Source organism: Gracilinanus agilis, chromosome 6 (assembly GCF_016433145.1).
Source record: "Gracilinanus agilis isolate LMUSP501 chromosome 6, AgileGrace, whole genome shotgun sequence".
NCBI classification, from domain to species: domain Eukaryota; kingdom Metazoa; phylum Chordata; class Mammalia; order Didelphimorphia; family Didelphidae; genus Gracilinanus; species Gracilinanus agilis.
The window spans coordinates 277,480,549-277,552,637 of NC_058135.1; the positions used below are offsets into that span (position 1 = coordinate 277,480,549).

Consider the following 72,089-nt stretch of genomic DNA (forward strand, 5'->3'; position numbering starts at 1 on the left):
TGAGATTGCTTTGTGATACTGATAATAAATGTCTATATGATTTTGAGACCCAGAGAGTAAATAATTTACCTGGTTTCCCCCTTTTTATGGAGGATTGGACTAAATTAAAACAAATTGAAACATATGCACACATTTACTTGTATCTACTATTTTCCAGACACCACGCTGGACATTGCGAACACAAAAACAAAATTGTCACTGCCTTTAAGGGACTTTCATTCTACTGAGAGAAGTGTGGGGATGAAAAAGCTTTACATGTAAATTAAAATATCTGTTTTAGCTGTGATTTATAAGGTCTTTTAAGTAAAGTAAAAATACTGTGTTTAGAATGTCTTTCAAATCTGTAACTCTAGTATGATAAATCTTTCATGTAATCTAATTAATATCAATCCCTTCATAAAGGCATATTTATTCACATATTTATATAATTAATACATTTTCATGTATATATTAGTCCCCAATATTATAATTTTAATCATTTTATATATATTTTTAAAAAACACAAAATATCTATATATGAATGTAAAACTAATGCTAAATATTATATAGAAGCAAGATTTAAAGACAAACATACACACATGTACAAATGAAGACACTGAGAATTTTGAGAGCATCCACCATAAACTCTGAATTTAGAGGTTTATTTTTTGAGAAGTCAGCAACAACCATTCCTTAACTTTATTACCAGGGACAGAAGAATGAATATCTTTTACTCTTTACATAGGTTAATACATCCTCCTTTGCCTTCAGATGTATTCTCTTACAGCTCCTTAAGGACCCACTTGTACATTCTTTCTTAACCCCTAGCCTTTCCTATCTATTTATAAATGTGCTTCTCAAGCTTTAAAGACCTTTTCCTTAAACACTTTTGTTCCATTCAGGTACCATCCTAACTCTCTTGTTCATTCACTGATAAACCTCTGGAAAAGACATTTCTCCTGAATTTCATGCCTCTGTTTCCCTACAATGCACTCTTTCATTAATCTCTGCTGATTTGTGTCTCTCTCATCCATGATAGTCAAAGTATTTTCCCAAAGGTCATAATAATTTCCCCTTACCCAATGCAAAAATACTTTTTTAAGCCAATTCCTCTTTGAGATTGTTACAGTTCAAATCTACTGGGTATTCTCCTTCTCGTTTCAAAGGCATATTCTCCTTCTCTAAACATTCTCTTTGTCTCCAATGTTTCATAATCATCTTCTTAACAATGTAATATTGGTACTTTCCAAAGGATTGACTTTGTTCTCCTTCTTTACATCCTTTTATTAGTAATCCTGCATAGATAATAAGCCTTTAAGCCAGGAAGTCTTATGCTCAAGTTTCATGCCTCTCCCATAGTGGTTGTGAGATTTTGCATGAATCATTTAATCTCTTGGAAATACTCTAAAATTGCTAATTGCAGAAAGGGTGTTGATTTGCATTTTAGAGAGAATTTACTCATTTGGATTTCCCTATACAAATGAAATCACAACTCCAGTGTGTCCTTGTACCTTCCTATACTCCTTGGTTAGCATAGTGCCTGACATATAGTGACTTCTAAGTAGATGCTGAATTAATATGTGGTTAGTTTACATCTGTCACAGTGCTGTAAATATATGAACCACTTAATTCACATTAAAACATCTATTTTAGTTGTTGTTCATAAGATCAAGTCAATTCACTCATTGACTGATTTCTGTTCTACTACTTTAACCCAAAACTTATCACTCCATAGTCATTTCTTCTTCACCTCTACCCATCATTCATTTATAATATTACTCATCTTTTCCAAGACTCATTTTCCCCTTCAAGAATCACATGATGATGATGATGATGATGATGATGATGATGATGATGATGACAATGGTGGTTTATGTAATTATTTGAGATTTGTGAAATTTCTTATCTCTCTCCCATCATATCTTTTCTTACCTAGTCATCACTTCTTCCTAGACAAGTTCTTTGCTTTAGGCTTCCTGTTGAATCTCTTGGTTCTCTTTAAAAATCTGTCTTCTATTTTTTTGCTTCTAATTCAATTCCACTCTCCACCTCCTAAATATGAATGTATTTAAAGGCTATCTCTTAAACTTTTCTTCTCTACTCTCTCTGTTTTCTCCTTTGGTGGTCTCATTATCTCCAGGGATTCATTGATTCTCCTCTAGATAAATGACTGCCAAATATAAACATCCAGATCTAATCTCTGTTATTGGCAACTCCAGCTCAACTTAGCCAAAAACAAACTCAACACTACCTCCCCTACATCTGCCTATCCTTCATAGTTTTTTTTAAACCCTTGTACTTCTTTGTATTGTCTCATAGGTGGAAGATTGGTAAGGGTGGGCAATGGGGGTCAAGTGACTTGCCCAGGGTCACACAGCTGGGAAGTGGCTGAGGCCGGGTTTGAACCTATGACCTCCTATCACTAGGCCTGACTCTCACTCCACTGAGCTACCCAGCTGCCCCCCTTCATAGTTTCTTAATTCTTTTAAGGGCACCCTTTCCTCTTATTCACCCAAGTTCCAAACTTTGGAGTCCTCTTTGTCATACTCCCTCACCCTAACCTTTCAATTCTAATCAGATGCCAAGTCTTATTATTCCAACTTGTACAACATGTATGGAGTCTGTTTACTTCTCTTTATTTACATGGTCACAACTCTAGTTCAGATCATCTCTCACTTGGACTATTGCTATAATATCCCTTACTTCAACTATTCCTTTCAACAAGCCATAGAAGCTTTTCTTAGATGCCACAATAGTCATCCTTCCTCTGAAGAGGCAATGAATGAAGAGGAATGAATACTCTCTTTAAGAGTCAGAAGCTATATATTTGAATCCTTGTTCAAGTAGTGTGACCTTGGTACTTTAATTGGTTATTTACCTCTTTGAGCCTCAGTTTTCTCATATATAAAATGGGAATTGGGATATTTATAATAATTGACTCACTAGGCTGTTGTGAGGAAAACATCCTGAAAACTCTGAGGAATACTGAAAAAGTGAATTCTTTCAAAAGATCATAGTTTTAGAATCAATAAGACCATAGAGGTGATCCAGTCCAACATCATCATTTTATAGATATGGAAAAAGAGGCTCAGAGATAAAAAGCAAATGACTTGCCCCAAATCACATATTTTATAAGTGGCATAGCTCAAATCTAAGCTCAGTTCTTATGATTTACATTACTCTCATCCTCTAAACACTTGAGGAATTTTCTATTGCCTAAAGGACAAAATTTAACCCCTTCACTTTTGGATTTTTAATATCTGCCAGTCTGGCCAGGCTCTATTTTTCTCACCTTCTTTTATATTTTTCCCTTTAACACAAGTATCAGTGAAAATAGACTACTGGGGGCAGCTAAGTGGCACAATGGATTAAGAGGTGGCCAAGAGATGAGAAGTCCTGCATTCAAATCTAGGCTTCTTAGCTGTGTGACCCTGAAATCATTTAACTCCATTGCCTAGCACTTACCACTCTTATGCTTTGGAACCAATGCATGGTATTGATTTTAAGATTAAAGGCAAGAATTGTTTTTTTTCCAGAAACTAGACTACTAGCTATCCATATAAATGGCATCCCATCTCCCATTCCTTTTCACTAATCCAAAACTTCCTCTCTGTAGAGACTCATTACTTCCTCCTTTCACAAAATTTCTCTTCCCTAAGTGATCAGGAGCAATGGAATTTCCCTTGTGAAGTCTTTCTAATCCATCCAATTACAAATTATTTTTCTTTCTATATATTTTCCTAGGGCTCTTCTTTTTTCTCCATAATACCTTAACTTGTATTTGCTTAACTATCAATATTCTGTATTCTCCACAATAGAATGTAAACTACTCTAAGTCAGAGACTTCTCCCCCCATAGATAGATAAAGATAGATATGTGTGTATATATTCATATATGTATACATATACACATACATTTTTCATATGTTGGATTTCTACACTTTATGACAGTCTTGGATATAATAGTTGTTTGTTTCTATTTTAATAAAATTATGCTGAATTTAATTGAATTAAATTCAACCACATTTGATGTTCTGTGTTTGATTTCCTTTTTACCACTGACTATGTGGAATGTAGTACTGGATCTGGAATAAGGAATATTTGAGTTCAAAACCAACCTCAAATTCAAAGCCTGATACCAAAGTGACCCTGAGCAAGTCAAGAAAATGAGCATAATAATAGCTTCTATTTCCATGGTGGTTGTGAGGATAAAATGTGCTATTATTTATAAAACATGATGCAAACCTTAAAGTCCTACATAATGTTTACTGTTATCATTAGGGGGCAGCTAGGTGGTACAGTATACAGAGCACCATGCCTGGAGTCAGGAAAATTGATCTTCTTGAATTCAAATCTGACCTTATTAGTTATACAACTCTAGGCAAGGTACTTAACCCTATTTTGGAGAAGGAAATGGGAAACCACTCCAGTATCTTTTCCAGGAAAATTCCAAAGGGAGTCAACACAGGGTTGAACACAGCTGAAAAATGACTGAACAACATTATCATTGAGAGGGTGAGTATTAGATTTGGAGTCAAGAAGACCCGAGTTCAATATTACTTCAAATACTCGTCTGTGGGTATCATAATCTCAGTTTCCTTATCTATAAAATAAGATGTGAAAGCATTTAGAAGCTAGTTGGCCTAGTGTAGAAGGTAGGATTTGGAGTCAATGATACCTGAACTCAGCTTCTGCCTCATACAGTTACCTATTATATTTTTCTACACGTGCCATTTATTCTTTGTAGCCTAGATTTCTTCATCTCTCTAAATTGAGGATAATAAAAAATCTAGTTGAAAGCATTGTTGTGAGGATAAAATGGAAAAACCTATATAAAGCACTTTGCAACATTTTAAATGCTACATAATTTCTATTTATCATCATCATCATTATTTTTAAAAGACATAAAATCCTTTGCAAACATTAAAGTGCTATACAAATTCTGGCTATTGCTATTCAGAAATGTCTAATAATAAACTTCAAACCTTTGCAATAATTGAACAATTCTGCCCTCAACCTCCATTTCTCTCAGATCAGCATTTACTCACCATTGCCTCAATCAGTTCTACTTGGGGAAATGGGTAAGGAAAGCATAAAGTCTATCCTAGAGATTTAGAAACCCAGATCCTTGCTGCCTTTCCTACCTGCAGACTGACTGAGATATTCCAGAGGCCCACCAAGTATAACAGAGGAACAAAGTGATAGGGAATAATTTATAGGAAAATTAGGTACTTTTAAGTCATGATCCCTGGGCATTTTTCAGTCTCCCAGAAGGTACAATTAAAATGCTTCTCTGGGGAAAACTTTGGGCTAAAAATTGAACAATAGACTTGTGTTTTTATTACTTCCTTTCTCTCTTCTTAGCCCTGGAGGTCCCTAATATTCAGGCAACTTCTATTAGTGAAACATTTTCCTTCCAAAATCTCTATAAGGAAGGTTTATTGTAGAAGTTCTTGATTTTATTTTTAATATAAGAAAAATAAGGCATAGAGGGCAAAGTGACTTGTCGGGTGTTACATAGTAAACGACAAAGAGAGTATTGGAATTTGGGTCTCTTGACTTTGTCAAGTTAAAGCCACTTTTCACCACAATGTGCCAATAGTCATTTCCCCCCTCCAGATTTCTCTTTAAGGAAGCATTTTGGTTTCCTAAGTTCCACCCCAACTCACTTAGTACCATGGGAATTAAAGGAATTCCCTGGAAAGGGAACCCCCCCCTACTAGTATAGGTAGGCACTTTCTAGTACTGAAGAGTTGCCTGGATTATTGAAAAGATAAGAAACTGACTCAGAATCACACCAAGATTTGAACTCAGGTCACTCTGGCTTCATTTGCTTTAGTCCCTCCCTCCCCATTCCTAACAAGCACTTTCTCTTCACCTGTGCTTCATTGTTTCTCTCTTTTTTCGAAACACTATATAATTGACAGCTAGATGACTCACTGGATAGAGATTCATAGCCTAGAGATGAGGGTCCTAGGTTCAATTATGACCTCAAATACTTCCTAGATATGTGACCTTGGGCAAGTCACTTAACCCATTTGCCCAACTTACCCCTCTTCTACCTTGGAACCAATACTTATTATTGATTCTAAGAGAGAAGGTAAGGTTTCTTTTTTCTTTTTAAAGACACTACTCAAGTACTACCTTCTACTTAATAGCTTTTCTGATTCCCAGAAAACATACAAACATACACACAAGTGTACATGTGCATACATGTATTTCTATATAGAGGTATATAGCATACATGTACATACATGTTTCTGTATCACTATTATAAGGATACACATATGTGTGTATGCATATTTATTTGGGTATATATAGGCATATAAAGAGATGACTATGCATGTTTAGGTATATATGTGTTTATAAAGGTATGAATACATATAAATATATAATATATTACTTATATCTATAGATAATCGATATTTATATATATGCTGTCTCCCTTGTTAGGATGGAAGTCTCTTGAGAGAGGGATTATTAAATTCTTTGTTCCCTTTCATTGCCCAACAATGCCTGGCATGCAACTGAAGCTTTAAAAAATTGCTTATTGATTGATTGAAATGTGTAGGATGGAAAATTTAGACTTGGAAGAGACATTAAAGATGATCTAGTCTAAAACTAATTTTAGAGATGAGAAATGGGAGGTCTGGGCAAAGGAAATGACCTGTTTAAGCTCATACAAGCAGTAAACAAGAGAGAGGAAGAGCAGCTACCATAGACCATTGTTCCAGAAAAGGGGTAGTGTACTACAGAATAAACTGAAAAACTAGTTGAAATAATTAATAACTTTAGCAAAATTGCAGAATACAAAATAAACAAATCCATATGAATTATCAGTATTTCTATTTCAACAAATGCCAGCAGCAAGTGATAGAAACAGAAATTCCATTTAAAATAACTCTAGACTATATAAGATACCTGAGAATCTACTTTTAATTTTCCAATTTAGTCTTTAATTGTGGATTTTTTTTAATTCAAGGGTTTGTTTTTTTAGTTTCATGTTCAATTCATTGATCCACTTTTCTATATTTTATTGTTGTAAGATTTTACAGACATAAATTTTCCCCTAAGTATAATTTTGGCTGTGTCCTATACATTGTGATATGTTGTCTCTTATTATCATTTTCATTAATGAAATTATTGTTTCAATATTTTGTTCTTTGACCCACCCTTTTTTAGAATTATATTATTTAATCCCTAAATAATTTTATATGTCTTTCCATACAATCTTATTGATAATGTTGTATTATGATCTAAAAAGAATGCATTAATCATTTTTGCTTTTTCACATTTGATTGTGATGTTTTAATGCACTAATATATGCTTAATTTCTATGTAGTTGTCAAGTATTGCTAAAAGAAGATATATTCTTTTATATTACCTTTCAATTTTCTCCAAATATCTTTTAAATCTAATTTTTCTAAAATTTCCTTCCCTTCTTTCTTGTTCATTTCTTTTTTTTTGTTTGTTTGATTTATCTAGATATGAGAGGAGAAAGTTGAGGTATAATATAGTTTTGCTCTCTTGTTCCTCCTGAAGCTCATTTAATTTCTCTTTTAAAACTATGGATACTATACTAATTGGTGCATGTATGTTTAGTATTGATAATACTTTATTGTCTATATCTATCATTCATTTTATATCGAGATGTAATTTACTTCCTTATCTCTTTTAATTAGACCTACTTTTGCTTTAGCTTTGCCTGCAATCATGGTGGCTACTAATCTTTTGCTTGTCTTTTAACTTCAGATGATGCCCAATAAAAATTCTACTTCATCCTCTTACCTTTACTTTGTGTATGTCTCCTTACCTCAAATGTGTTTCTTGTAAATACATAAAATAGTATTCTGGTTTTTGATCCACTCTGATATCCACTTTTATTTTATGAGTGAGTTCATCCTGTTCCCTTTCACATTAATGATTATTAACTGTATTTTCCTTCTTTTTTATTTTCCTCTTTTGATCCTGCACTTTCTCTTCTTTCACTCTGTCCCTCTTCACATATGTATTGCTTTTAATCAACCCCTTCCACCTCCTTTCTGTTATCCATCTTTACCTTATTCCCCTCTTATTTCTTAACAGGGTTGGATAGAATTCCATACCCAAATGATTGTTATTCCTTCTTTGAGCCAATTCTGATGAGAGTAATTTTTAAGACTTGTTCATCACCACTCTTATCTTTACCTCCACTCTAATAGTTTTTTCATGCCTTTTTAGGTGAGATAATTTGCTCTGTTATTCCTCTCCTTTCCCTCTTTTCTTAGTGTAATCTTCTGTTAATCCCTTCTTGTTGTTATTGTTGTTTTGCGTATCCTATAACACTAATCATCTTACTTCCACACCTTCTCTCTAGGCATATTCTAATACTTATTTTTAAAAAACAAGAGTTACAAATACCATCTTTCCAGGTAGGTATATAAATAGTTTGGCCCTTTTGAATCTCTTAAATTTTCTTGCCCATTTACATTTTTATATTTCTTTCGAGTCCTGTATTTGAACATCAAATTTTCTGTTTTGGTAGAGTTTTTCATCAGTAATAATTGATAATCTTCCTTTATATTAAATGACCATTTTCCCCCTGAAAGAATATACTCAGTTTCTGGGTACATGATTCTGGGTTGTAAACCTACTTGTTTTGTCCTCTGAAATACTATATGCCAAGTCTTCTTATACTTTAATGTGGAAGTTGCTAAGTCTTATGTAATCCTGTCTGCAACTACACATTATTTGAATTGTTTCTTTTTGAATGTTTGCGGTATTTTCTCCTTGGCCTGGGAGTTCTTGAATTTCATTATATTTTTCTTCGGAGTTTTCATTTGGGGATTTATTTCAGTAGATTCTTTCAATTTGTATTTTACCCTCTTGTCCAAGAATATCAGGACAATTTTCTTGTAATATGGTAACCAGTCATTTTTTTTCTTTCTCTTTTTTTAATCCTGCTTTCAGGTAGTCCATTAATATTTAGATTTTCTTTCCTAGATCTATTTTCTAGATCAGTTGTTTTTTTCAATGATATATTTCTTTTATTCTACTTTTCATTCTTTTGATTTTGTTTTATTAATTCTTGCTGTCTCATGAAGTCATTAGCTTCTATTTTCCTTATTCTATTTTTTAAGAAATTATTTTCTTCCATGAGCTTTTGAATTTCCTTTTCCATTTGGTCAATTCTGCTTTTTAGTAAAGCCTTTTCTTTGTTAGATTTTTTTGTATCTCTTTTTCCATCTGACCAATTCTGCTTAGCATTGCTTTAATTTCTCTTCTCCATTTTTTCTCTGCCTCTCTTAATTGATTTTTGTAGTCCTTTTTGAGGTCTTCCATAGCCTGAGACCCATTTGTTATTTTTTGAAGTTTTTGTGTAACTATTTTGATCTTACTGTCTCCTTCTGAGTCTGTGCCTTGCTCTACTTTGTCTCCATAATAATTTTCTATGGTTAGGTGGTATTTGCGGGGTGTTGGTTGGATTTTGTTTTTTTTTTTTTTTGGTTTGTTTGTTTTTGGGGGGAGTTATTTGTTTTGGTGATTGGTGATTGCTCTTTTTCTCCTTGACTTAACTAAACTTTTAGTTTTATCTTAAAGGCAGGTGCTATACTCAGAGTGAAGGGGGCACTCTCTTAAACTTGTTTTTCCTGTCTGTTACCCTCAGCTCAAGTTCTGGGTTTCAGCAGGTTGCATTTCTTTCAAGGTGGTATTATGGCCTATGGGGTAAGAGCTCTGAAAGCCAAATCCCACTGTTGGATTAGTCTTCCCTAGGGACTGTGGGGGTGGGGTAGGGGTAGGAAGACTTGAAGGGCTTAGAGCATTGTGAGTTGCCTTGCACTGAGGCCAAGAGCCTAACCTCAGGCTTGAGCAGGGACTTTGGGGGTCACTCTGGGCCTAAACAATTCAAGGGTACTACAGACTGCTTTGTGCTGGGGCTTGGGGCTTCAACTTGGGATTGGGAAGGGACTCCATGCCACACTCTCGGCCTATAATGGCCAACCACACTGTGGGTTGCCTTGATCTTGGGCTGGGGGCCTCATTGCAGGCTTATGCTAGGGCTTTGAACTTCAAGGGGGTGGGTGTGGAGGTACTGTGCAATTGACTCAGGCAGGAACTCAGGGTCTTGATGTTGGTTTGTGCTCAGGTTCAAAACCTGAAGCAGTAGATGTGGGGTTGGAGGGCTTGCTATTGACTTGTGGTGGATTCCTTGGTATAGCCTTGCTGTGGCCTAGGTAGCCTTATAGTGGGCTGTGTTCCCCTTTTATCCCTCTCTTCCTATCTTTCAAGCTCTTTTCTACAGAAAAATTTCTTCACTTTATCCTCTTGTTGGTTCTGTCATTCTAGTATTTATTTTGAAACATTATTCTAAGTTTGGATAGAGAGAATTCTCAGAGAGTTTCAAACTTTATGTGCTTCTACTCATCATCATGGCTCAACATCATGATCATTATTCTTAAATCTTTAAATCCTTCCAAAATATTCTTATTGTATAAATTGTTGTTCTGGTTCTGCTTACTTCATTCTTCATCTAATTAATTCTTCTCACTGTCTTTATTCATCTGACCATCACTTCAATTCTGGTCCTCATCCTTTCCTATCTGGACCACTGCAATAGCCTGCTCTTCTGTCTGTTTCCATCTAGCTCCTCACTATTCCAAGTCCCCAGATCAGTGATGGGCAAACTACAGCCCATGCGCCAGATGTGACCCCCTGAAATGTTCTATCCGACTGGGCAACATTATTCCTAATCTTATGAATACAATGAGTAGGATACAATACAATGAAACTTCGAAAGAGTTGCCTTAGAAACAGACTGACAGATGAGCATTTCCTTTCCTTTGGCCCCTCTTTAAAAAGTTTGCCCATCACTGTACTAGATGGCTGCCAAAAATATTTTCCCATAGCCTATGTTCTCTAATTGGGGCTCTCTAATATTCAACTATTGCTTATATAGCTCCAAAGTTGAATATAAATGCTTCTTGGAATTCAAAGCTCCCACAAGTTGGTGCCAACCTAATTTTCCAGGTTTATGAACTTATAAACTTTCATGAACATTCTAGTAAAACCAGACAGGTTTATTACTGCCTGCATGTCTTTGAACTGACTTTCTAAAGTGTCTGGAATGAACTTCCTTACCATTTATTAGCATCCATCATTTCTTTCAACAGTGATCCCAGTCAAGACCAAATGAAACCTTTATGAATTCCCATAGTTGATGTTCTCCTCTTACTCCTACATTTTTACATTTTTGCCCCCAAAAAGAATGTCATCTCCCAAAGTGAAAGAACCCACCGACTTTAATTTTATATAACCAGAACTTAGCACAATATCTGATAAATGCTTGATAAATCATTTTGCTTTATTGATTGTACGATAGAAAACAGATTAAAGGGCTTGATTTAGTCATGGAAAGTGATGTAAAGAGGGAGGACAAATTATCATTTAGATTTTCCCTGGTTACATGTTGCACATCCCTGTAGAATGTAATATCTTTGAGAGCAGCAACCATTTTGATTTTTTGTCTGCATCCTAGGGATTAGCTTAAAGTTGTACAGATAGTGGGTACTTCATAATTTGTTGATATAGCAAACAAGAAATAGATTTTTTTTGTTATTTTTTTGCTCAGTCATGCAGCTACCTGTCTTATCTTAGGACTTTATATCAGAGATGTAAAATCTTTATCAATTCTCTACAATCTAGATTATCTTTTCTAACAGAGAATGAGGTGCCATTATTTGCTAAGAATTAGTTTGCCTAGAAAAATGACCAAGTCCTTACACTTCTAAGTCTTTCATGTCTGTCTAACCTCCATTTTCTGTATGTCCTCTTAGATTTTGGCTTAGAATTTGACCTTCAATATTGATGCTTAGGGGTGGTTCCAGATCAGTTTCTTTTGATCTCTAGTTCTTTATTCTACTCTCAGATACTGAACTATGATGTGGTAGTCCTAGGTTTTTGTACTACTTTGTTTTATGATTTATGACCATGTGACATGAATTCTAAAAGAGATAATCCAAGATGAGAAAAAATAATCTACTCATATACACAGTCAAATATACTTCCAAAGAAATATGTAAATACAAACACCATTTATTTGATTCCTGATTGTCCATCATATTATTCTGGAACCTGAAATGGGTAGAAGCATGACCAAAAATTTGCTTAAATAAAAAAATGATAAAAGAGTAAGCAATAAGGATAGGGGAACAGAGAATAAAACCTTTCAGCTAGAATAAGTGACATAGGTTAAGGCAAAAAGTCAAGGACATTTTCACTGTTTGATCAGGATTCATTTTGTGGTGAGTTCTAAAAAATCAAGAGTTAAAAAAAATTGGACAAGATCAGAATTTTGACAGAAAATCCTAAAGTATGAATTTAAGGAACTTGCATTAGATACACCATACGAAGTAATAAGTATTTTCATATTTTCATCTTATCTTTTAACCCAACAATATCTGTCAACTCTATCAAACTTTTCTTTCTAAAATGTATCTAAATAGCTGCATTTATCTGATATTCTTAACAAATATACAAATGATTTTTTTCTTTTTAAATAGAGCAATATAATCTTTACAATGAGCAAGATTTTTCCCAAAGATTTATGTTGATTTTTCATAATGTATTCATTAATTTTCTTCAAGCTACTATGACACTAAATAATGCTTTACATTTTTTACCATATCCTTCATCTCCACATAATTACTCAAGCAAATTAGAAAATAGAGTTCATTATTGAACAATTGCTCAAAAGGCCCTAAGTCATATGTCTCTGTAAAACCTTCTTCAGGGCATCTTTCACATCTTTGTTTTTTAAGCTGTATATAAAGGGATTGAGCATGGGAATAATCACTGTATAAAATACAGAGACTACCTTATCTTGCTGCATTGAGTAACTAGAGGTGGGACGTGAATACATGAAAAGAATGGTCCCAAAGTAAATGGTGACAGCCATTAAGTGGGAGGCACAGGTGGAGAAAGCTTTGCTCCTACCCTCAGCAGACCTCATCCTCAAGATGGTGACAAGGATAAAAAGGTAAGAGATGAGGATCATCAATACACAACTGATGACAATGAAGCTGGAGAAAATCATGATGAGCATCCCATTGATATAAGTATCTGAACAAGAGAGTTTCAGGAGGGGTGGTGTATCACAGTAAAAATGATTAATCAGATTGGAGCCACAAAAGGACAACTTGAAGGTCATACCAGTATGAACAGCTGCATTACTAAAACCACCCAAAAATGCAGAAATGACAAGCATGAGACAAATTCTTTCTGACATGATAACAGAGTATAATAGTGGATAGCAGATGGCCACATAGCGATCATATGCCATGATTGCTAAGAGGAAACACTCAATACCCACAAATGAGCCAAAGAAGAAAAACTGAGCTGCACAACCATTGAAGGAGATGGCTTTGTTCTCATCCAAGAGGTTTACCAGCGTCTTGGGAGTGATTGAAGAGGAGTAAGATGAGTCCACAAAAGACAAATTGCTGAGGAAGAAATACATGGGGGTATGGAGTCTAGGCTCAATTTTGATTAACAGGATCATGCCCAAATTGCCCACCATGGTGGCTGTGTAGATGAAGAGGAATATGACAAAGAGGATAAGTTGAAGTTTGGGATTGTCTGAGAGTCCTAACAGGACAAATTCAGTCACCTCTGTTTGATTCCGCACCTTGATTTCACCCATGTATCTAATTATTCATGCAGAACTAAGAAAGATAATATAGCATATCAGTGATTAGGATAAATAAATGAGAGATACTTTTCGGTACTGACAGGATAGTTCAAAAATTTTTATTCTAGTTCTTAATGCTATTAAATTTCTGTATTACTTTGATTAAATCACTTTTCCTTCCTTCATTCTAAGTTTATTCTGTGTATTATGAAATTTTTAGTTTAAAATTATTTTGGGATTAGAAGGGCCCTTAAAAAAAGATATTGAAATAAATTATAACATTGTAGACTTATTACTAGAAGAAGCTTTAGAAGAATATCTAGTCCAACCCCATTATTTAAAAAAAAGTTGAATCACAGGGTACTTCATGGTATGATAGTAAGGTCATATAATAAATGGCGTGACCAGATTTCAAGTAACTCTTGCCCCTAGAGCCACTTAACTTTTCACTGAAATATATGATCTCTAACATTGTGTGTTCTGTTTTCTATGTATGTCTTCAGCCTTGTATTTTCTTTAATTTCACTCAGACCAACTCCTGTTTACAGTGTAATTATTCAACAAAAATTCACGTAGAACTAACTTGCTAGGCACTAAGACACTAATTTTAATCACAGAGCTTATGGTCCAGGAAGATGATAAAACATAAACACAAGTAACTCTACTGAAAATTATCTCACAATAAGTTCTAAGGTGGAATCAAAGACATAGTTGAGTTCCAAAGAGGAATCTCATTATTAATAGGACAAATTATATTCTATAACCCACTGACCTTAGCCTTGGTTGAAGTGATAAGGACAAAACAATTTTGTGTTTGTGGAGCTAATGTGCCACAAAATATGAAGTAGACAAATAAATACACAGGCTAACTCAAAGAATTTGAAGGTGTAAACCTAGAATACTGAGAAGGTATTGGTTCTGACAACAGAACTAGGGAATATCAGAAGAGGAAGAAATTTAGAATAATTGATTCCATTTTATACAAGTTGAATGTTTGGTGCTAAAAGGGATCTGGGGAAGATATTCAGAAGACAGTTGGTTATAAACAACCTAGAGTTTAGAGGAAATATTAAATGTATGTGTGTGTGTCTTTGATGAATTATATTCATCTCGTCATTTCCTGCCTGATATTTTAGATTTCATGAGGTCCAGAAAATTAAACTCATCATTATTCAAGACTAAATCAATTTCAAAAAATCATATCTTTTTAGTTATTCACTTCCCTAGAGTTTCTCCTTCTCTCTTGTCAGAAAGGGTGACAACATTTGTGAGATCTTCCCAGACCCTTGTTTTGTGGAGGGTACCAAGGGAATTCACTTCACCATCTCTTCTACCAGCTGATCTCCTGGATTTAATGATCTTCAGAAACTCATTCTGCAAGATAAATCTGACAATAATTCACATCTTTTCAGATTATTTCCCATCCTGGATGTAGAACTCCATCATGTTCTTTGTATTGTGCCCCTGTGGGACTTATGAGAAAGATAACTAGCCACACTCAGAGGAAGAACTGTGTAAGCAGAAACACAGAAGAAAAACAACTGCTTGATCACATGACCTGATGGGAATATTATTGAGAATGTAGGCACTAAACCAGTGATGGGCAAGCTTTTTAACGAGGGGGCCAAAGGAAAGGAAATGCTCATCTGACGGTCTGTTTCTAAGGCAACTCTTTTGAAGTTTCATTGTAGTGTATCCTACTCATTGTATTTATCAGATTAGGAACATTTCTGGATCTGGCCTCCAGCCCTAGTTTGCCCATCACTGCACTAAACAATAACTCTAGTCCCACTATCAATAATACAGAATTAGGTCTTAATCAATGATACATGTAAAACCCAGTGGAATTGTGTGTTGGCTATGGGGGAGCGGGGATTTGGGGGAGAGAGAAAGAAGATGAAGCATGTAACTCTGGGAAAATATTCAAAAGGAAAATCAAAATTTAAAAAATAAATAAATAAATGCTTATTTACTCTGATCTTCACATATATAAACTCATGCGTCCTTGTGTATACAACAAGTTAGGCCCACAGTCTGAAGGGAAAGAATGGATTTAGGTTCATTGCAATTCTACTCGAGAGTGTGATTATTGAACATGATTTCTTCTTGATTGTGCCCCCAAGTTAGAGAGAGTTACTTCTCTCTAACAATTAACTTGAAGGTTGGCATCCTATCCCTGTACTAAGAAAATTAACTCTCTTCTGCATGTCTCCCAGAAGCATCCCACACTCTCATGCCTCAAAGGAACACAAGAAAATGCAAAACCCAGGTTCAACCCTAGGTATAAACAAGAAATAAGATTAGGTCAGTCAGATATCATCTTTAACAGAATAAAAGAACATTCTTCAAAAAGATGCTAATTGAACCTATGTAAAGTAACAGTTAATGATGGCTTCTTCCTAGTTGTTACTCACAATGTACCAGATATTTTTCCTTTAGCATTTAAACCACCTAATTGTGCTCATAACAAACACCAACCTACAAAACCCCAGGCTCTTTTATGTTACTGCTTATTCCTTTAGTTTTGACTACTCTCCCCTCCCTGGAGATGTGACTTTGAGGAGGAAAAACTTCTTCTAATGCCAATGTTGTGTGACAGTATGGGCTCAATTTGCAAAAAGAGCCAAGTAATATATAAAGCTGGAGATGGAATGGAACTTGGAGTGGCCCCAGGAGGGGGTTGGAAGTTCAGAATGTGAAGGAGGGTCAAGAGGAGGAGTTTTTTAACTGTCATTTCACTCCTGAGCCTTTGGGGGACCAGGGGGGCTGGTGGAATGGTGCTTGTTTGGGTTGAATCCTTAGTGAATCTAGATCCTATGTACCCCTATATTTGAGAATATTTGGAGGTCACAGCAAGTGATATCAATTTCTACAAACTTCAATTTACCATCCAAGAAGACATTGAACAGCAGTTCTCCATTTTGGCCAGGGAGCCCAGACTCCTGGCAGGAACAGGTGACCCTTCCCTGATCCAGCTTGATTCATTTATCCCTGTTACTCCCCTTTTATATTAGTTTAGAGATTATTGATTAGGAGATTGTAGGGGGAGAGGCTTAGTTACTGAAACCAACCGTCAGAAGTCCAGTGTTGCTCTCTCAGGAAGAAGACTATAGTTGTTAGGGAGCATATCCTTTCTCTCCTCCATCCTTTATTCCCCAATACCTTCTCTACCAGTAACCTGAATTTGGTTATCTTTTAATAAACCCTTGTTAGTTTGATAATTAGAGTTTGGTGCAGTTACAGTTGAGGGGGGAGGTGACTTGGAGTGGCTGAGGGGAAGACTGATATTATACTCCATCTCGAAGGGAAAAAGCCATTTGATTAGGAGACTGGGTGGGGCTTGTCTTTACATTCATGGCACTGAAGATTGGACCCATCTCACTATGGTCTCAATTGATCACTAACATCTTCCTTCAACAATTTCACTTCAGCTTTTCCATTTTGGGGAGCCCCCTTGAGAATTACACCCTCTAACATCTTCCCAGTGGGAGGTGAAGAGTTGCCTACTTTGACCCTTTGATATCTTACAAGTGGGGTCTTCAAATGTACACCCCATACATCATCAATACCCACATTATACAGTTGCTACCATTCATGACCATTGACTGTGATGTCATGTTACTTATCTTTACCTCTTCTTTTATTCAAGAGATCCTCCTGTACCTACCCTGGTCCCCAAATCTCAGTATTTCCTTGCCTCAGGGGAAAAGAAGAAAGCACCAAATACCAAATGTCTATATAGGTCCAGACAATTCTTGCCCTCTCTACAGACCCTCCTGAGGAAGTGCCATATATAGATTTGGCTGAATTAAATTTAGATACTTCAGCACCAGAGCCTTCTCATTATTCTCTAATGAACAAATGAAAACAACTAATATTTATTAAAACCAGATTACAAATTTAATTTAAAAATACTAATAATCTCCAAAAATGAACCTCAAAAGGAATAGTCATAGTTAAAATCCAGAGTCAAATGGCACAGTGCATAGAGTATTGGACCTGGAATCAGGAAGACATGAGTTCAAATCCAGCCAAGGACATTTATTAGATATGAAACCTAGGGGAAATAATTTAATCTCAGTCTTCCTCAGTTTCTTTAATCATAGAATTGATATAATAATAATACCTACTTAGGATTATTGTGAAAATCCCATAAGATTGTATTTGTAAAGAGTTTAGCACAATAACTGGAAGGACTGTTGTTATCATTATCATTATCTCCCATAGCAAAGAAGGGATATTGCAAACATCCAGAAAATTTAGTTGTCAAGAATTTATAATCAAGATGGCATGAAACCTGAAACATCTTATTAAAAGGAACAAATATTGTAATACCATATTTCATGAGTCAAAAGATACTTTTTATAACTAAGAATAACTTGCCCTGAAAAGCAGAACATAGCTTTTTAGGGAGAAAAAAGGATATTCAAAGCAGTAGAAGCCTTTAAAACAAATTTTGAAAAGACTAGTGTTGAGTAAATACTTTAAAATACAGTCTAGAGAAACCAAGAAAAGTACATTTATTGGAACAATTTGATAATGAATGAGGTTGAATGGTTATGTATTACTAACATACTAATAAGGGATGAAAAAAATAAGCCTCTTTGGAACTATATCTTCAAATGGTATTCAATTCAGGAAAATAGTGGTCCTGGTAATGGATTCATTCTCTTCCAAGTATTTGAACTAGGGAAAGAGAAAGGTAAGTAAGAGGAATGTACTAGTGAATAAAAAAGAAAGAGTTGGAATTTGTTATTTTTATGACTAGTATATGATACTGATTAAATGCCTTTGAATTTTATCATTTCAGAAATTATTGGTAACCCCTCAAAGAGCAGTTTCAATATAATTGTGGGGTGGAGAAATCAATGGTTTTATGAAGTGCTGCATCTAAGCTGAGCTGTCCTACATCACCTTAACTTAGAAAGAAATGTGCCAAATAAGAGTAGCCACAGAAAAAAAAAAGTTCATCTTTATGGTTCATATTCCTGGAGAAATAAGAAGATAAAGTAAAGAAATGAATAAGCAAAAAGAATTTCCATCACCATAAAGTATTATAGTGTTAAAGAATGTGAAGAAAATCTCTAAAAGGAAAAGAAAATAATTCTGTAGTAACCACAGTAAGAACACTAAAAAAGAAAATAAAACAACCATAAAAACCAAAGAGCAATAAAAATCCTAATAAAATATTAAAGGGACAAGATCAAAAGGAAAATCAGAACTTTTTAAAAAATACAATTTGGAAAAGGAGAACTGGGACCTGCTAATAACACAATGAATAATATGAAAAATGAAGGAGAGAAAAAAGAACTCAAAAATTTAGTGGTACAATACTTAAGAGTTAGTGCTGGACCTATGGGAAGTCAGGTAACATTTATTGTTATTACAACTTTTCTACATGACAGAACCCTGTTAGACTCTATCTAAAATGTTTCAGATATTAGAATTCAGTTCAGTTCTAATGTCTCTAGTGCCTAAGTATGTTCTATGTTCTATGTTCCCTTATAATTCCTAAATATGATGTTCTAAGGCCACTCTCAGCTCAGATATAGTGTCCCTTTATTAGTCCCTTTACATTATCATTATTTTATAACCTAATAGCCCATCTGGATCCATTATTCTAATCATCCATGAGCACATAATATTCAGTAATAGACATAGAGATCACAATATTTACCTCTGTTTCTGTCCAAAAACCATCTTTTCCAGAAAATCAGCATTCATTCACTTTACTTTAGGCATTTTCGGCATGGGAAAATAATGAGGCAAAGCAAGGCACATATCTCAAGGATATATAAAACCTGCATGTCATTGTCTTCCCTATCTCTATGGACAAAGATTTTCCAACAATTATATTAAGGGAGCAATCAATAGACTTTTATTCATAGGAAAATTGGCCCCGTTAGATTGTGATCTATGGGGATTTTTTCCCCCGCAAAACACTCAGAAGGAACAATTAAAAGTTTTTAAATGAGTATAAAACTTGAGGGTAAGTATTCATCTGCAGAATCGTGTTTGTTTTTCTTTTTTTCTAATGAGCTACTTTCTCATTTGTCATACATGTCCACTTTAATAACTATGTAGCAACACCCATGAATGTACAAATTTAAGTAATTTTATATCAGGATTAGCATGAGATGGAAAACAAAAATCATAATAGCCTCATGTTACTGATAAGGAGACTGAAATTCAAAGAAATACAGACATTTCTCAAGGAAAACATATCTGATACTTGGCAGATGCTCGTGCAGGACAGAAAGCAAGCCCAACTTCCTTCAAAATACATCCCTCAGCCAGCTGTTCCAGGAACAATCCATTGTGTTAGTAGTTTGTGAGGTGAGGAATATTTTAATAGAACTAGATGTCATTGTGTATCTTTGTTTTGAAATGGATTTATATGAACATACTAACTTACAAATAACATTCCACCTCTCCTCTCCATGGAGTGCACTTTCTCCTCTTAGAATCCTTACCTCCCTTCCAGGCTCAGGCAAAATGTCTCTTTCTTCATGATTCCTTTATTGATCCTCTCAACTATGGAGCCCATCCCAATGCATCTAGGTAAAGCATGATATTCTGGAGTGTTCTCTCTCTACTTGCTCTAGGTTCTCCTGAGTGCAGTCTGCCCCTCAAACAAACTAGCACCTCACTCAAAATGAAAAAAAAACACTCATTTTATTTACATTGTATTTGCTTCGATTGTCCCCCCCTTTAGAATATAAGTTTGATAAGGGTTGTTTCATTTCTTTGTATCTCCGGAGGCTAGCACATTTTGTTGGTGTTGTTGTTCAGTCATTTTCTATTCTTTTTGACCTATTTGAAGTTCTCTTGGCAAAAATAGTAGGGGGCTTTGCCATTGTCTTCTCCAGCTCATTTTCCAGATGAAGAAACTGAGTTAAAAAAAAAAAAAGATTAAGTGACCTCCTCAAGGTCACACAGGTTATAAGTGTTTGAGGCCATATTTGAATGCATGAAGATGAACCTTCCTGATTCCAAGCCAGTGTTCTATTCCCTGAACTGCCTAGCTGCCCAGCACATAGTAGGCACTTAATAATAGATATTGGTTGACTGACTGATAATAACAGTATCTAGTAAAGTGTCTATGATGTCAAAATCATAGATAAATGTTGATTGATTGCTGAATTTATGATGTTCTAATGGTGGTTCCTCCCTCTCCCCACATAGACTATACTTCTACCATGCCTTAATTAGTGGCCTTTGTAAGTAACTATAACTGGGGTGGGAGAGAGTGACTACCAAAACAAAAAAGCCCATGACCTGATCACAAAGCTTTGGATCATGAGGCTTTCAATTTAACTCTACAGGTCTTGAGAAGACTGGCATAAAGTCTATTATTAGACCCACATTTGAAACCTTTTTAGTGTGGTAGCAATAGGACATGTCAAAGTTTGTTCCCTGATGACTTAGTCTTCAAGAACCCCCAAATATGTCCTCTTTTACAATGAGATATCATAGTAGAAATTCTGGAATAATATCATCAGTAATATATATTTTGTATTTATGGGTATATTTCCTTTTCATTAAAAAAATACTAAATTTATGGGGACTCTGAAGAACAGTTAGACTGATATACTTAAATTATTTCTTCTTTGACTGTTTTGTTGATGTCTTTTCATTCTCAGTATCTAGCACAGTGCATGGCAGAGAGTTGACATTCAATAAGTATTCAATAATTATAATAATATAATATAATAATAATAAAATTCTGGGATAGAAAACTCTTAGTGATGAAGTTTATGATATGTACAGGGAAGAATAGTACCTCTGGTGTGATGTCTTGGTGAGCCCTTTTCAGGTCTGCTTTCTTCCTTTGGTGTCTACCTGCCACCCAGCTCTCATTTGTGGCTCCAAGTAGCTCAGTGGCCTCAGCCAGGTAAATTCTCTGCACAGGTGGGATAAACCAGATTGAGGGTAACTGATGCCTCAAACTCATCAGTAAGTGAAGGGAGTTCCCATCCCAGGCATGTGAAGACTTGCTCTGGTTGAAGAGGCTAATGAGAGCAATTTGTTCCAATGGCCATGAAGGCAGATGAAGCAAGTGCTGTGTACTGCTTAGAACAGTGATGGTGAACCTTTTAGAGAGGTAGGGAATGTCCTCAGGCATACTTGGAGAGGGGGAGGGGAGCAACCAGCCCCATATCCCTCTGGCTGTCTAAAAAATTCTGGTGAACACTTTGCTGAGGCAATGATATGTGTGTCCACAGAGAGGGCTTTGAGTGTCCTCTCTAGCATGTTTTCCCTAGGTTCACCATCATGGACTTAAAATTTAGATGATAACAACAACAACAACAACAACAACAACAACAACAACAACAACAACAACAACAACAACAACAACAACAACAACAGAAAGTCATCCACTGTATCCTCAGATCCAGTTGTCTTGATTTTTGTCTTGCCACTGGACTTTGATGATTCTGGAAGAGAGGATGAAGCTGATTGCTTTGTGAAACTCTGCCTCACTTCAATCCTATTTGTGCATAAGTCAAATGACATCAGTGATGCCATTTTGGTCCTCTTTGAGTGCAAAGAACAACAGCCAACCAACTGGTGATGGTACAAAGGAGGCTAGGAAAACAAACTTCTGAATTGACTCAAAAAATTTTTATGGCTAAAATGTCTCATTAGCCAAGGCTTTCAGCTATTTGGCACTGTGATGGTTTAGGGGAAATAATACACTGAAATTCACAGTCTAGTTTCCAATGTTCTTTATACAATATCTGGGACTATTAATCAATCAATAATAAATTAAAAAGTGCTTCCTGTTTGCCAAGCATAGGGAATGCATAGATAGAAATGAAAGTATAAATTTTAAAAGAATATGCCACCGGTGGCAAGTCATTTGACTTCACTTTGAAACTTCATGGCAGGGTGTTAGTGTGCTAGTTGGAAAAAAATTATTTTTCTTTTGTTTTTGTCAATAATATAAAGGTGAAGAAATTGTTCTTTATTTTAGAATAAAGGGTAGCATTGGATTAAGGATTAATATTAAAGATTGAAAAGAAAATGTAAAAAAGAAAGAAAAGTTGAAATATTCTACAAAATAATTACAGAAAAAAGAAAAAGTAAACAAGATTCTGCAGCTGAATATGCTACAAATAAGAAAGCAATTAATTAAAATGGAGAGGAAGAAAAAAATGAAAAAAATTGTATTTTTCAATTAAATATTAATTGTTAATTTAAAAATACATACTTAGTTCACAAATGAAAGCAATGACCTTTATGCTTGTGTACTTCTAAATGTTTACCACTGCACAATCTCCAGACCTTTGGTGCTCAGGACTAAGCATCTAAGAAAAATGCCAGGCACAGGTATTTGGGAACTTTGTGTTCTGTATTTTTAGTTTGCTCTGTGTTCCTCAAAATCATTCCATATTCATAGAGACTACTTAACCTAATACTCCTCTAATATCAACTTTGGGAACACCATCCAGGATTTTGTATTTAGTCCAGTCAACTGTGAGAAGCTTTTCTCCCTTGAATCAGATGCCCAAATACAGAATACTAGAATTAATAGAATTGTAGAATGCAAGAGTTCACTTGGTCTTGAAGAGATCCACTTAGAGATAACGCTGGTATTAGAGAGAGTAAGGACTGAATTTGATCTTCTTTCAGATACTTACAAGGTATAGAATCTTGGGGAAATTACTACACTTTCCATGACCTCAATTTTATAAACTGTAAAATAGGGACAATCATATCACTTCCTGAACTTATTGGTGACAATCAACTGAGATTGTATTTGAACAGGCTGCTGTAAATCCTAATGTTTGATATAAATATTAGCCATTATTATTATTATTATTATTATTATTATTATTATTATTATTATTATTATTATTATTATTAGTCCAACCAATGGCCAAATAAGAATTTCCTCTACAATATGGCCAGTGAATGATCAGCCAGTCTTTTGTTGGAGATTTCCAGGTAGAGGGAGCCATCAATGCCTATGGCAATCCATTCTGCTTTGGTGCAGCACTAATTGTTTATTTTTTTCTACCCTGACAATGAGCCTAAATTTGCTTCTTATATATTTCTCCTACTTCTTGGACCAAACAGAACACATCTCCTCCCGAGATCATTGGTAAACCAGTCAGATACTTTTACAAGAAGTAATCATGGCTTCTCTCCCCACATCCTCATCATTATAACTTTTACAGATTAAATCCTCAAAGTTCTTTCAATTGACATACTCTTCACATAACCTTATGACAACATCTAGTATAAACAAAATAATGTAAGAATGAGTTTCAGTTTAGTTTCTTAATTTTGTAATAATTTAATGAAATTATAAATGTGAGTAAATACATACTTTACAAAAGTAATGTTATAAAAATAAAAAAAATGTTTCAGTTAAATTATCATCTTTTAAAATCATTTTAGTATATATTTTTTCATATTTCAACCATTGAGGGGCAAAAAAGAAAAAAAATAAATAAAACAATTATAACACATATGCATTTTCAAAAAAAAATTGATCATTAGCTATATCCCCCAAAAAAGAGACATATTCTCCATATCTTGCCAAATGAGTGAATTTTGACAAATCCAAAGTCCAAGATTGATCTTCAGTGTGTACAGCTTTATACAAAGAATGCTCTAATATTATTCATCAATGTCCACATAGCCTTTGGGACCTTTTAGTAAGGTGCAAAGAGATCTGCTATGCGAAAATAAATAGAAAACAATCATCATTGCCTAAAAATATTGAGTATATGTGTTTTAGATGTTATAAGCCCCTGAAAAGTAGTGACTTTTTTCTCATTGTTACTCCCATTGCTAAGTATATAAAAATAATTGCGAATGATAGCATACATAATGGGAAGAGCACCAGATTTGCTATCAGTTAAATTGCATTTGAATTGTGAGTGTGTTTTATCTTTTAAAGCATCTGAGTGACATAATGGACAAAATGCTGTCTGATGTCAGAAAAAGTAGATTTCATAACGTTCATTTACCTTAGATTCCCAGCTGTAAAATGGGGATAAAAATAGCTGACTTCAAATGTCTATGAGGAGCAAATGAAAAAATTTTGAAAAAAAGACATAGCTTAATGCCTGGCACATGGTAGGAGCTTCATAAATTCTCATTTCTTTCCTCTTCCAGGGGAAGGTAGTTCCCTGAATCAATTTCATTATTTGTAAAAATGGGAGGGTTTGATTCATTTCCTCTATAAGACCTGTGATCCTATGAAATTCATCCTTCCATTTTTGTGAATATTTTTCCCTGGAATACTTTCTTCATGGCCTCAATGACATCTTTATTTCTGAGACTGTAGATTAAGGGATTTAACATGGGACTCACAAAGGTATAAAAGACAGCAATTGTTTTGGATTCTTCTACAGACTGCTCAGAAGGAGGTCTTAAGTACATGCAGAAAAGGGTCCCATAGAAGAGAATGACAGAGGTAAGATGGGACCCACAGGTAGAGAAGGCCTTTTGTCTGCCTTCAGCAGATTTGATTCTTAAAATGGCAGCAAAGATGAAAATGTAAGAACATAGAATGGTGAGGAGAGAGCTTAAGAGAGTAAAGCCAGCTACTATGAACATGGCCATTTTTTTAACATAGACATCAGAGCAAGCCAATAGTATGAGAGGAGGGTCAGCACAGTAGAAGTGATTAATTTCATTGGGTCCACAGAAGGACAAATGGAAAGTCAGCAGAGTCTGAGAAAGACCATTCAGGAAGCCATAGACATAGGGGACAATGACCAGGCAGAGGCAGACATTTTGGTTCATTTTGGTGCTGTAATGCAGGGGGCTGCTGATGGCCACGTAGCAATCAATAGCCATTGAAGCAAGGATGTAAAACTCTGTAATCACCAGGGCAATGAAGGAAAGACACTGGGTGAAACATCCTGCATAGGAGATGGCCTTTCTCTCTGAGAGGAAATGGACTAGCATCTGAGGAGTGATGTTGGAGGAGTAACACAAATCCACAAAGGAGAGATGACTGAGGAAAAAGTACATAGGAGTGTGGAGTCGAGGACTGTTATAGATCAACATGATCATACCCACATTCCCCACCAGGGTGATGATGTAGATCACCAAGAAGACTACAAAAAGGATTTTCTGAAGTTCTGGGTCCTCAGTTAGTCCCAGGAGGATAAATTCAGTCACCTTAGTATGGTTTAGATGAGGCATTTTCTCATGTCCTATTAACTGAGAGATGTACAGATTAGCAGGCATTTGAGAGTGGTTTCATTAAATGAAAGCTAATTTTTGCATCATTTTGAGATGCTCTACCAAACATGAATATTCATACATAACTCTGTAGCATCTTTCTTTCTCTTTCTTGCATTTTTTCTTTCTTTCATCCCTCTCTCCTTGTTTCATTTTCTTCCTTCCCATCTTCCTATCTTCCTGTATTCTCTCTATCACCTCTTGCCTCCTTTTATTCCCTCTCTTTCTTTTGGTCTCTTTTGTTCTCTGTAGCCCTTTGCTTTTATCTCTTTGTCTGTCTTTTTGTTTATTAATTTCTTTATTTCTCACATGCACACATACATACCCAAAACTTTTCACATATAGGGCATACTAAATTTTCTCTATCCGTGTGTCTGTCTCTGAGTCTGTCTGTGTCTGTGTCTGTCTGTCTGTCTGTCTGTCTCTCTCTCTCTCTGTCTCTATATCTATCTATCTATCTACAAATTTGTGTATATATATATATATATATATATAAATGTTCTCCTAAATACATTTATCATATTATTCTGAATATCATTATTTGAATCAATTTTTATACCTACCTGAGTTCAGAAAATGTGATTTTTTAAAATTTTAAACCCTTAACTTCTGTGTATTGACTTATAGGTGGAAGATTGGTAAGGGTAGGCAATGGGGGTCAAGTGACTTGCCCAGGGTCACACAGCTGGGAAGTGGCTGAGGCTGGGTTTGAACCTAGGACCTCCTGTCTCTAGGCCTGGCTCTCAATCCACTGAGCTACCCAGCTGCCCCCTAGAAAATGTGATTTTACAAGAGATGAATCTAAATGCAAAAGGAAAAGTAACCAGACTACTAAAAAACACAATGCACATGGTATAATCCTGCCTTACACATTTATTAGCTGTGTGACCCTGATTACTTTATTTGTTCCTATTTCTTCTCAATTCCTCACTCATAAAATTGAGACAATAAGATCAATTTTCCTAAATGGTTGTCATGAGGATCAAAAGAATGATTATGTATGAAGTGTTTTGAAAAGATTAAAGTAATATACAAATACTAATTAGTATTATCACCATCTTCATTACTGGCACTGCAATATTTCACTAAAAACTCATGATCTTATTAAAGTAAAATAGTAATTGGGGGTATGTTTTCACTATCTTAGCCAGATTTGAGGGTACCAAGTCAGGTATTCAATATCCCTTTCTCCAAAGAAATGTTTTTTTTTATTATTTTCATTAATAATTTCATGTAATTTATTAAATCATGGTGTTTGTTTCTTTGGCATCCCTATTAGAAGTACTAAATTCTCTTTGACCTTGAAGATCCTAAGAATATCATATTTAAAATACTTTGAAAAATATTGCAGTAGTAAGGTAGTCAGATCACAAAGGATATAATGTATTAGAGATGAATTTGGCAGTAGAAATTATAATTCAGAGCTTTTAAACTGTTATTCTAAAAATCCTATTAACTCATATGTTTTTTTTAAACCCTTACCTTACATCTTGAAATACACAGTATTGGCTCCAAAGCAGAAGAGTGGTAATGGTAGGCAATGGGGGTCAAGTGACTTGCCCAGGGTCACACAGCTGGGAAGTGTCTGAGGCCATATTTGAACCTAGGACTTCCTGTCTCTGGGACTGGCTCTCAATCCACTGAGCTACCCAGCTGCCCCCAACTCATGTGTTTTTTTATCTATTCTATGTGATGGTTTATTTGTGTAAGCAGATAGGCCTACTTAGACATAATTTTTTTTATTAAAACTGGCTAGATCTCTTATGATTTTGTGTCTGAGCTAAAGTAGTATCCAGGCCTCAGATGAAGTGACATGTAGATCTCAAGCTCATGATTGCCCAAACCTGATTTTGAATATAAATTTTATAACAAATTGTAGATATGAAAACAAGAGTCTATTTTCCAATTCTAATAAATAATATTTTCAAGTTGATATAAAATGAAGATATTTAAAAGCAAAGTAAGAGACTTATTCTTAGCTTCTAGGGAAAAGGAAGGAAGGAAGGAAAAGAGGAAGAGAAAGATAGAAAGAAAGAAAGAAAGAAAGAAAGAAAGAAAGAAAGAAAGAAAGAAAAGAAAGGAAGCAAGGAAGAAAGAAAGGAAGGAAGAAAGAAAAAAGAAAAGTAGGGAGGAAGAAAGAAAAGAAAGGAAGAAAGAGAGGGAGGGAGGGAGGGAGGAAGGAAAGAAGGAAGAAAAAGGAAAGAGAGAGAGAAGGAAAGAGAGAGATGGAAGGAAAGAAAAAAGAAAGAAAACAAGGGAAGAAAAGAAAAGAAAGAGAAAGAGAAAGAGAAAGAAATATTATCTACCTGTCAAAATGGTAACATCTTTCAACAGTACCATACTGTTTATTTCACAAGAGGATCCTGGCCTGGGCGATTATTTTTCTATGTACCTTCTTGCACTGGGTGAGAGATTAGACCAGATGACCTCCTATATACTTTTCCCTTCTAAGAGTGATCCAAAGTCATAAAACAGAGATGTTTGTATCACAATATATTTCTTGGATGTTTTCCCTGATGAATAACCTAAACAAATCCCTAATAAGCAATTAAAATCTTCATTCTTGAGGTATCACTAGAGAACCATATCAATTAGAGGAAGGTTTTTTTTTATTCTATTTTTTTACTGATTCTGCTCAGTGCCTGTGCTCCTGTGTGATATGGTCCTCCCTTCCTTTGCTTCATAGGTATATTCTTGAAGGCATGTATGTTCATTAGCCCATCTTTAACTATTGGAATGTTGTTTGGTCATCAAAAATCCTACCTTGCTGGGGGCAGCTGGGTAGCTCAGTGGATTGAGAGCCAGACCTAGAGACGGGAGGTCCTAGGTTCAAATCCAGCCTCAGACACTTCCTAGCTGTGTGACCCTGGGCAAGTCACTTGACCCCCATTGCCTACCCTTACCACTCATCCACCTATAAGTCAATACACAGAAGTTAAGGGTTTAAAAAACAAAAAAAAATCCTACCTTGCATCCTTTTACAAAGAATCTTTTGGTGATCCAAAGCTAATAGGTGACCTGGTGGATAGAGTGTTGTTCTTGGAGTCAAAAGAACTTGAATTCAAGTTCCACTTCAGACAATTCCTAAAGGTTTGACTCAAAGTGAGTCACTTGACCTCTCTGAGCCTCAGTTTCTTCATCTATGAAATAAGGGCACCTACCAGACATTGTTGTTGAGAAGATCAATTGAGAATGCCTGTTGTGGTATTTTTGTAAGTTCTATGTGAATGTTATTCATTGATATGAAGTACATAAATAGGCTGTTTAGGGTTATTAATTTAAAATTTTGTAATTCAAGTTTTCTTGCAATGAGGTACACCCATATAGCTGACTGTGGGATGATAGGAAGGAGTGCATTCACTCTTTCAGGTTATGAAGGAACAATGCTTTTTTAAGCTTATCTATTGCTGTTTCATAAATTGTTTTATCTCTGAGAAGATCAAAAAAAGACCTGGTCTTTGGTTTGGACTCTGAGTCTCTTAAGGCTCAGAGTCCTAACGTGGTTCTTGTTGAGGCTCAGCCAGGTGACCTTTTTTTATTTTTATAACTTGGAGGCAAAGTTAAGAATTATATACTTCAAATAAAGATAATAGTGTTAGGTTATTGAAGAATTGGGAAAATTTGGGTTAGTCAGATCAGGAAGGATCAGTGTAGCCTGTGGAAACAAGAGAAGCAGTTCCTTGTGTTTTATTTGAGTGGAGTTAGAATTCCTTAGAGTTAGAAATCCTTTTATATCCTTATATTCTCAATAAATAATTTAATTTATTTTTTATATAAGAAGATTCTCCTTAGCATCCTTGTGCCTGGCCCTGAAGAAGAGCTTCATTTCACTTATATAAACTGAAGATACTTTGTAAGCACAAGGAGCAGAGTATCTAATCAGTTTATATCCATAAACAATTCATTCACCCATTATTTTTTCAAACATAAACTGGTTAATTTTAGAACCAAAACTAAAAGATAGACTATCAGGGATGACTATGCAGTTAGAGATCAAGGAGAGGAAAATGACAAAATAAAGAAATGGCTTAAGGGATTTGGAATTAGTAGATACGGTTTTGAAGCCTACCATGACATTTACTGCTTGTGTTACCTGAGGTAAAACAGTTTCCCTTTCTTTTCTTCCACTTTAATAAGGAAATCAAAAGTATGGTACCAAGAAGAAGCTTGGAACAACCACTCAAAATATTACAGATTAGGTTATTACTCATAAACATGCAAGTATGTGGCTCCTCAGCCTTTCCATCCCACAGACAAGCATCAGTAGGATGGACTGAGAGTCCCGGTCTCTAGGTCTCTATACTTATATCTTTCTGTTGTTACTCAACACATTCACAGGAAGCAAGTAGAAGTATTTGGGGGCAATCTAACCACATATGCTCCCTTTGCCTACATAGATACTTCTCAAACACAAGATCATTATAATTAAGAAAGCTTGTTAATCTTGCATGCCTTTACATTTGCTAACCTGACCTTTGTTTCCATTTGGTTCAGGTATGCCTTTTTAATAATTATAATTAAATTATGAGACTTCTAGTAGCTATAACAACTTTATTACACCAAAGTAGTGATAGTAAAGAGAGAGAAAGGTAGGAAAGAGGTAGAGAGTTGGTTATTTTACTACTCTATTGGATGCCATGATGGAGTGAAGATCTCCACCAACAAAGGTTCCTTCAGGTTCCAAGCTTCAGCCAGAAGACAGTCAATTCCTACTGGGTCTAACCTTATAAGCAGTTTTATCCACCCACTAGCTCTCCCACACCACATCTCAGGAAACAACCACGGTTTCTCAATTTTCCTGGCACCAACTAGGACTAGGGGAGTGGTAGCTATGGGATCAGCTTCCATATCATTGGTTTCAAGCTCCTTTCTCTAAGGGTTTGTTTATACCTGCACATCTCAGTGGTAAATGACCTTCAGGTCACTGAAAAGTAATGTAAAACAAAGGGACATTAATAGAGAGAGAAATTCTGTTCCAACACCTTGCATACATGAAGTTTGCCAAAATAATGGAAATCAAGAAAGGTTTAGAAATCTTGCTTAACTGAAGAGGTCTAGACCATAAATAAGTACATACAAATTTTTGGTACATAAGCTGAAACAATGGTCCACCATGAAGTCACTTCAATCACCTTGAGCCTAACAATAACACCAGTTTTTCTAGTATTCGCATTTTTATAATATATAGAATGAAGGTTTGAACTAGATAATCTCTGAGGTCCCTTCCAACTCTAAATTCCCCTAATGCTATGTTGGATTTATTTGTATAAGTGTGATACTTAATCATTTTGAGACTTTAAAAAAATAATTCAAGGTGGAAACTCCTTCTCCAATGCATACTGTAAATCTGTCCATTACTTAGCAGTCTGTACTTGTGAATATATGTATGTGTGTGTACAGCTTAATAAATCTTCAGTTTGGTTGGCAGCCCAATATCTCTTATCTCCTTCACTGTCCTTTGGAGTCTCTTCCAAACTGTGCTAGCTATGACAATGCATGCATCCAACTCATCATCATCCCTGGAAATTATACTGCCAAAGTAAGTGAACTTATATATTGTCCATTTCTTGTAACCAAAAATTCCATATATGGACGATGTGGTCTTGGGTGGTGGAGAAGCTTTGAAAATGAGATGACCAAGATAAGGTACTGGACACTGAGATCCTTCCTCCAGCTGAACTGCCAAGCAGACAAACTCTACTACAAGGAGCCAACATCTAATGAGTCTTCAAATATGAAGGCCAATAACTAACCATTAAGAATATGGAGATTTATAGTTTAAATGTAAACTGTATAATATAACAAAAAAGGAATCTGATAAATGTTGGAGAGAATGTGGGAAAACTGAGACACAAATGCACTGATATACTATGAACTGATGCAACTATTCTGGAGAACAATTTGCAACCATGCCCAAGGGACCATCAAACTGTGCAGACTCTTTGAACCCAGAAATACCACTAATAGGTCTATATCTCAAAAAAATCATAGATGAGGTATGAGGACATATGTATTAAAAAATACTCATGGCAGTTCTCTTTGTGATGGGGAAGGATTTGAAATTGCAGGGATGTCCATCAGTTGAGGAATTATTGAACAAGTTGGTATATGACTGTAATGGAATAATATTGTGCCATAAGAAATGATGAACAGGGTGAGTTCAGAAAAACCTGGAAAGACTTATATGAAGTGATGCAAAGTGCAGTGAGCAGAATCAGAACATTGGACATAGTAACAGTAATAATGTAAAATGATCAGCTGTGAATGACTTAACTATTATCAAAAATTTAAGCATTTAAGACAATTCCAAGAGACTAATGGCAGCAGAGAAGAATATCCACCACCAAAGAAAGAACTAATGGAGTCGGAATAAAGATTGAAGCACACCATTTTTCACTTTATCCCCTTCATGAGATTTTTTTTCTTGAATAAGCAAAATGGGCCTTCTTTCACAACATGACACTCATGGAAATATGTATTGCATGATTGCCCATGTGCAACCTATATCAAATTAACTGCCTCTTGGGGAGGGAAGGAGGAAAGTAGGGAGGGAGAGAATATGGATCACAAAATTTCAGAAAATTACTCTTGAAAATTGTATCTACATATAACTGGGAAAAATATAATAAAAAATTAAGTGTAAAGCATTTAAAATATATTACCTTATTTGATTCTCACCATAGTCCTTTGAGGTAGTTGATTTTTAGCAGTGTTCTAGAGCCAAGTCCAATTGAGAATTCATTAAAGCCAATCATTAAATTTTTAATGTGAGAATTTATACTTTAGATATTATCAAATGTTACAATTAAGGACTTTGTTTATTGTATTTTTAATTGTCTAGAATTAAGAAAGTAATGGAAAAAATGGTAATAAGATTTTAACCTTAAAAGTGTGTCATGAGAACAATTAGGTGGATCAGTGGATTGAAAATCAGGCCTAGAGAGAGTAGGTCTTTGGTTCAAATCTAGTCTCAGGCACTTCCTGACTGTAAACCTGGACACATTTCTTACCCCCATTGCCTAGTACTTCCTGTTCTTTTGCTTTTAAAACAAAACATAGTATTGATTCTAAGACAGAAGCTAAGGGTTAAAAAAAATGAGTGTCATTTTCATTATGAAAGTTCCAGTAATTAAGCAGTTGATAGTACAACATTGCTATCAATATTTTCACTTTATAAATGAAAAGAGTAAATATTTGAGACATTTTTAAAAGTCAATGACTATGAGGTTTAGTTAGTTGTCAATACTGAATGCCGAGAGGTGTATAGTGGCATGAGTGAAAGTAGGAGGTAAATTCTCCAAAGTTCAAATCCCATTACAGATATTTATAACTCCGAGTAAGTCACTTATCTCTTCTCCCCTCAGTTTCATGATCTGTAAATTATAAGTAACAAAATATCTACATATCAGGGCTATTGTAAGAATAAATATATGCATACAATTATTATTATGATTTTTATTGCTTTGAATTTTTCTCCCCAAATTATGAACAATTGGGAATTTCTAGTGAAATGTATAAAGATATGTAGGGAAAAGGGACAAGGGCTTGAGCCACGATTTCTCCAATATAAGGAATTCTCATATGAGGGAATTTCTGCTATGAATGCAGATTGGCACACTCTGCCAATTATAAGATTAAAGAGCTGCATAGATCACTAATATGCTAAATGAATGACATGAGCTGACACAGTTTGTATATTTCAGCATTAGGGCTTGAACTCACCCCTTCCCATTGCCAACATAGCACTCTGTCCACTCTGTTATGGAATTTCTTATGAAAAGAATAATCAGAGGAATATTATGATTAGCATCTCCACCATTATCATCATTACCATCATCATCATCATAACTGTCATTGCCATCAGCACTACCAAGAAGAATCTTTCCTTGAGGCTATATTATCAGTCTTTATAGTATTTGTGTTCCAGGGAGTTTGCCAGGCTCCTCTTTGTTGCCTGTAAATGAATTGTAAAGGACAATATGGAAATCATAATATAATTGAAGAAATACTTAACTATGGTGTCAGGAGAGTGCATAAGTTGGCTCTGCTATTTACTACTGCTGCTTATTCTATAGCTGTAGAGAAGAGACTTGAAGATTTGAATCAAAGTTTCCTTATTTATTAAATGGGAAGATGACTCAAGTTTTCTTCATTTATTTAAGTTTCCTTACAGTTCATGATTTTATGATCCAATATGTCTATGTAATACATCCTGACATTTTCATGAAGAGTTTTCTCTGGAACATCTTCTTCATGGCCTCAATGACATCCTTATTTCTGAGGCTATAGATCATGGGATTTAGCATGGGGCTCACAAAGGTATAAAAGACAGCAATAGTTTTGGATTCCTCCACTGAATGCTCAGAGGGAGGTCTTAAGTACATGCAGAAGAGGGTCCCATAAAACAGAGTCACTGCTATTAGATGAGATGCACAGGTGGAAAAGGCCTTTTGTCTGCCTTCAGCTGATTTGATTCTCAAAATGGCAGCAAAGATAAAAACATAAGAACAGAGAATTGTAAAGAGAGAGCTTGAGAGAGTAAAGCCAGCTACTATGAACATGGCCATTTTTTTAACATAGACATCAGAGCAAGCCAATAGTATGAGAGGAGGGTCAGCACAGTAGAAGTGATTAATTTCATTGGGTCCACAGAATGACAAATGGAAGGTCAGCAGAGCCTGAGAAAGACCATTCAGGAAGCCATAGACATAGGGGACAATGACCAGGCAGAGGCAGACATTTTGGTTCATTTTGGTACTGTAATGCAGGGGGCTGCTGATTGCCACATAACGATCAATGGCCATTGAAGCAAGGATATAAAACTCTGTAATCACCAGGGCAATGAAGGAAAGACACTGGGTGAAACATCCTGCATAGGAGATGGCCTTTCTCTCTGAGAGGAAATGGATTAGCATCTGAGGAGTGATGTTGGAGGAGTAACACAAATCCACAAAGGAGAGATGACTGAGGAAAAAGTACATGGGAGTGTGGAGTTGTGGACTGTTATGAATCAGAATGATCATACCCAGATTCCCTACCAGAGTAATGACGTAGATCACTAGGAAGACTACAAAAAGGATTTTCTGAAGTTCTGGGTCCTCAGTTAGTCCCAGGAGGATAAATTCAGATACCTTGGTGATGTTCTGTGAAGACATTTCCTTACATCCTATTAATTGAGAGATGTATATATTAGCAAGCAATTAAGAATAAATTTCACTAACCTGAAATATAATGTCCATAACCTTTTAGGATTCTTTAGAAATTATCATCAAAATTTGTGTTTAGCCATTTAGGGCTTCCTTTCTTCTTTCTATATTTGTCTTTCTTTTTCTTCCTTTCTCTCTCTCCCTCTTTCTCATCCTTTTCTTTTTTCTTTATTCATTTGCTCATTTCTTTCCTTCATCCTTCACTTCTTCCCTTTCTCCTTACATATATTTTCATATATATTATATATATTAAAAGGAATAAAAATAGGTATTGTCATATTTCAAATGGTGTATTAAGTCACTTTTATTTTCATATTCTGTGTTCACATGCCCCTTACAACTTTGACATGTTTTAATTTATTTTTCAAAGTTTTTCCTAATTTTGGTATTGCGTATCCTAAAGGTCTTTCCAACTCCATGAGATTTTTTTGTTCTCTGAGTTAAAGTGATTAATTTCTTGGCAAATCTGGACTCTGCAGAGGGCCCTAGTTTTCTGGTTAGGCTCAGTATTTTCACTTAAATACAGATTAGAGCTATACTGAAAGACTTGTCTGAGGAAAAGCTCAAGGCTATGAAAAGATATGATTTAATAAGAATGGAATTCATAAAACAAAAAGGAAGCTGTGACTGTAAGTGTTAATATATGCCAATACTGATTCTTATTTCATAATTGATGTTCTAATACTGTAGTCATTCAATAAATATATTGCTTTTAGCTATTCATAAATTTTTCAACATCTATATTTTTTTCATTATGTTATGTAACATGGATATTTAACCCTAAAGTAACTATTTTGGGCTTAGTATCTTATGAAATAGAGAATTTCCTACCTTTGAAAGTAGTACAGTTTCTTTACACTCAGTCTCCCAGAGTTTAGGTCAGACCAATGTCAGAGGCCAAAAGAAAAATCTGCCAAAGACTCTAGAATATTTAGCTATATTTGGTTGGAATCTGTGTAACATTTCTAAGTTCCCTTTCAGAACTAAGAATCTAGATTTCTTTGATAAAGAAGAGACATTTATATTATTATGACTGTTGCATGTTTTCCCCAAAGAATTCCCCAATTGCATCCCTTAGCAATTAAACTTTTAAATCATAAAAAATCTCAAGAGCATCTAAATAAAATTGATGAGAACTGGATTCTCTCCAATCTTTAACTTTCACCCATTCTTGACCTTTTTTTTCCTTAGCATTTTCCATAGTTCTATTTACATAGCAAGTAATAAATAATTGCTTGCTGATTTACTGAGATCACTGGACCTAAACTTGCTGAAGTGTTGTAAAAATTAATATACATTATTTTAGTTGTAAGTTTGTTCTTATGAATTTCCAATCTTATTTTTATCATATTTCTTCATCTAGTAAAATCTTGTGCTGATTTTAGTATTTTTTAATTTTGCAAAATAATTTTTCAAGAACAGTTTTTCATTGATTACATTTTTGAAAATTTTCAATTAAGAATTTTAATTCTAATTTAATAACCAAATATTGATTCTAAAATAACAATTTAAAATTGATTTTAATTTTGATTAAATCTATTTTCTTTTACTTCCATCTTACCCCAAGAAGTATAAAATGGAAAAAAAAAACAAATGCAATTAGCAAAACTAACCAAAACATCAACTGATTCAACTATATAAATACAAGACGTAGGCAGCAATACACTAAGAGTAGGATATTTTTTTTAAACCCTTGTACTTCAGTGTATTGTCTCATAGGTGGAAGATTGGTAAGGGTGGGCAATGGGGGTCAAGTGACCTGCCCAGGGTCACACAGCTGGGAAGTGGCTGAGGCCGGGTTTGAACCTAGGACCTCCTGTCTCTAGGCCTGACTCTCACTCCACTGAGCTACCCAGCTGCCCAGAGTAGGATATTTTAATATTGGCCGCTCTTTCTTGGATAACTCTAACAGAAAAATAAACAAAAGAGAAAAATAAAACAGAACAAATTGCTGGAGAAACTAGCTAGATATAAAATACTTCTGGCACTTTTTAAATGAGTCTGCTAAAGAATATATATATCCTCAACCTCATATGGAACATTTTTTTATAAAAAATTATCAAGTATTATGAAACAGGCATAATTGATAGGCCAAAACACTATCCAAATAGTAATCTATTCAGTGATTATAAATATGGAGATTTAATGAAATCCTAAATAATGATTATATCAATGAAAATTATAAACAAACAAATAAAATTATTGCAAAAGAAAAAAGATGAAATAATACATAAAGAACCTAGGATATAGCTATGTCGGTTGGTAGAGTAGGAATTATATTTAAAATAATTTAAAAATAGAAATTAGGAATAATTAACTGAACATATATTTAGAAAAATTAATGTCAATAAATAAACAAGCTCAGTAAGTCTAAAACAAGTTGCTGAAAATTAGAGGATAAATAAATGGGAACAAAAATATATATACAAAAGTTAGCACTAAAAGCTAGCTCTGTGAGAATACTAATAAAATTGATATATATTTAGCTTATGAGGGAAGAAAATGAAATCAACAAAATAGCAAAAGTTCAAGAAGAAATTACAATAAAACCAGAAGATATAATGAGAATTACCAGAATTTATTGTATACATTCAACAATCTAATAAAACTGAAAACATGAAAGAAATATCTTCAAAAATATAAAATAACCAAATTAAAAGAAGGCCAAAAAGAGATCTTATGAAATCCAATATCAGAAAATGAAATTGAACTAACTACAGATGAGATAACAAATTAAAAAAAAAAAAGCAAGGAAAAGAAACCCAACTCCTGGTCCTGATAAATTCACATAACTATTTTTTTCAAAACTTTAGATACAAATACTACCAAAAATTATTTTTCAAAATTAGAGAATGTGCTTGACAAAACTCTCTTCATAAGATAAATGTAATTGTAATACCTAAAACAGGGAAGCAAAAAAATGAGAAAATTAGTAATATTAATTCAACTTTAAAGTAAAATTTTGTTAAACAAAACAAAAAATCACTCAATAAATCATTCTATATGACTAAGTTTGACTTATCACAGCTAGGAAGCCCAATGGATAGAATGCTGGGTCTAGAGTCAGGACAATCTAAGTTCAAATTTGATCTCAGACATTTATTTTCTATGTGACCTGGACAAGTCACTTCATGTCTCAATGCCTACATTTCTTCATTTATAAAATGGGAATAATAATACCATTTATTTTGAACAGTTGTTAGGATCAAATGAGATAATTCTAACCTGCTTAGCACAGTGACTTACATAGAAATTGCCATATAAATGCTTATAATTATTTTGTTGTATTGTAATTATTATAAATATTGTCTGGAGTGGTATGAGTATAGTGTAGTAAACACTTAGCAATCAAAATGGCTGAGCTCCAGAAGTTCCAAAGATTCTAAATATGAGTGGAATGGCTTCTATTGGTGTGTTTATGTGAAAGAAGTTAAGGGTTGTAATGTAGGAGCTCTTGTGCTAACCCTGTCATTAATTAACTGTGTTATTGTGGGAAAGTCACTTAATCTCATTGACCCACAGTTTTTTTTTCATTGAAAAATTAAAAAGGTCTGAAGATCTTTGAGGTCCTTTTCTTGTCTAGATATATGATCCAATGTTTCAGTGATCTGAGCTGTGAGGAAATAGATTAAGGTTATTTTGCAAAGAATCAACAAGGCTCCTTTGTTTTCTTGATTATGCTAGGAAAGAGTGATAGAGTTAGAGTAGTGCAGATGATTTAAAGTTATACAGATTAAAGTTATATGGATCAGCCAAGGATTTAGACTGCTTGCTAAAAGTTTAAGAAGCTGTTGGTGTAAACTGAAGGCTTTTCATTTTTTAAGGGATAAACTAGATGCCATCAATTTCTCCTTGGAGTTATACACTGAAACAACTGAATAAACAGTAAAGTTGATACCAAGTTAAATAAATGGTTTTGTTTAGTTGAATGAGCAGGATTTACTAAAAGTAAGGATGACTTGTTCAAGGGAAAATGAAATAGACTGAGACTGACTTCGATCCTAGAAGTTTGTATAGAGCAGATCATCATGTTATCCTTGGAGTCAATTCATCAAATATTGGTCAGATGAGGAATATTTCAAGGACTGAGTTCAAACCATTCCATCCTTAATAGGTTAATTTTGAAACCTATTAATGGTTCATTATCACTGACTCAGAGAAAACTATGCAACCATGACCTGGATGGGGAAGGGGATTAGAATCTTAGTCCTAGTCAAAAATAGTTGCTGACTACTTTTGAAGCTCCCAATATTATTCCACACCTTCGCATCACAAATAGTGGCGGGGTTAGCCACAGCTGTTTATTATAAGATTAAATCAATCAGGTGCAGTTTTCATCAGAATAAAAGGACACAAATAAATTCAACAGCATTTTATTCAGTGTGAAAAAGGGATCCTGTTGGATCCATCTAAACTGGTTGGGGCCCATGTAAGGACTGACAGGTCTTCAGTTTCTGCTTTTTCCCCTAAGCACCTCAGCCATCTTAGTGATTCCATTATTAAAAAAAATAGTCTTCTATATTTCCCCTTGTCCCATTGGTTTTTACTTCTTAATCTTCTTTGGTGATTTGGATTTGAAAAAGATCCTGAAAATGATTCTGCACTGGACACGATGATTTTGCTGCTATTGTAAATATAGATTTAAAAAATCATCTCTCTCTTCACCAAATGCCATCTATTCTTTTTTTCCCTAGAGATACTTAAAACTTTTTTATAGGGAATAAAGTCATGTCTTCCAATACTAATCTCATATTAGCTTCCTCTCTTCCTAATGTATAAAGAAACTATCAGTCTTCAGTGATTTATACCCCCTTTACAAGTAGCCTGATAAAGACTTGCCAGAAAACTTATTACAACAAAATTGAAGATTTACACATAGGAGACCTTAGAATTTAACACCTCTACCTCTCATTTTACATATATGAACATGGAGGTCTAGTTAAGTTAAGTGCCTTCTTCCCTTATGATACTCACTTTATTTTAAAGCTGTTCACTTTGAATCAAGGGAAGCCATGAAGACTCTGGAGCTCTTCCCATAACCTTCATTACTATGAGAAAATTGGCTCCCTAGAACAGAACTACTTATCTCTTCATAGTCTATGAATAGGTCTGAGGGTTTGGTAGAGAGTGGTATTTCTAGTAGTATAGTTCATGAGACTCCATTAATGTTATTTCCTTCTGTGGTTATTACATGATATCATGTAGCCATCCAAATTTAGTGTTCAGAAATAAGTATTTTTTAGTTGGTATATAACATCCCACCCAAAGTATATGACACAATCTTCCCTTTGTGCAAATAGAATCAATAGGAAAATAGACCCAAAATTAGAATATGCATATGGAAAAAGTATAACGTATAGCCCCCAGAATTCCTGCTGCTAGAGTCTTCTATGATGCTTCTTTAAGGTATAATATGGCTTTTCTGGAGTTTTTTATAAAACCTTGAACATATATTTATTCTTGATTGCCCATATATTTTTATCTTTTGATGCATAAACTGCTGCCAGTTTCTATTGTCCTAGAGACAATGCTAGCATGTCAGTCAAAGGAGAAAAAGACTGAAAGGAGAAAAGATCCAGGGGGAGACTAAAGTTCTTTCCTCCACCTATCACACTTCCTTTCAACAAGCAATTCCTCCTTAGTGATGCCTTTCTTTCCTCTCTGAACTAAGGTGCTTGAGTATCTGATTCTAATTAGCTAGAAAATTTTATGTAGGCACCAATGGGAGTGACTAAATTCTTCTGCAAATCCAAAGAGATTTTCTCTCAAACCTATATTTGTATATAGACCTTCTTCCTAACTAGTGAACAATTAGAATGTGTTCTCCTCTAATGAATATATTTGGATATATTATCTTATCAGTTTTTAAAATGAAGTGAGAAAAAAGAATATTTGTCTCTCCACTCAAAGATAAAAAGAAACATTTATTAAAATATGGGATAAGTATAAAATCACATGACTTCTATAAAGGACTTAAATTGACCCAATAAGGTCTTATTCTTACACTGGGGCATGTGTGCTTCATTGTGTCATGGAGATGGCCTTCTGTTCTCAAAGATCTTGCCTCCAAAATGAAAGCTCTACCATCCTCTTCTAAACAGGAAAAGATTCAAGTATGGGACCACTAATGGACTGTCTATCAGTTGTCCAAGTCTACATACATTCAGTTAAATAATGATAGTGATTACAGAAATGGATTTAGAATTAAGAAGAACAGGGAAACTAGGTGTCTCAGGAGAGAGAAAGTCAGACCCGGAGTTCTAGATTCAATTCCGGCTTCAGACACTTCCTAAGTGTGTGAACCTGAGCAAGTAACTTTACCTCAATTGCTTAGCCTTTACCTCTTTTCTGCTTTGTAACCAATACTTACTATCAATTCTAAGATAGAACTCAAAGGCTGAAAAAAAAAGAATTAGGAATACATAAATTCAAATCTTGCCTCAAACCCTCATTAGCTATATATGTCACTTAATTTCTTCTTAGTTTCTTCATCTTTAAAATGGGGATATTAATAATATATTACCTTTCAGGATCCTTGTGAAGATCACATGAGAGAATATTTAAATGCTAGCTATTATATGCAGAGATAATTGTTTAAAGGATATGAAGGTTTTAGCTAGAGGAACAGTTGAAGGTTTTTTATTAAACTGAAACACAATTAAATCTATTTTCCTAACAAGAGTGTCTATACTGACATATTCACAGATTTATGAAGTATTGAAAGAAGTAACACAATGAAATGTACTGATTATAATGGACAGAAAACAATAAATGAAATCTGAATTTCCTAATTGTGACAATGATTTTTGGAAATCTATAAAGGAAATATGACTGAGCCAATGTCACCTAGCTGGACAATATATTAGAACTCAGGTTTCCCAGATTTTTGATCCTTAAGAGATTCATTTTTCACTACTTCATGAATGTCCTTGAAACACTGGTCTGCTAGCTTATTAGAAACTAAGAGATTACAGCTGGTAGGGCAATATATTTCTAGTCCAACCATCTCTTCCACTGAGTCCCTTTCAAACATGCCTCATTGTTCTCTCCTCTGTGTTCTATGGCTCTGTCCATAGAAACTTATATTATATTACAGAGTTAATATTATGTCTTTTTTTTTAATTTAAAGTCCCCTACAATACAAAGAATGTTTGCTCCAGGTTCTATAGTCCCTTTGATATGTGGAATTATATGTTCTCAAATTCTTTCCATTTCTAATAATTTTTAAAATTACCTAGCATTTATATAGTTCTTTAACATTTGGAGAGCACTTTATATATACTATTTCATTTGATGCTCACAACAGATCTGTGAGGTACGTCCTATTATTATCTCCATTTTGTAGATGAGGAAATTGAGCTGGGCAGAGGTTATGAAATATGTCCATCGTCACAAAGCTTGTTAGTTTCTAAGACAAAGTGTCTTTCTGACTCCAAGTGCAACACTCAATCCACTATGAAATCTAGCTTCCCCTAGCATTCTATGTTCTCAGTTCTAATGGCCGTTGTAGTTTTGATATTTCATGCTTTGTGCTTTGTCTTATGTCTGGTACACTAAGTTCCAGTTCTAGTTTCTAATATCTCATCCTTTTCAGTGCTTTCATTTTAAAATCACACTAAAAAGAGGATGAAGATTTTAGTATGAAGACTTTCCTGAAGGAAGCTTTCACCTCTTTGTTCCTCAGACTATAGATCAGGGGGTTCAGCATGGGAATCACCACTGTGTAGAACACGGACACCACTTTATCTTGGTCCATTGAGTAGCTAGAGCTGGGTCGCAGGTACATGAAGAGAATTGTCCCAAAGAAGATGGTGACAGCCATCAGGTGGGAGGCACAAGTGGAGAAGGCTTTGTATCTCCCCTCAGCTGAGCGTATCCTCAAAATGGCAACAATGACATATAGATAAGAAACAATGATAGTCAAGAGGCAACTTAATTCATTAAAACTGGCAAAAGCAAAAATGACTAGTTCATTCACATGAGTATCTGAGCAGGAAAGTTTCAAGAGAGGTGGAGTATCACAGAAAAAATGGTTGATGATATTAGAGCCACAGAAGGACAGCTTAAAAGTTAAAGCTGTATGTATTGCTGCATTGGCAAAACCTGCCAGGTAAGTGCCCGACACCAGTATGATATTGAACCTCTGGGACATGGTGGTGGTATAATGCAAGGGGATGCAGATTGCCACATAGCGGTCATAAGCCATCACAGCCAGCAGAAAACCCTCTATGCCAGCAAAGGAACCAAAGAAGAAAAATTGAGTGGCACAACCACTCCATGAAATGATCTGCTTCTCCACCCAAAAGTTTATGAGCATGTTGGGGGTAATGACAGAGGAGTAACAAAAGTCCACAAAGGACAAATTGCCCAGAAAAAAGTACATTGGGCTGTGAAGTTGTGAATCAATCACAATCAGTAGGATCATCCCCAGGTTTCCCACCACACTGACCACATAGATTAAGAAGAACACCACAAAGAGGATGTGTCGTAGCTCTGGATGGTTGGTGAATCCCAGGAGAATGAATTGGGTCACTGTGCTGTGATTATGCCACACCATTGCCTCAGAAGAAGAGTGTCTACTGTTGGATTAAAAAAAAAATAACTCGATCAGGGAAGAAGAAAGCAGGAGAGGACACAGTGGCCAGAATGGAGAATTACAAAGAATACTGGACTGAGAGTTTGGGGATCTGAGTTTGAATTCTGGCTCCATCACTTTCTACTGGAATGATGTTAGAGAAAAACCCTTCAGCTATTGGGGCATCAGTGTCTGACACTATGGAATATAGGAGCTTTGTTTAGATAACTCATATTATCTCTCCTCTAAACCCTGCAGTGTTGATTTAACTAATTATCCCTTCTCATCTAAGCAGGAAAAAAACAACAACAACAAAAAAACATCCAAGACATCCTGGATGAATAAGGATGGTATCAGTTTCCTCTAGTCTCAAAAGAGGAAAGATGAGTTACAGAGTAAGTTCCAAGATTGGCATTATTGTGTAATAAAATACCAGCATTTTATATGTTATTTTTATGTAGTTTAATAAATATTTACCCTAAATTGTTTCCTTTTCAGGCAGTTTTAGGTGGCATTAATTGGCATTAATGTTGTTTTAAAATACCTTGGATTTGACTAGTGAGAATATTAAGATGTTTATCATTTATTTGTTAATCCTACTTAGATTAAATTGATTTTGTCTTGTATATTCTTAAATCAGGGTTCTTTGTCTCTGAACTTAGTTCATAATTCAGCTAGCCTGTAATGGGGTAAGGTTAGAATCCAGTTCTCTTTTTAATCACTATTAATTACAGGGGGGGGACCTCTTGAACTAGAGTTTAGAAATACAATTCTTTCATAAAATGTTTTAATTCTATGAGAACTATTATTACAGCAATGCTTGCAAAAAGTCCCTGACAATGGGGCAGCTGGGTAGCTCAGTGGAGTGAGAGTCAGGCCTAGAGACAGGAGGTCCTAGGTTCAAACCCGGCCTCAGCCACTTCCTAGCTGTGTGACCCTGGGCAAGTCACTTGATCCCCATTGCCCACCCTTACCAATCTTCCACCTATGAGACAATACACCGAAGTACAAGGGTAAAAAAAAAAAAAAAAAAAAAAAAGTCCCTGACAAGGAAAGTTTGTCATGCTACAGATCTCAAATCTATGAGAATTATTATGACATTTGTATCTTAGCTTTGAAAGGTGGACAAGCTAACTTTGCCCCATCTTAAGGACCCTGAAACCAATCGCTATCCATCACCCTGATGATGCTAGCCAATGATATGATTTTAGTTCTCTTCTTTGTTCTATATTTATAAAAGTGAATTATATATTCAACTCTGGATCTTGAGTATAAAAAGGAGGCAAAATATTGATTCTTTTATTTTGGGGTAAGCACCCTGTTAAAAATATTATCTTGTCCAGAGAAATGTGTCTCCAATTATCCTTTTGTTAAATTTTTAAACATGACACTATCTAGGTTGAAGTTAAATTGGATTACACATGATCCTGCTTGAAGCTCAAACAGTTACTCAAATAAAACACTTTTTAAAAAATACCATTAATATTCAAGGCACCATCTTAGAGAGAGATGTTAAATCAGTGCAGTCATTAGTTTATCATTAAAGGTCATTTCTTTTTAGATTTGAATCTTTGCTTATGAAATGATGTCGTAGAATAACAGAATAGGAAGAGACCTTGAAGACCATTTAACTTGATATGATTTTAACTCCCATCTTTATACTTAATAGTTGTATGACTGTGATCAGATTTCTTAGTTTCTTTGTACCTTAATTTCATGTATGAAACAAAGACAATAATACATAGATCATAAGGATTTCTCGAAGCTTCTCTTAGAGGAAGTTTGTAAAAAGTTAAGAAAACCATAAAGTGATTTCAAATGATTGTTGTTATTCATTTTACAGATGAAGAAATTGAGCCTTAGGTAGAGGAAATGACTGATACAAGGCCACTTGATAAGTCAAGAGAAGAGTTTTATTCTGTGCTCAGTCATTGATCCCCAATATAATTATACTTGCATGTTATAGTGTAAGCTCCCCTTGATAACTAAACTCTTGTTTCTGATTTGGGGATTAGATATTTTGTTGTTATGTGACAAATTGAATAGTGAGCCAATGGAGCTAAAGATTTATTGAAGGAATAGAAAATTTATCTTCATGTATTCAAGCTATAGGTTTCTCTGAGAGATGATTCACTTTTCAATTGAGCTTTAAGTCACATAGACCAGAGAGTCTTAAAAGATTTGGGATACATTGAAGAAATGTCTTAGTTTGAAAGAAGAGAGGAAAATTAGAGTGATTTCACTGTAAATCACAACTTAGTTTCTTTTTCTGTTACTAGTCATTGTAACATTTTCTTGTAGTAGCTACTCTCTATCTACTTTCTTCACTAGAGAATACCTATGTCTACCTATGGACATGGCATTAATTTTTTTTGGTAAATATATTACATTTTTAGTCAGAGGAATAATGTCTGCTTTCTGACTTTGTGAATATGATTTAATTCACATGGTCAAAAAATAGCTAATCCTTTCTTTAAGCTATAACAAGCACTGATCTAGCATTTCCCCCATATGAGTTGTCTTCATCATTAATAATTAAATCAATAGTAGGCATTTATTAGAGATCTACCAAGTACAGATCACTATACTTGGTGCTAGAAATAGAAAGTTTAGGGAAGGCATGGCCCCTGACCCTATGAAGCTCAGAATGTCATGGTGGGACTACAATACATAATATTAAATGATATATCTTTATCATAAAGCAATACCCTAAGTTTTTTTTTTTTTTTTTGCTGACAGCCTGTAGAGAGTTTCCATATAAAGAGTCCCAAACATCACAGGTCCCGATTTTTAAAATCCCATTAAAGGCTGAAAGAACTGGGTTGGATCACTTCTTAAGTTAGTAAACTCAAAAGTCTGTTGTCTCTGTCTGTCTTAGGCTCTGAGGGCAAGATGGTGGCCCTCAGTACTAGATCTTCCAAGAACGCTCTCTGACTACTATATATATCAACAAGGAATGCAGTAGGAAGGAAGGCCAAGAAAGGTTCCTAAGCTAAGAGATCTATACTCCACCCTCCAAACTCTGAGGCTTGAAAAAAGAACACATAAGAAAATTCTATGTGATAGCAGAAGGTAGAGATTGTTAATTAGAGAGAGGATGAAGGAAGTCTTCTTAGGGTAAGTCTCAGTTAACTTTTAAAGGATGGAGAGGAATTCAATAGCAGAAAATTAAATAAAAAAGAATTCCATTCATAGAAAATTCCTTGCATAAAGGTTTAGCAACTTGGACCAATCAATGGAAGAAACACAGTATTTAGAGTCCAATGATCTAGTTTTGAATCCTGTCTACCATTTAACATGCATGACCTTAGACAAGTCACCCACCGCTCAGACTCAGTTGCCTTGTTTGTAAAATGGGTCATTATGAAGGGATTACGTTAGATGTGTTCTATGACCCCTTCCTATTCTAAGTCTATAATCTCAAAATAGGAGACAACAATGTGTGATTTTAGGTAGAGAGTATCAGTTTGATTGAAGTATAAGAGTATGGAGGGGAATTAATGTGAGACAAGGCTGGAAGAGTAGCATTGGGCTAAACTGTTGAGGGCCTATGTGCAATATCTTATAAAAATTATATGGAGAACTACTGAAGATCTGTGAACAGAGATGTCTTTGCTTAACAAATGTATATCTGTGAAGATATCTCTCATGATGTATGTAGGGCTGGCTCCTGGGAAAATTCTTTTAACTATTTAAGCTCCAGTTCTTTATCTTCAAAATAGGGGTAACAATAGCACCTATATCAAAGGGTTGTTATAAGCTTCAAAAGACAAAATGTAAGTAAAGGGATTTGGAAACTCTAAAGTTCCATATAAATGCTTTATTTTTATTGGTGGTGATGGTGGTGTTTTTTTTTAATTAGCAAAAATGCAAACTTCTTGAAGCAAAGGAACACTTTATATCCCATAATATAATACCAAAATATAGTATAATACCTAGAGCATAGTACACATTTATTAAATGTTTATTAATGTTTATTAAGTGAAAGGATTCTCTACAGTGGTCAGTCTAGTGAAAAGAAGCATCTCTTTAATGTTAATGATGGCTTCTTTTTGTTCAAAAAGATACAAACAATGATATTCCTTAAAATTAACATTGTCAATGTGATATATTTCAGTCTTTATATGTTCTTCATAATCTTCATTGATTCATACCCTCTCCTTTACTTTCCATCTTAGATTCAATACTGTTTATTGGTTCAAAGGCAGAAGTGCAATATGGGCTAAGCAATAGGGGTTAAGAGACTTTCCCAGGGTCACCTAGCTAGAAAGTGTCTGAGGACAAATTTGAGCTGATGACCTCCTCTTCCTAGGCCTGGCTTTCAATCCAGTGAGTCACCTAGTTGCCTCTGATTTACATTCTCTTTCACATACTTTCTACACAAACAAGATGCCCTGAAAACCAGCTGAAAACTGCAACAACAACAAAAGTCCTATCTTTCAACAAGTTTTTTTGATCCACACGACACCAACTAAGTAATAGAATTTCTTTCTTCTATTTCATTGCTTTGACTGGTTATTTTTGCCATAGTGGTATAGCCTGAGGTCAATTGGCTTCTCAATCAGCACACAATGATGGAAGACCTTTGGCACAGCTATAAATGAGGTCTAGCTTGAAAGATATTTAACTAGATTTTGGGTAAAAGAAACTTGTTTCTTCATTAATCAGTTGTTCAGTGTCAGATATTTACTATGAAATGACAATAAAATGACAAAATACAGGTCAGACTTTCACTTCCTTATATTACAGTATCAGAGACATTAAATGATTTGCCCAAAGTTTCACTGTTAGTAAATTTCATAAGAAGGAATTATACTATATGCATATGAATAATCACATAATATAAATTGGGAGAGACAGAGATAGAGATGGAGGGAGGAGAAAGGGAGGGAGAGAAAAGGGAGAGGAGGAAGAAAGACATATGCAGAGACAGAGATAGAGACAGAGACAGAGACTGAGATTTGGTATCTAGATGGGGGGTTGGGGGATGGGGAGAGTGAAATTTAAGCATGGTATTGAGTAGAACATAACACTAAAGGGGCAGCTGGGTAGCTCAGTGGATTTAGAGTCAGGCCTAGAGATGGGAGGTCCTAGGTTCAAATCTGGCCTCAGACACTTCCCAACTGTGTGACCCTGGACAAGTTATTTAACCCCATTGCCTAGCCCTCACCACTCTTCTGCCTTTGTCTCCAAGGCAGAAGGTAAGGGTTAAAAAAGAACATAACACTAGAATTGGACCTTAATAGAAACTAGAAATTTTACTGTGGCACAATTGAATGTAATGGACTTCCCTACTAGCAGCAATGCAAAGATCCAAGACATTTCTGAGGGAATTATGAGAAAGAATACTATTCACATCCAGAGAAAGAACTGAGGAAGTAGAAACAGAGAAGAAAAGCAATGCCTTGATCACATGGGTCAATGGAGATATGATTGGGGATGCAGACTCTAAATGATCATCCTAGTGCAAATATCAATAATATGAAAATAGGTCTTGATCAATGACATATGTAAAACACAATGAAATTACTCATTGGCTATAGGAGGGGGCGGGAGGATGGTTGGAAAAGAACATAAATCATGTAACCATGGAAAAATTCTCTTAATTATTCAATAATTTTTTTAAATCCTAGAAATTTTGAGAGATGGAGATGAAGAGGAAATACATTCCATATATAAATAAAGGTGGAGTTAACCAATGAAAAAGGAACGGAGTTGAGAGAAGGAGCACTGTTTAGAAGAACATCCAGGACAATTTGGCTGAATAGCAGTACACATAGAGGTAGTAATGTGCAATATGAATGGAAAGATAGATTGGGATCAGATTGTGAACACTCTATTTTTAAATTAAATGTATTTATATCATAAAGCACTTTAAATGAAAAAAAAAACTTCCTGTAAATATTAGGGAGTCATTGAAGTTGTTGATTAGAGAAGTGAATGACCAAATTGTGTTCTGGGAAATTAATTTGACAACTCTGCAAAAGATGAATTGGAGTGGTAAGAGGTTTGCATTATGCAAAACAACTAAAAGAAAATTGTAATATCCCAGCGAAAAGTTATGAAGTTCTGAACTAAGACAGTAGCTACATCAGAAAAGATAATAGAATGTACAGTAAAGATGTTATAAAGGTAGAATTTAAAGGGTTTGGTAACTGAATAGATGTGTGGAGAACAGAAAAATGAGAAGACAAAGATAACATTAATTTGTGAATCTTCAGTAACTCAAAGGATGGTTGGTGCCTTTGGCAGAACTTAGAGAAAAGGGGGTCTTTTGTTTGAGGAAGGAGATATTAAAGTAAGTTTTAAAGATACTGATTTGAAATATCTATAAGAGTTCTAGTCCAAAATGTCTAGTAAGTATTTGGTGATGAATAACTGGACCTTAACAAGGAGTCTAGAGACACCTGTCATTAACATAGAGATAAGTCCATGTGAAACTAGGGCAATAGGGAAAAATATATAGAGAAAGAAGAAAAGAAACTCCAGGACAGAGTCATGGGATCGATTATTATTACAGGACACTTTATGGATGAAGAACCAGCAAAGAAGACCAATAAGTCAGCAAGATAGATAGAAAAACTAAAGTCATAAAACTCTAGGGAGAAGAGAAAATTCAGGAGGACTGAGTGGTCAGCAGTATACACAACTGCAGAGAGGTCAAGAAAGATAAGGATTGTGAAAATCCATCAGGTTTGCTTTTCAAAAAGGAAGCTTAAGTTGAATGAAGAAGCCAGAAGTCAGATTATAGAGGACTTAGAAGAAAATAGGAGAGGAAATGAATGCACTGAGTGTAGACAACTTCTCTAAGGAGTTATTCTGAGAAAAGAAGAAAATAATGAGATGATAGCACATTGGGAGGGTAGGATCTAGTGAGAAATTTTTGTTTTCTTTTGTGTTAATGATGGTAGAGCATTGGATGTTCATGTAGGCAACAGGAAGGTCACTGGGTAATGAGAGATGAAAAATTAGAATGTGAAAGAGATTATAGTTACATATGTTGCTTAAAAATGGGACAGTCATTGCCCATTGCAAGAAACAAAACTGTCTCTTCTCATAGATAGGAACAGAGAAAGAAAGAATGGAGAGTTACATCAGTGAGTTAAGAATAAAGTTAAGGAAAATAAAAATAAAATATGGGTTACAGTTTTCAGGTGTGATGGTGAGGTTAAGAGGGACAGTATAATGTGAGAGACTTAAGGAGTTGACCTCTAACCTCTTATCCATCTCAGTCATTCTTTATTCTAAGTTCTTCCAATCTGATATCCTATGCCCTATGTTTTAAAGATGTCTTTCTACTTATCATCCAATGTTCTGTGTTCTAAGGTTCTAGTTTTAACATTCTCCAGTATATTGCATGCTCTAAGGTCCCTTCCAGTTCTAATATTTTATGTTCTAAAGTTCTGCCTAACTCATTTTATGTTGTGAAATTAGCTTAATATTTCTATACATTTCCACCTTGTGCATCTGGGGGAAAATAGTTGTCCTTTGGTCCCTATGGATAGTCTGTTACTCTGTTAGCATTAAAATTAAAGAATGTTTGTCCTCACCTGATGTATCGATAGGAAGGATCCATTGAGTCTAATGGAGCTTGCATTATTTCTAAATCTGTGGGAAACTAGATAAAAACATACATTCCCTTTGGCAGACCCTGAGTCTTGAATTTAGAAGATTCCAGATATGGTATCTGAGTAACAGGTTGTAGCTGAGATATGGTCACTGAATTGATCAAAGGATGGAATGAACACTTACTGGCCCTACTACAGTGAACAGACATTAATAAAAAATGCCTCTAGTCTTTTGAGATATGGTCTCTGAATGCCCTTGGGTTCAGCAATCTGAAATGTTTGTCACTGGTGGTAATTAAAAAGTGCAGGTAAACTCTGAGTTGTATTCTCTCCAGTGGCTTTATTAGACTGGTAGACAAATCATGGAGAAAGGAGGGAACACAGAATGTATGAACTCTTTTAGGTCACCACTAAATTCTACCCTAACATAAATAGTGTAACACTGATACTTTCTTGCTTCCAAACTTCTGATCCTTTAAAATTGAGTCAATGATGTCATAAAATGTACAAATAGTTCTGATCATTTAATTTCTTAACCTGTGCTAAAGTATGAAAATAAAGTAAAGATGCTCCATAAATCCCTCAGGACCAAGAGAGGGATGATGAATATTTAACTACTAGACTTCCAGGCAATAATCTGAATTATTAATATTGTCTCCATAACTTTCTCTAACCTAGACAACAACTTTAAAAAAAGAAACAAGACCTGCTTTTTAGTGTTTACTGATTTCCAAAGTACACAGGATTGTATAAATTTTACAATCTCCTCTCCCAGGACATTTCCAGATGGTTGCATCATACCACTTGCAGGACTGGCAGTTTTAAAGGACAAATTTCCCTCATTCTTGACTCAACATGATTTTTAAGCGCAAGGGGTCTCTCAACAAGGACCTAAAGTGTATGACTTTATTAATTAATATTAAGATAATTAATATGAACTTATTTATTTATTAAAATTTACAGCACATAACTAATCTCCAAAATCCCATATTATTCTTGGTAGATTCCTTATTAGCTCAATATGGGAAAGTCCTGAGTTTCAGGAAGAGGGAAAAGGACCCTCTTCAGTTCCCCCAGATTCCCAGATGGAGCTTTAGCATTGAAGCATAGATGGTGAGTAACTGATGGGGCTGCTCAGATGCTCATAAGGACAGACTCCACAATCTCTAAAGTCAAAATTTCCCCTTCAAGGTCCAGGAGGACTTTAATTTCTATTGACTCAGTAAAGTTAAAGTCTTTAAGGAACAGGATAATTTTCTTTCATCTTATTTCCTTTATCAGACCACACCAGGGCTAGTATAATTCTCATCACTCATTTAGTAGCGGGCTATAAACTCACACAAAGTTTATTATAAGAAGGGAATTAAACCCAAGTAAATTCCATCTCATTGGCATAGCAAACAGCAGAAGAGCAAATATTAATTTCCTATTTATCCACAGCAGAATTTGTACCTATGATTAGAAAAACAGTAAGAAACAATAACAACAATAATAATCAACCAGTTTTTATTATTTTAATTATATTTTTATTTTGAATATTTTCCCATAATTACATGTTTCATGTTTTTCCCTCTCCCCAAACCTCCCTAACCCCCTTTAGCCAATGCACAATTCCACTGGGTTTTACATGTATCATTGATTAAGATCTAATTCCATATTGTTGATAGTTGGACTAGAGTTATCATTTAGTTTCTTCATCCCCAATCATATCCCCAAGGTCCCATGTGTTCAAGCAGTTTTTGTTTCCTCTGTGTTTCTCTTCCCACAGTTCTTCCTCTGACTGTGGTCAGTTTTCTTTCTCATATGCCCCTCAGCCTTGCTCTGGATCCTTGTATTTCTGCTAGTAGAGGAGTCCTTTATGTTAGATTGTACCACAGTGTACAATGTTCTCTGTGTACAATGTTTTCCTGGATCTGCTCCTTTCACTCTGATTCAATTCCTGGAGGTAATTCCAGTTCACATGGAATTCCTCCAGTTCTTTATTCCTTTGAGCGCAATAGTATTCCATCACCAACAGATACCACGATTTGTTCAGCCATTCCCCAATCAAAGGACATTCTCTCATTTTCCAATTTTTTTGCCACCACAAAGAGCACACCTAAAAATACTTTTGTACAAGCCTTTTTCCTCATTATCTCTTTGGGGTATAAACCAAGCAGTGCTATGGCTGGATCAAAAGGCAGATAGTCTTTTAAAGACCTTTGGCATAATTCCAAATTGCCATCCAGAATAATCAACCAGTTTTTAAAAAAATTATTAAGAACCAACTATGTGTCAGGCACTGTGCTAAGTGCTGAGTGTTCAAAGAAATGCAAAAACACCTCCTCTATGTGAATGAACCTTGAGTACATGAAAGGAGTTGTCTACATAAAAGTCATTTATATTGTACTGGATCCTTATCACAGTGTTATTAAAGAACAGGAAAAGGTATTTGTCTATCTAACTTATAGGTGAAAAAAATGGAACTAGAAAAATCATGGGGGATGTAGAGTGAAAAGAGAACAAAACTTGGCCTCAGCAGAAAGTAGGATTTGAATTCAGACTGACACTTAATTAGCTGTGTATAGGCAAATTCTTCATGATTCTCCAGCCTCAGTGTGCCCATCATTCCCCCAAATGGATATCTCCCTGAATCTCCCTCACCAGCTTCTTGTGGGATTCAAATACACACACACACATATACTATATATATACATATACACACATATATGCATATATACATGTACATATATATTTATATATGTACAATATAACTTATGCAAATAATATATTCATATATGTTTTAAATAAATTATATGTAAAATCCTTTAATACTATTGAGGTACTACTTAATTGATTGTTATTTAAGTTATTGGAACTGTTGTTCTCTTGTGTCTATAGTACAACCCACAATTCAGCTGTTGAATCAATATTTTTTTCTTTTTTTCCCTCAATTTCAAGGGAGAAAGAATAATTAATTGAGTCTTTGGTTGATAGAAAATTACTGTAACCTTCATTCTAACTCCTTGAAGGAAGGAAGGAGGAAGGAATCTGTGATCAAGAATGCTACTAAGACCAAAGATCCAAAATAACAGAGAAATAATCCACTATTTGACAAAAACCTTAGGAAAAACTGAAAGACGATATAACAGAAATTAGGCATAAACCAACATCTCATACCATATACCAAGATAAATCAAAATGGATAACTGATCTAGAAATAAAGGGTGACACCATAAATAAACTAGAGGAACAGAGAAAAGTTTACCTGCCAGACTTATGTATGAGGGAAGAATTTATGACCAAATAAGACACAGAGAACATAATCAAAAATTAATGGATAATTTTGATTACATTACATCTGAAGTTTTTGTACAAACAAAACCAATACACCCAAGATTAGAAGGGAAACAACAAATAGGGGAAAATGTAAAGCAAGTGTCTCTGACAAAAGCCTCATTTCTCAAACAGATAGAAAATTGAATCAATTTTATGAAAATATAAATCATTCTCCAACTGATAAATGGTCAAAACATAGAAAAAGAAAATTCTCAGATAAAAAAATTAAAACTATCTATTATAGTCATATGAAAATATGCTCCAAATCATTCTTGATTAGTGAAAATTAAAACAACTCTGAGATGCCATGTCATATCAGGATTGACTAATATGACCAAAAAGGAAAATAAGAAATATTGAAGTGATATGGATAAGTGGAGACTCTAATATACTGCTGGTGGAACTGTGAACTGATACAATAGTTCTGGAGAGCAATCTGGAATCATGTCCACAGGGTCATAAAGCTATATATAACCTTTGACTAAGCCCTACCATCACTGAGTCTATAACCCAAAAAGATCAGAGATGGGGGAAAATGACCTACTTGTACAAAAAAATAGCAGCTCTTTTTATAGTGGCAAAGAATTGGAAACTGAGGGGTTATCAATGAATTGTGGAAAGGCTATGGCATATGGTTGTAATGGAATACTATTGCACCCTAAGAAGTGATAAACAGGATAAGTTCAGAAAACCTGGAAAGATTTGTACGAACTGATATAAGGAAAAATGAGTAGAACCAGGAGAATAGGTATGCAGTGATAGAAATATTGTACAATGATCAACTGTGAAGGACTAAATTCTTGTCAGTAAAACAAGATCCCAAGATAACCCCAAGACATTCATGATTAAAAGTGCTATTCACAGCCAAAGAAGAAACTTGTGAGAAATATTTTAGTAGACTCTTGCCATTTATAGATCAATTATTATCAATATTATCCATTTTAATGTGAATCCATCAGGATAGTGATTAATTCCTAGATATTTCCTCTTAAAGATAATCAACTAATCTTAAAGCAATAGGAGTAATTAAATGTAGGTTACAGTAGAATAAGTTTTTTTCCTCATGTTAAATTTATAATAAACTTTATAACCTGTCAGCATGACTGACTTGCAAGATAAGAGAAAGAAACCCTCACCCTAGGACTAAACATTTAAGCTTTATATGATAGGCTATATGATAGAAATGTGGAAAGATGCAATACATTTTAAAAACCCTTCATGCCGTATCATTTCTTCCTCATGAACCATCCCAGGTAGGTCTGGACAAATGACTAGAACTAAGAACTAGCAACCTTACCCAATCATATCAGCTCAGAGTCCATTGCTAGGGTTTCCAAGGCCTGTTGGTGAAAGTAGACGTCATGAAGATGTGGTGTAGATAGGTTAATTGCCCTAAGGATTAGGTTGCAGAAGAGCAAATGCTAGATGTACACCTTATTGTCTGGTAGTAACATGACTTAGGAGGTGTATCAAGAGTTTGGAATCCACCAATGAAACAACACATTTCTTGCTAGAGTGTCCCATATCATAAGGATAGAGTTGGGCACCAAAGGGAATAAAAGCTGTACACTGGAAAAGATAGGGGTCTCAGACCATGAGGAAGGTCTGGGATCCTATTTGTAGGAGGGAGCTATGTCCCTTTAATAAATATTTATCAGCTCAGAGCACTGCCTCAGTAGTTTTAATGAAAATTGGATAAATTTCTGGGGTTACGAACTATTGAATCTGACTGCAGATCAAAATATGCCAACTTCACTTCATGAGTTTTTTTATTGTATGTGTGATAAGAGTCTTTTATCTTAGCATATGGAAATATAGAAATATACATTACATGAAAGCACTGGTACAACCTATATCAAACTACTTACCACTTCAGGTAGAAATGGAAGGGAGAAAAGAAGAGAATTGGAATCACAAAATGTCAGAAAACAATTGTCAAGAATGGGTTCTACATGATTTCTACATGAGATTGAAAAAATAAAATAAAAAGAATGCTTGTAAGAGTCTCTACTTTGCATGAAATCTGAGAGAATGAACCGGCAAATAGAAAAACTGAACCAATCTCTGTGAAACACATTATACTACACGAAAACAAGTTATTATGAGTGCATAACTATGGGTTAAGAATTGCAGCTACTTGTCTCTTTTTGGTTCCTACAATAATACACATTTCTCCACAGCATTTTTATGTAAAAAAGTAAAAAAAAGTATGTTTATTATTATTATGCAAAGATCCAGAAATTTAGCTTGCAACAGAAAACACAAAAGAATAAACAGATGAGAACACCAGAAATAAGAGATATAGAAGAGAAAGATAACATCACCAAATTTGAGGAAGCAAAACAACGGCTAAATATTCCAGTTGGGAAGTCCCATGACATAGCATCCAGGGTCCCATTCAGGAAAATGATCCAGATGGAGCTCCTTTTCCATGGGTAAGACTCCAAAGTCTACTTTCCAGAAGGGGATTCCTATTGAACCTCTAACAAAGGCTTTTTGCCAACTGTATTTTGCAAAACTGCTTCTAGGGCCTCAGTGACCTGGCCAAGGTCCTGATTTCCAAGAAACAGCTAAGCAAAACATGTCTCAAAATTTAGACAACTCATGAAGACAACACATTCCACGAGACAAGGGTTCTCACAGAAAGGTCCTGATGGTCACAGAGAACTTGGAGTCTGCTGAGAGCTCTGGCCAAAAGCCAAAGCAGTCCTAGTCTCTGCTGATGAATATGAGGCCTATGATATAAAACAAGTGAGATTTATTTAATTTTATTTTAATGCTTCAAAGAATTGTATTAACTCTATTTATTATAAAACCTTCACTTACATGGATGGGAACTTCAATAAACAGTAGGCCCTTTGGTTAAAATAGCAATGGAATACATTGTCCAATTCTGGAAATATCCAAGCATAGGCTGAACCATTACTTTAAATTCTTGTAGATTGTGATTGTTGCATTTGATTTGGGAATGAAGAGAGATGGCATAGGATAATAGCCCTTAGAAATGGAAGCCATATCAGAAAGACTATAAGGCCAAAACAGTCATTTTATAGATGTATAAACTGAGGCCTGAAGACAGAAAGTGATTTATTAAAGATATCCTAATAATAAATGAAAACATTAGAATTAAAACAGATATTCTGAATTCAAATCCAATGTTCTTTTCATTTGACAATTCTAGGTTTGTTGGGTGTTAAAATGCTATAATTCTGAATTAAATATTTCTTAGAATATGAAGTGATGAATTATTAAATGTCTTTTATTTCACCTTAAAGCAGGTATCTGATTATGCTCAAAGATCCATATTGTGAGGATAATAAAGGGTCAAATTATTCTTTATTATAACCCCAGATGGAGGGTTATTGTTTGACTATATATATATGTTTTTTATATATATGAATTGTGTATTTATATCCTGAGGAGAGAAATACCTGGGTGAATAAAGGAAGGAGATTTTCTTAAAAGAAGAGAATCTGGAAAGACCTATTATAGAGAATGAAGATCATTTCTGGTACAGTGAATTATATGTATAGAAGCATCAAGACAAAAATCTGCTTTCACGGAGCAGTATACATGGTGAGCAGTAAAAATAATTTTAAAAATTGGGTTGGGGTTGTAGAATGTGTTGAAGGATAACACCAAAACACTCATAGATGTACTGAGCATTTTGAGTTTCATACACTGGCAAAAATAGGTCACCTAGGTCTTTGATTCTCACTGTACTCAGGCTCAAATAATATCACTTCCTTATCAAATCTGTTTCCAAAGTGTATCAATATTATCACATTCTCTTCTCCCTCTTTCCAAGGCCAATCTACAAAGGAATAATGGATATAGTAAGTTGAGAAGAGTTTACATAATAATTACAATGAGCATACCCCATAATTATAAAATAAGGTAATTAGACAAATACGCTTAATTTGTTCAGGCTATAATGAGGAGGGGGAGGAGTGCAAACTAAATGAGACACTGCTACTATTATCATTTTTGTCATCAGCAAAGAATGAATCAGGAATAACTGAAAATAGGACTCATTAGAAATAGCATCTTTTTACACATTGCTGACTGATTGGTCAAGAGGACCTAAGGCTTATGTCTCTGCAAAATCTTCTTTAGGGCATCCTTCACATCCTTGTTTTTTAAGCTATATATAAGAGGATTTAACATTGGAATGACCACTGTGTAGAAAACAGAGACCACCTTGTCTTGCTGCATTGAGTAACTGGAGGTGGGACGTAAGTACATGAAGAGAATTGTTCCAAAGAAAATGGTGACCGCCATGAGGTGGGAGGCACAAGTAGAGAAGGCTTTGCTCCTACCCTGAGCAGAGCGCATCCTCAGGATAGTGATGAGGATGAAGAGGTAAGAAATGAGGACCATCAGCACACAACTGATGACATTAAAACTGGAGAAAGCCATGATGACAATCCCATTGATATGAGTATCAGAACAGGAGAGTTTCAGGAGAGGTGGTGTATCACAATAGAAATGATTGATTCGATTAGAAGCACAAAAAGACAGTCTGAAAGTCATTCCTGTATGCACAGCTGCATTTCCAAAGCCAGCAAAGAATGTGGTGGCTACCAGCAGGAAACAAACTTTTTCAGACATAATAACTGAATATGAAAGTGGATAGCAGATGGCCACATAGCGATCATATGCCATAACAGCCAATAGGAAACATTCAGTACCTAAAAATGACCCAAAGAAATAAAACTGGGCAGCACAGCCATTGATAGAGATGGCCTTGTTTTCAGCCAACAGGTTCACCAGCATCTTGGGAGTGACAGCAGAAGAGTAACAGGCATCCACAAAGGAAAGACTGAAAAGGAAGTAGTACATTGGGGTATGGAGTAGGGAATCTATTATGATCAATATTATCATGCCCAGATTACCCAACATGGTGGCCATGTAGATGAAAAAGAACACCACAAAGAGGATAAGTTTTAACTCAGGGTCATCTGAGAGTCCCAACAAAACAAATTCTTTCACTTCTGTTTGATTTTGTACTTCACTTCCACCCATTCATGCTAGAACAAAAGAGAAAATGTCAATAATTATAATAGCTAGCATTTTAAGGCTTACAAAATGCCTAACATTTTTAAAAAGCTTCACATACATATTTAAAAACTTCCATAATAAATACTTATTGAAGGTCATGTCATCTCATTTAGTCTTCTCAATAATCCTAATAAATCAGAACTAATATTAACCATATTTTAGAGAAGAGTAAATTTTGGCTGAAAGAAATGAAGTGATTTGTCCAGGGAGACACATCTACTAAAATACCTTCCACTTATAAATCAGTGATGCTATATGCAATCAGTTATAACATACTACAAATTCTATCTCCGCAATATCTCCTATATCTGTCCTATTATCTTCACTATAGTACAAGTTCCTGCTATTGTCTACTTTTTTCAGTAGACCTCTAATAAGTAAGTCTTCACACCTGCACTTTCTAACTTCTCCAAAATAACCTTCATACAGCTGCCAGATTAATCCCTTTATTGGATGTGGTGTGGTACAGCAGATAAATCATTTGTCTGGGAGTCAGTATGGCCTGAGATATTTCCTAGCTGTGTAGTTCTGGCCAAGCCATTTAGCCTCATGCAGCCTGAGTTTCTGTATTGATAAACTGAGACTTATAATAGTAACTGATTTGTAGTGGTTTTGTCAGGATCAAATTAAACATGTATGGAGTTTTGTTAGCCTTAAAGTGCTGGGAAAATAGTAGTAAATATTCTATATACAGATGTCTGTGTCTCCTTTCTGCTGACCAATATTTAATTGTTCCCTATTTGCCTCAGTAATGCTGAACTTCCTTTGCCTGACATGGAGGATTCTCCACAAACTATTCTTTCCTTCTTCCTTCTGAGCATTCTGTTATATTTTCTCTAGCAAATATTCCTAGAATTTTCTTCCCTACCATTTTTTTTGCTTGAGTTACCCCAAGAATCTTTTGTCCTTTATTTGTTGAGTGTGTAGGAATTCACTATTTCATCCCAGTTTATAATGCCATCCATTCCCTAAAGCTTCTTTCTCCACAATTGCCTTCCCATTCTGATCTCACAGAGTCCTTTACTAAGCATCTCCATGATCAATTTATCATGAGTTATTGTATATTGGAGTAGCTAAGTAACACAGTGGATAGAGTACCAGTCCTGGAGGCAAGAAGACTGACCTTCATTGGTTCAAATCTGACCTCAGACACTAGCCGTGACCTTGAGCAAGTCATTTATCACTGTTTGACTCAATTTTCTCATCTGTAAAATGAGTTGGAGAAGGAAATAGTAAGTGATGCCAGTATATTTGTCAGGAAAACTCCAAATGGAGTCAAAAAGAGTTGGATATGACTGAAAAAACTGAACAACAACAACCAAAGTTGTATATGATACCTATTTATGTATTAATGAGTTTCCTGGACTCTAAGATCCATGAGGGCAGGATTTGTATTTTTATCAAAACATTGTGCATCCCCTCAGATCCAATGCTTAGCATGAAAGAAGCCGTTTCTTTGCTGGCTGAATGCAACCAGATCTATTCTGACTCTAACAATTTATATTCTGTGTTCTATGGGTCCTTTTCATTTTGAACAGGGAGTATGGGGAATCTGAATCACAAAGATGCCTAAAAAGAGAGACATTAGGAAAAAAGATTAATGGGTATAATTTTGTGGTCTCATAATAACAAAAATTCTCTACTTTTGTTTAGTAATTTATCCTTCTTTTTAAAGAAAATGCCCACATTCAGTTAATTAGTTAAGCTAAAAAACAAACACATAAAGTGGGCAGAACACTGACATTATCTTAATACTCTATTTTATAGATAAATATACTGAGGCTTAGAAAGGTAAAGTGATTTACCCAAAGATTATGACTTACTGCTAATGAAATTGAGAACTAGAGTGCATTTCTCTGATTCTTAGCAATACTGGTCCTTCCTCTCATCTATTTGAGTTTTCTCCTATATAGGTAATAATAGTTAAAGTAATTATAGACCCATCAGCTGACTTTGTGGTTTTTGGAGGATCAACTCTGCTCAAGGTTTGAGTAACTGAAAATGTCACTCAGGAAACAACTCTGAAATTAGCCATATTGAAGAAAATTAAGCTCAGCATCCGTGATAGGACTAGAAATCTTTGACAATAAAGAATAGCCTTGAAGTGGCATCTTGAGTAAATTTTCTTTTCTTTAAAGCTCTTACTTTCCATCTTAGAATGAATACTGTGTATTAGTTCCTTGGCAAAAGAGGAGTATGGGCTAAGCAATGGAAGTCAAATGACTTGCTCACGTTCACACAGGTAGGAAGTGTCTGAGACTAGATTTGAACCAGGACCTCCCTACTATTGGCCAGGCTCCAAATTCCCTGAATCACCTAGCTGCCCTCTTGAATGAATTTGAAAGCCATCTTTGTCAGCAGTTCCTCCATTCTCCCCTCTTTTGTACATGAGTAATGAGGAATTCATAGATCAAACAGATTCTGTCTGTCAGTCAATAAAATTAAAATAATCACAAACATATTATTATTTCTCAGTACCTGGAATTCACTTGAGATATAAAAAATTTACTCATATGAAATGAAATGGTGAGTATATAGATCACCACTGTATAGTGCTTTCCTTATTATACCCCTGTTAAATAAGTATTGCATTTAGATTTATCTAATTTTAAAAATGAAGAAACTAAGGAACTGAAAGTGGAAACGATTCACCTACGGTCACAAACCTAATGAGTGATAAAGATCTAAGCCTTACTTTTTTTTCCTAATCATATTTACCATCCCCAATAGATGTGAGAATAGACTAGGGAAAGAAAAATAGCAATAATAATAGGAAAAAGAAAAACAAGAAGACCACAAAACACCAAAAGCAAGTATAAGAATCAGAAGAACAAGAGCAAGAACAAGAAGAGAACCCTGAACAACAAGAACAAAACAATGATATAACAAAGAAGATGTGTATACAGTCTTTTAATGTTTGCAAATCAGCTTTAAATATATTTTCCCATTTCATCCTCAAAACTCTCTCCAAAAAAAAAAGAACTGTAAGGTAGCCACTATTAGCATTCTTATTTTACAGTTTATGTAAGTGAGGTTATAAGAAGCTAAGTGACAGGTCCACTGCTACAGAATTTTTTAACTATTTATAAAATAATTTTAGTANTATATATATATATATATACACATTTCCCAACACTTACCGCTACTCAAGAATCACTCCCACAGCATCCAACAAGGAAACCTTTCTTTCCTTCCTCTTGTCCTCACCTTAAGAATCCACAATAAATAGCCTAGAGCAAGGGAAAATTACACTTTGGGTTCATAAATCCATTTGTGGAAACATTTCATTCTCATCCTTATACGAGTGGTTTCTCAGATTGCCTCTCTGCACTCAAGAGAAAGTTTCCTCATTTATTTAAAGGCAAGATGTGATCTAGATCTTATTCATTGTCTTCTTTGAACTGATCCCCAAGAGATAACTCTAATTAATATTGCTACATAATTAACCCATTACTCTTTAATTCCCTCTGCCACAAAGTACAAAAAAAGTTCAACATGCTTATCATCATTTTAGTTATCTTTTATTTTTAAGCTTCTGTTTAGATGAAATAAAACAAACCTTAAAAGTCTCTCTTCAGACAAGATGTCTCAGAAATAGGTTACACTATTACTGTGTTCTATAATCAGAAAAGTAATACTGGTGGGGGGCAGAGAAAACAATGAAATGATGGATGGATGGATGGATGGATGGATGGATGGATGGATGGATGGATGGTTGGATAGATGAATGAATAAACAAATAATTTTAATTATTTACGATGTGCAAGATACTGTATAAGAACTGAATCCATTACAAGTGTTTAGTTATTCGGTACTAACTTGAAAATCTTTAGTAATATTCATAGGCTAGCTCTGGAGGAAGTCGATTGTTAAGTGATGGAGACTGAAATAGAAAACTAAAATAGTCCCTGCTCTCAAGGAGTTCACATTCTAATGGGGAAGACAATGCATATGAGATGTTTCAGCTATAGATGGAAAGGTCCCATGGTCTCTAAGGACAAGCAGTCAAACATGTAATAATGTGTTTCATTATTATTATTTCTACTGGTATTTAATTTTAATTTTGATGCTAAACAATTTGATAATACAAAACAATATATTTGTGTGGAGAACTTATATTTATGGATTAATGGTAACTGTAGCTTGTGCCTTCCTAGAAGAAAGAGCTAAATTGAATTTCTCAGAATGATGGCTATAGGAACTGAGTTGTCAGTAGGACCCATACTCAGGGAAGTATGGGGAAGTATGTACCACTGTCAAAGCCCTTGATCTTACATTCACATTGGCAGCAGTCAGTTGATAGAGGAAAATGGTCCCATTATGCACAGGGATTAATGCCCTCAATGATAAATGTAGGGTCAAGTTGAAAGGACAAATGGTGATCTTGAAGGCACTACTCTTCCCAGGGCTTCCTTTGCTCCTCCCTTGGTTTCTTCATTCCTTCCTTCTTTTCTTCTTTCCTTTCTTCCATCTTCCTTTTTTCTTTTTTTTTTAGATTTACAAAGTTTTATGAGATTATTTGGTTCAAACAGAACATCCTGTATTTTAAAGAGCAGCAGAAACTACAGACTATTATCATTAAACGAGGTTAAAATACTCTATTTTACACAAGCTATATTTCTGCTGCCACATCAACAAGCCACCCTCTCTTGTTCCTATTGCTATTTCAAAGGACTTTAGTAAGTCTACTATGAACACATGACTATTCTGTGAGGATGTAGACATAATAAGAGAGATAAAAGCATCAGATAATGTATAATTAGAGCCCAATTAATTGTAGCTATCTTACCATTGGAGACATATGATATACCCACAAATAATCAGAATACATAATATAATACTAATACTTAGCATTTACCTGGAATTTTAGGACTTACAAAGTCCCATATAAATATTATCTCATTTGAGCTTCACAACCTTGAAAGGTAAGTGCTATTGTTATCCCTATTTTACAGATAAGGAAATTGAGGCAAAGGGCAAGTGAACTGTTTGAGATCACACAACTATCAAGTATCTAAAGCTGGATCTGGTTAAGTCTTTCTTATCTCAGTCACTGTGCTAATGAGCTGACTGCATAATAGATGAGAATGCAAAACAATTCAAGTTTTATTCCAAAAACAATGTCCTTTCTTCCTGTACTACCTATCTCATAAGACTATTGGGACAATAATGTTGTGCACTTCATAGTGTGAAAAGTGAATCAAACTTTCTTTGTGTATCAATCAGCAACTTTTAAATTAATCAATCAAAAACTTAAGCACCCCTACTTAACACTAAGTAAGAAAGTTCACAAGTCACTTGCTAAAGTAGGTGACAACTCCAGAGGCCACTGCCCTGCCCTTGGGCAGTGCTAGGAGAATGGAAAGACTTCAATTGGTTTCTGTAAAGTGGAGGAAGAGATGGGAAGTGATACAGGAAAATGGACTATAAAAAGTCCTGAACTTCCTGTCCAAATTTTACTTCTCTTTTGAACTTCATTTTCAGAGACACTGCATTGGTGAGCTGAACTGAAGGAGGAAACTCTTTCCATGAATTCTGCATTGACTTGCTGGGTGAGTAGCTGGCCTACCTTTCCTGACTTCAGGAGAGATTCGTTCTGGTGTAAGCTTTAAAATAATATCCAAAATATTCCAAGTATTATAATTTTATGAAGTTTATTTATAATAACTTGAAGCAAAAAGAAAAAGCAGCAAACCTCAGTAAAGAAAAAGCCACTTCCTTGACTACACACATGGGAGAAGAGAGAAAGAAGGGTAGATTTTCAGAACTATATACAAACATGCAAGCATGCAAGGTGGGGATAAAAGGAAAAGGATGCCGAGTAATATAAAGGAATTCTGGGGAACACAGTCCTAGGGTAGAACATTCTAACTATACCCTGGAGAGGCCTTCCTTTCCTGGAAAAGACTGCATGTTTGGAACCCTTGCTGAAGACATCACCTAGTCCTCTGGCTGAAGATTATCAAGCCCTGCTTGGGCTGAACCCCACACCAGAGCAGCGTTTAGGGTGACAGGCTAGATAATTCTCTACCTCCTTTTTACATTTTCACACTTTCACTCTTTCCACCTTTTTGTAAATAAAGCTACTAAAAGTAATTTTGACTTAAGTTATAATATCTTTAAATTGGTGACAACAAAATTACTATAGAATTTTCACATTAGCATAAAACCTAAATTTTAAATTCTTACAATAAACATTATGTAAATATGAGTTATTTCTGTATCATCATCATCATTATTATATTTAGCTGTAATGACTATTTATTTCTCACACTATGAACATTTGCCTCTTTGCCTTCCTTCTCTGATTTATTATCTGCTTTGAGATTGAGAACTTCTGCCATCATTTACCATGAGGAATAATGCAGTAATTATACTACTCTCAGGAAGGTATTGTGGGCCAGTGAGAAGACACAGGTTTTGAAATCAGAGGACCCAGTCTAGAATGTCTTTGTAATTCTGAGTAAATATTTCCACCGGACCTCAGTTTCCTTATTTTCAAAATGAGGGAGCTTGACATGAGGTCTCTTCCATCCCTCATACTTGGATTTTTTGATCCTATGACTTTATCATCCTAAGTCAGTTGTGTAGGCAGCTATGTATTTCTAAGATGATAGCTACTGTCATCTAGCAAAATTCAAGTGTGTTGGGGCAAAAAACCCATGATTTTAGAATTATGCTGCCTGGAAGAGAAAGTAAGGGATAGTCCTTTGTTCATAGTAAATTTCCATTTGTTTTTCCAATAAATATTTAGATGGCTCATGGTTTCCCTAATAAAAGGCACAAATGACTGACTCCTCTTAGAGCCCATTTACAATACTGGAAAATGTCTAGGTCAGAAGACCTAAATTTGATTGGATTCTGACCACCCTTTTCATTATCTGTGAGTTTTTAAGCAAGTGAATTTCCTTCTCTGGTCTTCAATTTGCTCCTCAGTAAAAAAAAAAAAAAAAAAAAAAAAAAAAAAAAAAAAAAAAAAAAGCTTCATCTTAATGATCTCTAAGGACACTTTCATCTGCAAATACACTATAGTCAGCTCATCTCATTTGTTTGTATAGATGTGTCTAGGAAAACTGTATCTATAGTGAAGGCAAGAGATCAAATGTTATTATAAACTTTGGAGAGCTATAGGGATGCTGGCTACTATGATTACTTAATCATAATGAGAATTTCACCAATACACTTAATTGTCATACATCTCATCGGTATCACTCCCTCCATTTCCCCACATACACATATGCATAAAAACTCTCAGAACTACACCTTGAAGAATCTTGAGGATGAGTCCCTACAAGGAGAGAGAAATCCAAGGGGAAACTGATAATCACATGGAAATCACTTTCTTCACAATAATTATGCTTAATGGGCTTTATTTACAACAGCCATAATTACATTCACTTCCAGTGAGTCCTGAGAGGATTGGGGAATTTTTTTAGAGCAATCTATGAATCTCCCAGTATGAGAGCTGACTTCCTGTGGCTAGACTGGGACCACATTGCCATTCTCTTTGTCAGATCATCTCTCTTTTTTTCTGTCTCTCTTTTTTCCATTCATAGATTCACAAAATTCCAGAGTTGATAGGGATATAGGGGACATGGAGTGTTAGAAGTGGTAGGACCTTAAGGACACAGAATGCAAGAAATGGGAGGATTCTTTGTATATAGAATTTTGAACTTGGCAAGGACCTGAGGATAGAAAACATAGAATGTTAGAGCTGAAGAGTTAATAAGAGAGAGAATGGAATTATCTTCCATGTCATGTTCAGAAGGGACAGTAAGCAATTATTTAGTTTAATTGTCTTATCTCAGAAGAAAATAGAGGCCCAAAGAAGAGATCTGTCCAAGGTTACAGAGGAAATATGTGATAGAGCTAGATCTTCATCCCAGGTTTCCAAATATCTATGAAGGTGTTCTTTTGACTATACCACAGAGCCCTCTCATACTTTCCTTTTCCTTCCTCTTTTCCCCCATTCCCTTCTATTTTTTTAAACTCATATAAATCTCTCCTCTCCTTTTTTCTCCTTCCTGATCTGTCTCAAGTATTGCAGCAGTGGATCAGGCTTATTTATAAATGCTCCTATCTGGTCTAAGATCTCTCTGACCCCTAGTGCTAAAGCAGTTATAGGTAGCCATTTGAATAATTTAAATCTCATTGAAAATTGATTCAAAGTAAAAAGAAAAATCCTTGCAGGTCATATATTTAGTCCTTAATCCATGCAATGATTCCTTTAGCATGGTACTTTGGATTTTGCAGTGGTTCAGGCTTGAAGACCATAGATTTTCCTATAGTGCTTTTCAGTTTACAAATCATGTTTACATATAGTATCTCATTAGACCCTTCTATCAGCTCTTTAAGGTAGAATCTATTAATGGTTTGGCAAGTATATTAATGCCATCGATAATAATTGTAGCCCTCTTGTCTTTCTCCCTTTCCCTGTCAGCCTTAAAAATGGTTTTCATGGGTTGCTATGAACTAAACAAAAATAATCAACAGGCAACCAAATCTTGTTCTTACCGCCTAAGTAACCTTGGGCAAATCACGTATTTTCTAGATTTAAATTTCCTCCTCTACAAAATGTGGCAGTCAATTTAGGTGACTTCTAAAGTGCTTTTCATTTTTAGAAAGAAGATTCTATAATTCTATGATTTAATGGATCTATTATGTTGTCACAATTGTGTTTTCCAGTACCACTGGGAAGTAATAATAATAGCTTGCATAGATAGATAAGTACATATATGTATGTGTGTAAACATACATATGCATATACATACATATATACATACATGGGTCCTAAGGTTGTTGTGAAGACTAAATGAGCTAATACACAGTACCTGTGCTAAATTATTTACAAGTATTAGCTCATTTTGTCTTCACAACAACCTTAAGATGGTCAAATGAGGTCAACAGAGGATAAGTGATGTGCCCAAGCTAGGAAGTAAAAGTATCTGAGGCAGGATTTGAATCATATTTTCCTAACTCCAAGCCCAGAACTCTATCTACTGCATTACCTCATTGGTTACAGAAAGTGAAAACAGAGCTATATTTATAAACAGAGGATATGGGTTAAAATCCTGACTCTGACAATTACTATCTCTAAGATCTTATGGACATCACCGTGTGTTGCAGAGAAATGTGGAGGTTGGTTTGGTTGACATCTGGGATTCTTTTAATCTCTAGGTCTATGATCTTTATTTGTTTACTATATTTTCTTTGTAAACCTTGATTTTCTAACAAGTGCTTGATCACATTGGAAGATGGGAATATGACTGAGGATGTAGAATCTAAAGAATTATGCTAGTGCAAATATCAATAATATGGAAATAGGTCTTAATCGATGACACATGTAAAAACCAGTGGAATAGTGTGTTGGCTATAGGGGGGGTGGGAAAGAACATGAATCATATAACCATGGAAAATATTCTAAATTTATTAATTAATTAAAGATTCCAGAAATAAATGAATGAATAAACCTTTATTTTCTGTCTGAGAATTTATACTAAGTATTGGTTCCAAGACTAGAAAGTGTGTAAGAGCTTGGCAATGGGGGTTAAGTGACTTGCCCAGAGTGACACAGCTAGGAAGTATCTGAGCTCAAATTTGAACCCAGGTCCTCCACCTCAAGGTCTGGCTCTCTATCCACTGAACCCCCTAGTTGTCTCTATTCTTTGTTTTTAATAAGAACTAGTGACTAAATTTAGAATAAAAGAGCCGAGGTTCAAATTCCCACCTGCAGCACAACACATTACCCTCCTTGGGCTTTAATTTCTTTAATTTCTCTATATAATGAGAGTGTTGAACTAGCTTCTCTCAAAGGCCCCTTTCAAGAGCCCTCTGACTTAGAACCAAATTATACCCCAAGGAAATGTGTTTGTGTGTCTTCTTTGCCTTATTACCTTAACAAATAGAAAAAGAGAATTCCCAGACACTGAATTTGGTCTTCCTTTCCCACCTACCCCCTGCCCCTGCCAGGAGGAAGAAAACAATTTCATCATCTTTTTTCTGGGCCTTCTTTGGGATTCTGCTCTATAATATTGCCCCTCACCCCTAGCCAACTGGCAGAAGCTCAAAGTTCAAAAGGATTGAGGATAAACTCAGTAAGATCCCAGCTCTTGCTATTCTTTACTATAAGCATCCTACCTAGGCATGTCCATCTGCATCCCAGAAGAAGAAGACCTCTATAGTCTCACCTGAAGTGGAAAATTATTCCAAGCAAGAATTGAAGATTAGGTGCAGGTAGGCAAAGGGATATGAGATCACTTGCTCATTCTCTGTGGGATTCTTTTTTATTGACCTTCCTCTGTTTTCCTTTTCTTCTCTTCACGTTTTTGAGGGAAGATTTGTGCCATTATGCAATCTGCAAAGCCAGCCTCCCTCATGTTTTTGCCAAGAATTATTTTAATTCATTAGCCACCTAATGGGAATTTTATAATAGGGAATATAATATAGGTATCATTATCTCTATTTTAGAGATAAGGAAACTGAGTCTCAGAAGTTGACAGTCATGAGACCTGGGTACAAGTACAATGACAGATTCTAGGTTAATAGAAAAAACACTTGCCTAATATATTTAGTTACCAGCAACAGTAGAATGCAAAACTGGAAGGTGTAATACTACAAAGAATACTGGTTCTGGAGTCAGGGAACTTGGGTACAAATTCTACCTCCAATCCTTAGCACCTATGTATTAGGGAAAGTCCCTTAGCTTCAAGTTTTTTTTTTTTTTTCTGTAAAATGAGGAAATGGGATTGGGTGGCCTCTAAGCTCCTTTTCAACTTTAAATCTGTGATATTATTACATTGAATGTATTTTGTTCGATTTTTCTTAACAGCAGTGATCTCCTCTCCCACCTCACTTTCAGTAGTTTGATAGTCCTTCCATATCTCTCATTTAAGGTCATTGTGGGAGGTGGTTGAACAATTCCACTCTCCATCATCATTGCCCCATTTTCTAACACATAATTTAAAGATTTATGGGAGCAATGCTGAACTTGGGCATGACTGGAAAGTAGGAGAAGCTTACTCTCAGGATCCTTCTTTAATGTCATAGAATATAGAATATCTTCTCTGAAAAGGTCCTTAGGTCAAAGAACATAGACTATTAAAGCTATAGGGAACATCTGAGACATCTATTCTCAATCCTTTTTAAAGAGACAGAAAGTTAAGTTTGGTGACTTATCCCAAGTCACAAAGCTAGTGGAGAGACAGGGTGGAAAACTTTCATTGTTCTTTTGTCATCCCTTTTTGCTATCACCACTTGTTTGTACCATGCCATTACCATCAAGGGAGACCACTGGATTCCCCTTATCTCCAGCACAACATGCTTTCCAGGGCCACACCCCAAACTCCATGCCTTTCCTTCCCACTGAAATGTCCACAATCTTCATCTCATTCTCTTAAAACCCACCTAGGGGACTGAGGTCAATCTGCTTACTTCCCAGAAATTTACTCACCAGATTCTAAGTATGTTCATATACTTTCTCCTAAATGATCTCATATTATGCTGCCTCCTAGATTTTAGAACTGTTCTGTTGGTTGAAGACCCATTGAAAAGAGGTAATTTAATTTGTTTGTTTTTTTCTGGGCCCTTGGTCACTATTTCAAAGAAGATTGGACTAGAATTCAAGAACCCTGGTTTAATAGCTTTTCCATTAACTGGATGAGTGATATTAGTCAAGCAACTTCCTCTCATGATTATCTTTTCTTCCTCCAGAAAATGGATGTTAGATTAATTAATCAGGAAGGTTTTTAAATTTTAAATTTTATTTAAAATTTATGTAGAAATTCCTAAAAGTTGATATTTGTGCGTGCTTTGTTCTATTTCTAAACAGATCTATTTTTTTTTCTTTTTTAACACTTATCTTCTCTAGAGTTGATTATAAGTATCAGTTCCAAGGCAGAAATTCAATAAAGGTTAGGCAATTGGGGCTAAGTGACTTGCCAAGGTCATAAAGCTAGGAAGTATCTGAGGAAAATTTTTTAACTCAGGACCACTGAGACCAAGCTGTCTACCTATTGACCCACCGAGCTGTCCCTAATTTATTAAATTTGTTTTCTTCCTTATGCTGAACCATAGCTTTTCTTCTTTGTGGCTTTGTTTCTCAATAGGACTTAGAGGTCAGAGGCATTCAAGAACTCTTCCAGTCCAAACTAGTGCCACCTCTTTCAAGAAACATCCTAATTCCTCTAATTGTACCACCCACTCTTTCATATATTTTGCATGCATTGTGTTTATTTATCAGTAAAAATATTTAAATGCCCCTCTTGATGGAATGTAAGCTCTTTAAGGAAAGGGACTTGGATTCATATCCCCTTTGTCTAGTGCAATAATTAGCAAATAATAAATATTTGAGAAAAGCTTGTTGATTCATTGATTGACTTGGAAACTGAGGCCCAGGGAAAGGAAACTGCTTATCCAAGATAACCTTTTTAGTAAGGAGCAGAACCAGAATTGAATCTACATTCTCTTGTTTAATTTCTCCACACCACCACCTTCTATCTTGTTCCCAATTCT

At 35.1% G+C, this 72,089-nt stretch overlaps 5 protein-coding genes across 5 annotated transcripts; all 5 read right to left on the reverse strand.

The window, feature by feature from the left end:
• Nucleotides 1–12,714: 12,714 nt before the first annotated feature.
• LOC123252668 (olfactory receptor 1020-like) lies at nt 12,715–13,662 on the reverse strand (the record flags this gene model as incomplete). Its single annotated transcript, XM_044681935.1, has 1 exon — nt 12,715–13,662. A coding segment is annotated over one exon (948 nt), but the record flags the coding sequence as incomplete, so codon positions are not given.
• Nucleotides 13,663–24,864: 11,202 nt separating this feature from the next.
• On the reverse strand, nt 24,865–25,824 carry LOC123251738 (olfactory receptor 5M10-like). Its single transcript, XM_044681031.1, has one exon. The coding sequence runs from the start codon at nt 25,810–25,812 to the stop codon at nt 24,865–24,867; it is 948 nt and encodes a 315-aa protein (XP_044536966.1). The 5' UTR covers nt 25,813–25,824.
• Nucleotides 25,825–34,049: 8,225 nt separating this feature from the next.
• LOC123252669 (olfactory receptor 5M10-like) lies at nt 34,050–35,006 on the reverse strand. The gene has a single exon (XM_044681936.1). The coding sequence runs from the start codon at nt 35,004–35,006 to the stop codon at nt 34,050–34,052; it is 957 nt and encodes a 318-aa protein (XP_044537871.1).
• Nucleotides 35,007–42,672: 7,666 nt separating this feature from the next.
• Nucleotides 42,673–43,614, reverse strand: LOC123251574 (olfactory receptor 1020-like). Its single transcript, XM_044680873.1, has one exon. The coding sequence runs from the start codon at nt 43,612–43,614 to the stop codon at nt 42,673–42,675; it is 942 nt and encodes a 313-aa protein (XP_044536808.1).
• A 14,987-nt stretch (nt 43,615–58,601) lies between these two features.
• On the reverse strand, nt 58,602–59,549 carry LOC123251914 (olfactory receptor 1020-like). Its single transcript, XM_044681240.1, has one exon. The coding sequence runs from the start codon at nt 59,541–59,543 to the stop codon at nt 58,602–58,604; it is 942 nt and encodes a 313-aa protein (XP_044537175.1). The 5' UTR covers nt 59,544–59,549.
• Nucleotides 59,550–72,089: the final 12,540 nt, after the last annotated feature.

Bases quoted from the DNA above. Each gene is read 5' to 3' on its own strand.
- LOC123251738 (XM_044681031.1), bottom strand. From the start codon at position 25,812: ATGCCTCATCTAAACCATACTAAGGTGACTGAATTTATCCTCCTGGGA.
- LOC123251574 (XM_044680873.1), bottom strand. From the start codon at position 43,614: ATGGTGTGGCATAATCACAGCACAGTGACCCAATTCATTCTCCTGGGA.
- LOC123252669 (XM_044681936.1), bottom strand. From the start codon at position 35,006: ATGTCTTCACAGAACATCACCAAGGTATCTGAATTTATCCTCCTGGGA.
- LOC123251914 (XM_044681240.1), bottom strand. From the start codon at position 59,543: ATGGGTGGAAGTGAAGTACAAAATCAAACAGAAGTGAAAGAATTTGTT.